Genomic DNA, 60,948 nt, shown 5'->3' with positions numbered 1-60,948 from the left:
GGCCTGAAAAAAAAATGGCAGTTTCATGGCTGCAGTAGAAATGGGCTTAGTGCGCAGAAAAGTCTAGCGTTAATATAGACCATTCTCACATACCCCACTTTTGGTACCTTTTCGCTCATTGGGTCACAAATATATTACATACTGGCTCACAACAGGAGCAAGCTGAGTAATAATAAAATTATTCATACCAGTTAATTTATTTTCCTTGAAGCCTGCTATACCAGTCCAGAGAAGTGGTAGAAAAAAACCCGAACTATTCCAGTAAATCAGTAAGGTCTGGTGGAGCATGGGATTCTCCAGCAGATTGGATACGCCACATGGTCTTTATCTGCTGTCATTTTTCTCTGTTTCTGTGTTTTCCAGGTTCTTCTCAACTAACAACCAGACTTTAAAGGGGAGTCTGCTCAAATGAACTTTAGAGCATTGCCATCCAGTAACACAAGCATAACCAAAACTGCTGAGCTGTCACCATCAAAGCCATGGGCCAAAAGGAGGTGTGACAATGTCATAAAGAACATCCACCATGAGAGCTGCCCCCAACTCCAAACGAGTCACCTTGTGAGAGGCAGACAGCTGCTGCACCCAGCGCAGCAAGGCCCAAGCTATGTATCTTGCGCACACCTCAGCTTCAACCCCCAATGCCAAGGTAGTAAAGATCTGCTTCAAAAGCTGCTCTACCTTCTGATCATTTGCATCCTTCAAGGAAGCACCATCATCTGCTGGGATGGTTGTCTGGGATGTTGACAGACTTAGTAAATGATCCTGCTGCACACAGGGGAGTGGATAAACCCTTCCCAAGAGTGTGGAACTCCAGAGGACCCCCCTCTGGGGCCTTCCATTCAGACAAGACTATTTGAGAAAAGGCTCTATGAAGCAGAAATGCCTTGGGGGGCCCACAAAGACCCTCCAGGATAGGATCTCCATCCAAGGGCTCCACTATGTGCAGAGCTGGAATATAGAGAGCTTCAGCCACTGAGTCAATCAGTTGACCCAACTTTTCATGAAAGAACAACTGCAGACTTCCGGACACTACCGTAGAATCCTCTTCTTCAAATGGTGAGAGGTCCCTGGGTCCTGGAGATCCCCTACCAATGAAGAACTCTCACAGTCTTCCTCTGGCAGCACCCAGGGGTAGCAAAGGTGAGCGAAGAATCTGCCCTTCATCAGATTCCTTTCTAAACATCTGTATTCACGTAGCAATCAGTGCTGACCTTCCATTGGCCTTCAGGGTCCCCAGCAGTGGGGGCCCCTATGCTGTGGAGCTGATCCCTCCCAACCCCTACTGGAAGGGGACTGTCTGTGTGATAAGGCCTGCCTGACATAATTAGTAAATGTCCAGAGCAAATCGGCCCTGTGGGGGTCACTGCAGCACGAGGTGCCTGACTTGGAGAATTAGGCGTGACTGATGCCCTTGCTCCTCCTGAAAAAATTCAGGAAAGATGGCCTGATCCGAAAGGCATGTGGATGGCAACCTTGCCAAAAACTGTGAAGAGAATGTGGCCGAATTGGGAGACTGGGAACTCCGCAAATCCCATCCGGGAGCCCCTTAGGGGCCATTAGAGCCAAATTCAGACTCCACCCCCAATGACCGAGACCCAGCCCTTGGGCTGTAGCTTGAGTCTATGGAAGGCAAAGCCAACTCCACACTCAACTGGAGGTAAGGACGACACTAGCCCAAGAACTCACTCTCAGGGGCGTAAACCGTGACCTGCACTTTGAGAAGTCAGGCCTTGGTGAAGGACCTGCTGCACCAGCCCAGACCTACATATCTGCTGTAGGTAGAAAAAATACTGGAGAATTCCAGACTGCAGCCTACCTTATACCGGTGATGTCACTGGAATATTCAGTTTTTCTCTCTCCATCTGTTGGTGGGAAGGGGTGACAACCTGTTTGTCTGGACTGGTCTAGCAGAGAAGATAAAGAAATGAACATTTGCTGGCTCTGTCCTGTTTGTTAAATTTTGTATAATCCATTTTGGTCTTTTTATTTCTCCTAAAAAATTAAAACATTATAAAACTATACTAGGCTGAAAGTAAAACCCCATCAAGTTTGTAGCTTGTGAGCTGGATGGGGGATATTCATTACAGGTCTTAATAAACATATGAAACCTGCACGCGCTAATTGTAGGCGCGTTAAAAACGCTAATGCACCTTAGTAAACAGGGACCTTAGTGACAACTGTCTAAAAGGATCACTCTACACCATGAATTTTAACTCCAAACTTAAAGCACTGTAGGATTTGTTATCTGAAAACCAAGAATACAAATTTCAGCGTGTGTTCTGCTGAGAGTACCATCAGGTCTAGGTCAGGCTTGATTTTGCACTGAAGTGACAGTACATGGTTACACATGCATGTGCTGGAAAAGGAATTTCTATCTTAATACTATAGAAATCTCCCTAGAAATGAAAACGATTTTTTTGTTGAAAAGTTTCTATGTTGTGAAACTGAAACAATTATGGGAGAGTTTTCTAATCCTTTGTGTTCGAAATGCTGCAAAACCAATAAAGAACATTTACTAGAAAATATAACCAGCTAACAAAAGGGTCTGCATTAGAGCTTCTAAACATTAAAGATGAACAGAGAAAGACACTTAAAGGCAGTAAAAACATTTTTGTGGATAAGCTTCCATTAGTGTTCATTCATGTGCCATTAGCTCCCTCTGCTGGAAGCAAGCTAGAAAACCACTTCACTCTTCTGTGGAAGGCAAATCCATCTTTGTAGATCCAACAAATAAATGGCAAATAGTGAAGTACCTAAACTACTACTACTACTTAGCATATCTATAGCGCTACAAGGGTTACGCAGCGCTGTACAAGTTAAAACATGGGGAAGGACAGTCCCTGCTCAAGAGAGCTTACCTGCAAAGTCCAAAATTCACTTATAACATAAGCTAAGCCATGCAGACGCAGGCCATGGTCCATCAAGTCCAGCATCCTGTCTCTGAAACTGACCAGTCTAGGTCACAAATACTCTCAAAAATGATTTTAACGTTCACCAGAGTTTGCAAGTAGAGAGCTGCAAGGCTTCCGTCCCCGCGGGAATCCCGCGGAACCCGCGGGATTCCCGCGGGGACGGAGGCAGTTCCTGCGGGGTTCCTGCGGGGATGGAAGCAGTTCTGCGGGGTTCCCACGGGATGGAGGCAGTTCCTGTGGGGTTCCTGCGGGGATGGAACCAGTTCTGTGGGCTTCCCGTGGAAGTGTAAGCTGCACCTGCACCAGCCTCTCATCTACCGAATACCAATTTATTTGAGTGCTGTCTCCTCCTCCTCTTCTTCCTTGCTTTAACAGCATAAATGTGGAAAGTCTTCCATTAAGGAGGTGGTAGAGTCACAAATGATGACGGAATTCAAAAAGGCGTGCTAACCTTAAATGGCTGCATGTGTGTGAATATGTCAAGAGACACTTAGATGGCGACTCTGGCTGTGATGAACTAGAGCTGATACCTGGCAGACTTGTATGGTCTGTGTCTCATACATGGTAATCTGGTGTAGGATGGGCTGGAAAGGGCTTAGACAGCAACTTCAGTGGCTGGAACATAAGGACAGTGCTAGACAGACTTTTACGGTTTGTGTCCCACAAATGAGAACATGAATAGGCTGGAGTGGGCTTCGATGGCAACTCCAGCAGTTGGAACATAAGGATGGGGCCAGATAGACTTCTGTGGTCTTTGTTCCAGAAACACGAAAGAAAGACCATAATCAAGTATATAATGTCACACTCGTTGATTTAATGATGAATTGATCATGAGTGTGACTATTGGGCAGAGTGGATGGACCATTCAGGTCTATTTGCTGTCACTTACTATGTTACTATTAATCCTCTTTGCTCCCAGACTGGTGCACAGACCTCAGCTCTGACACAGGCATGACAATCAGATGTCACCTGACCTACTGGCGCGTGCATGTGGCGACCTCTCAGCACACACTGCCAGTGAATCAGAGACAAATTTACATGTGCGCACCAGAGTGTTCCAAGTTCCAACTTCCGTTCCTTCCTTGCCTACAGTGCTGTGGCTCAAATCCAGAGACAGACTGAGGGAGCTGACTAGAACTTTCTTTTATGTACTATTAAATTCTTACGGGGATGGGTGGAGATGGGTTTAAATTTTTGCTGGGGGACGGGTGGGGACGGGTTGGGATGGTTTAAATTTTTGCGGGCGGATGGGTGGGGATGGGTAAGATTCCAGTGGGGATGGGTGGGGACGGGTAAGATTCCAGCAGGGACGGGCGGGGATGGGTAAGATTTCTGTCCCCGTGCAACTCTCTATTTGCAAATCACATCACACAGGTGTGGAATGACAGATTAGCATTCCAACAATTTCTGCTGTTCCTCTAGCTTTACATATCACCTGGGGAATTTGTTTCAAGACTCTACCAAATACCGAGTTAGGACCTGATTCTTGAGGTCTGGTAGAATAATATCTTCGGAAGGTGAAAAAAAATCAACTTATTTGTGCTCACATAAGACAAATTTGGAAGCGAGAGGATTCTTTCTGATCCTTTTCCTAAACCTGACTGGTTTTGGAGCACATTGGATGATCTCAGTGGCAAGTGCTAATGTCACACTTTGGTCACACTAATTTCCTCCTCTACCCATTTCTGGGAAGCAGCTAATGTGACCAGTGGAGTCTGAGGACTACAAACAAAATCAGCCTTCGAAGGAAAGGAGTGGTATATTTTTCCTCCTCCCCCCAAGTCTTCTCAGATGTTAATATATTGCCTCATCCATGTTATCATCGCTGTCACCACCAAAGTCTTCTCCATTATCAAAGTAGGACATAATATAATCTGTCTCCTAAGAACAGAAAGAAAAAAAATTAATAAAGAGACACAATGAGGGCTCACAGAAGTTTCCAGCTTTGCATGGAACCTATTATATCACAAATTCTTGCCTCTAATATGGTGTTACCTATTGATTGCTTTTAGGAGAAGAGAGTCTATAAAAGCTTATCAGCCACTCTATTCCCCAATGGTAAGTACCACAATGAAAGACTAAGGCACCCAGGAAAGCTTGAGAGCATACACAAAGACACACAGCTTTCTTCCAGCTAACAAAAGGTACAACATTAGCATCCCAGTTCTTTTCAAGAATCTGCAAGGGCCCTAGCTCCTGAGATTACATATAACCACCACAGACTTTATTCAGCATAGATAGGGTTACCATATTTGCCTTCACAAAAGAGGACACCAATAGCCATGCCACTCCCCACCTTACCACACTCTGCATGCCCCTCTTCACCCCCATACTTCCCTACCCCCTACCCACATTCCATCCATGATCAACATCCCCTCCTCTACCTTACTTTATCGTGCCCTGGTGGTCTAGTGGCCTCTTCGGGGGAAGGAAAGGAGCCCACCTTTTTCTGCTCGGCAATACCACTGCCCCGTTCGCTTGCTGGTGCTGCTTCCAAAAGACTTCTGTGGAAGTCTCGCAAGACCGTCACACGTGAAGTCTCAGCAGCCATTTTGAAATGGAGATGGCAGCGAGCAGGCAGCCAACATCACACGAGTAGGAAAAAGTGGCATAATTTCCTGCCCCAAAGAGGCCACTAGACCCACCAGGGTACGATAAGGTAGGGGAGAGGAAGACACCCCCGAGGCCCTCCAGTGCCAGCCTGCCCATTTGCCCACAAACCCGGACAAATGGGCAGGCTGGAAAAACCCGCCTGGACGTCCCCCATTGTCCTCAAAAAGAGGACATGTCAGGGTAAAACTGGATATATGGTAACCCTAAGAATAGATCACAGCTTTACATTGAATTGAATACATTCTGTAAGCAAATGTCCAAAGATGAACTTGGCTGCTTTGACGTCCTGGCACTGCAGTTAAGATTACTTTCAACACTTGACATCGTTACAGTTCCTAAAACTACACTGTGCAAGTGGCCTTTGGACTTGGTTCATTGCCCACAGACTTTGTTGTTTCTCCAGTGGGGACCATTTTTTCTAGCTGCTCTGTCTCATTGCATCTCAACTTGTGCAAAGTTATAATGGCATGAAGGAGAAAAAAAATCTCAGTACTGACTACAGCAACTGAAAATGCATGCAAAATAACACAAAAGAAACTTTACTTTGAATGGGCTGTGTCAGCATTGTGGCACAGCAGCCACCTAAACAGCTAGTTTTAACTCTATTATGCATTCTTGTTTTGCAAGTCACCATGACTATTATTTTGGAAGGATAGCGAGAAATGCAGTAAATAAACAAAACTGAAGTACTTTAAACTCAATTATAAGCATGATACACAGCCCTTAAATATAATGCAAATATAGTTGTTAGTGACCATTTATATAAATCCCCAGACTAGATTACCTCTTCATGTTCCTCATCGTACTCTTCCTCTTCTTCTTTTTCTTCCTCCTCTTCCTGTTCTCATCTTCCTCTGATGTCACTTCCTCTTCCTTCTTTTCAAGTGTCTACAATTTACACATTTTAGGTAAAAAGACCTCAGCTACATCTCCAGCAGACGTGTAGATGTGTTACAAACAAAGCCATTAAGAAATATAAATGAAAAGTTCTATAAACAGAAAGCAGGCTATATTTTGCTCAAAATTTTCTACTAATTTAAAATTATCCTTAAAATGTTCTACTTAAGGCACAGTGTAACAATATAGCAGTATTCTAATTTTATTCCACCTGAAGATACCAGATTATTTATGCATATACCCTTGGATTTTATTTATGGCGCTCAAAACTGTGCATTCAAAATATCCACATGTGCCCATTTGCCGGCACAAATTTAATTGAGAACGAGCCAATTAGCACCATTAATTGATTCTACAATTGCTTATTGTGCTAACTGGCAATAATTAGAATTTACGTGCGCATCTTGCTAGGCATTATTCTAAAAAGATGTGTGCGTAAATTCTTATGCGCAGATCTGAAAAGGGGGTATGGCCTTGGAAAGGGTATGGGGGTGTCAGGTGTTCCAAGAATTTGCACGCACTGTTACAGAATATGGCAGACCCATGCCTAATTTAAGCATAAGGATTTAAACAAGGTTTTAGTTGGTTTAAATCTTTGTGCCCATATTGGGGTGTGGATCCTGGTGAGGCAGCCATGGGCATATATATATAAGAAATCATATTAAGGGTTAATTTTGTTTAAAGGTGCTCAAATACTATTTTAAATTCTCAGTTTTGCAACTAAAATGAAGGAATGCAGATGGTTCAGGTTAATTACTCAATGTCTAGCTTGCCGAGCCAAAGGTTAGAAAGGTCAGTGAGAAATGAAACTCTCACCCTTGTGAATTGCCAATGCTAGCTCAACATCTGTATACTGTTAGGCATACTGTAGTTTTGTAAGCAGGCATGAGCCAGACATATGACACATTGTAGTTTAAGGAATAGGCTGAAATATTATTTAGAAGTTCTTGATATTTAGAATATGTTTTATAAGGATGCTTATTTTAGAATATGTTTTATTCTGTAATTTCTATGTAGAATATTTGTTCAATTCTTTGTCTGACTTTCTAAGCAAGGACTGCAGTGAAGAGGCCAACATGTGTTTTAAGTTATCTGCAGTTCTGGCTGGTTCAATGTATAAGCTGATAGGTGAAAGAGGTCAGGACTAGTCAGCCCTCTTCTCCTTGATTAATTATAGGTAAAATGTAGAAATGGTCTTGAAAGTAACAACCTGATATGTATGCTATTAAGTAAGATTGGCCCTTGACCCCTTTAATGAATGCCAGAGTTTAGTTAGCAGTTAGTACTAGGAATATGAGAAATCAATCATAATAACATGTAAGAGACTGGAGCCCAAATGTCTGGTGTAAGGGGCCCCAGTCACAGTCAGTTTAGGATGTCTGGAACCTATGTAACTGATATTTGTATGGAACTGATTGGTTGAGGCAAGGTAATCAATCTATTCCTTAACCAATTGGAGAGTAAGGGGGCTAGGCTAGGCTAGATAGAACTGTATTTAAGTGGGAGAAGAAGCAGGTTACGTCAGAAGGAGCTCAGAAGAAGAGAAGGACAGAAGGAACAGACAGAAGAAGGAGAAGACAGCATAAGAAGAGAAGCAGCTGAGACAGAAGCCACAAAGACACAGAGAGCTGAGACAAAGACACAGAGAGCTGAGACAAAGACACAGAGAGCTGAGAGAGAGACAAAGAGAGCTGAGAAAGAGAAGAAAAGAGCTAGAACTGATGTCCTACTGTGTTTGCTGGCAAATAAAGAAGATTTCTCTCTCATTCTGGCTGTGTGCTGTCTGACTCCTGAAGTATCATAATTTATGCATCAATTCCTGCAAACAATTCTTGGTGGCAGCGGTGGGATCTGAATCCTGCATTAATCCCAGCACCCAACTGACTGGAGAACATTCGCCGGGTATGTATTCTGTATTCTGTATTATAATTCTAGCTAGAAAGTTGTAAACCAGCCCCTCAAAAATTGGGGGAAGGAGAGCCTGATCAACTCTCAGCGAAGGCCTAGTACCTTCTAGTCTAATGGAGATTAGAAGCGAAACCGCTTGAGCTTATCTGTATCTGAGAAATCTGAAATTGTTGGGTGGGATTTTTTGTGCAGAATGTGTGATGCCGTGAATGTTAAACGAGTGCGGACTTCTTATAGCTGCGTTTTCCAATTAACGCGAGTTCAATTGGCCAGCGACGGAAGGAAGCGATTGCTGTCTGTCTACCTAGTGTCTTGAGAGTGCGGACCCCTTACTGCACTTTCAAAAATTCCCTCCCCCTTTGTGTGTTGTAACTGTAAGCATTATGGGTGGGACATCATCTAGACAAATGCTACCCCCCTAGATTGTATGCTTAAGAATTTTAAAAAAAGGATTTTTAATTAATGACTATGGACAGACTTTAAGCTCAAGTACTCTAAGAACCTTGTGTGAAGTTGAGTGGACATCTATGGGAGTGGGGGGGCCCCTAGTGGCAGCTTAGATATTGAAGTATCGGAAGGTCTACCAGCATAGTTGTAGGAGGAACCAGAATATTCTGAACAACTCCCTTATATAGATTCCTGGGATAGCCTTGTGACTGACCCTCCCTCTGGTTGAAAACTTATATGGGATCCCCAGTAAAATTCATGTTAGGCCGTGCTCAAGAAAGATTAGAAAATCTAAATTGGAAGAGGGAAAGAGCCCTAGGAAGCCTACCACCCAATCGGTGGCTTCCGCCCCTACCCTGTCTGAGAAACCCATACTCTCTGATGACCCCTCAGACCTTGAGCCACCACCTTATGGCCCATTGTTGGGGTTCCGTGCCGCCCCTAGAGATCCACGCCGCCCAGCCCAAGCTTCTCCAGTACAGGCTTCTCCGGATAGTTCCTCCCCCACTGTGCGAACCCCACCACATCCTAGGTTGGACTTTTCAGCCAGTCTCTACCCTCCTCTGCCACATCCTTCCCTGTTAACCTCCGAAGACCCGCTTTGGGCTGCACCCCCTGACTCCTCAACTCCTGACAGCCCAGCCTCTCCTTCTAATACCCCTCCCCACTCATCAGGGGCCCGGCATCCCTTTCAATGGACTGACTCACCTGTGACCACCTCTCAGTCTATGAGTACCCCTCCCCATCCCTCAGGGTTTCAACCTACCTCCCCTGAATGGGTTAGACCTGCTGCAATCACCTTTGAGCATGATAGGAGGGTAGCTCCTAGCTCTACCTCAGATTCCATTCCCACCTCCTCGAGAGTTCTGCCCACTCCGACAGGTAAACTACCACTCGACCGGATCCTACTAATCAGGGTCAGGTTATACAGGCACAGGCCTATCAGTATGTACCATTCACAACCACCGATCTCCTGAATTGGAAGACGCATTACCCCTCTTATACTGAAAAGCCTCAGGCAGTGGTGGACCTAGTGGCTAGCATTATGGCCACCCATAACCCAACCTGGACTGATTGTCAACAACTTCTCCTGACCCTCTTCACAACTGAGGAGAGGCGGAAGATTTTGCAAATGCTGAGGCCATAACGCGAGCGCGTGCCCCCGAGGGGGACACAGAACCTAGAGGAATGGGTTAGAGCTCGGTTTCCTCGCGCAGCTCCAGTTTGGGATCCAAATAATGGGCAGCACTATGAACTGTTGTCTGGCTATTGCCGGGACTTGCTGGAAGTGATGAGGAAAGGCATAAAGAGCCCATTAATCTGGCAAAGGTCTCTGAATTCTCCAAGGGGCAGCTGAATCCCCTGGGGCCTTTTTAGAGCGACTAATTGAAGCCTACAGAACATACACCCCCATTTGACCCTGAAGCCCTAGAAAACAGAGAATGGTGAATAGCGCATTGGTGCCCAGAGTATGCCAGATATCCGGAAGAAGTTGCAGCGTCAAGAGGGATTCGCAGGGATGAATACCACCCAGCTAATTGAGATCGCAACCAAGGTTTTCATTAATAGAGATCAGGAGGTGCGTCGAGAGGCTGACCGGAAGATGCAGAAGAAGGCGACCTTTTAGCGGCAGCCATTACTAATTCCACCCTTAATCGAGGTCGACCTCTAGCTAATGGGAAGCCCAAAATGGGACCCCGGACCAACCAGCCAGGCCCCGAGATTCCTTCAATCAATCCCGGCCAAGGGGGGAGAATCCCAGACCAAGATTGGAAGAGGGATCAGTGTGCCTACTGTAAGGAAAAGAGGGCACTGGAAAGATGAATGCCCCCAGAGGCGCCAGGGACTGAGAAGGGACCAGGGAGATCGAGGAAGCCCGAGGCCGAGTTCGAGGAGGGAAGATATGAGCCTCCTGAATCTGACATCATCGGGATAGCGAGATGGCAGAATGGTACGAATAGGACAGACGGGTTCCTACAAACTGGGCTCCCAGGAACCTATGGTCAACGTTAACTATAGGGAGCCGCTCCATTCCATTCATGATTGATACAGGAGCTGAACATTCTGTTGTGACGGAGCGATTAGCGCTGTGTCTGGAAAAAACTGTCCGAAGTGGTGGGAGCCACGGGGGTGCAGAACCGGAGGCCCTTCCTGACAACCCGTAGATGCCAATTAGGACTCACACACAGTCACCATGAATTCCGTATATGCCCAGACTGTCCAATCCCTTTGTTAGGTCGAGACCTGCTGTCCAGCTTAGGGCCCAAATTTCCTTTGACTCTGATGGCCAGACTTCGGTCTCCTTCGGCCCCCGAATCCAGCCCTAAGGATATATTGAGTTTCTGCTGCCCCCTTGAAGAAGAATGGCGGCTGCATCAGTCACAGGGCCAAGTTGACCTACCCCTGGCAGATAGCTTTCAGGTCAGTGGGGTATGGGCAAGAAGATAATCCCCCAGGGTTGGCCCGAAATATTCCTCCTGTCCATGTAGACTTACTTCCAAATGCCCGGCCAATCCATCTTCGCCAATACCCAATTCCCAGAAAGGCTCTGGAAGGGATCCAAGCACACCTGAATCGTCTGTTATCCCATGGAATTATTCGTCCTTGTCAGTCTCCATGGAATACGCCACTGTTGCCAGTTCAGAAGCCAGGGACTGAGGACTACCGGCCAGTCCAAGATTTACGGGTGGTTAACAAATCCACTATTTCATTACACCCTGTAGTGCCTAATCCATATGTCTTGCTAGGATTGATACCTTCTGGATGCTACCCCATTTCACGACACTAGACCTAAAAGATGCCTTCTTTTGTACTTCGGTGGCCCCCGCCAGTCAACTGCTTTTTGCCTTTCAATGGGAAAACCCAGTAACAGGAAGGAAGCTTCAGTATACATGGACCCGCCTGCCACAGGCGTTCAAGAACTCCCCCACCATTTTTGGGACTGCCCTAGGACAAGACCTTAAGACTTTTAAATCTGAGCCTTCCAGGCGAGTTTTTACTCCAGTATGTAGATGACCTCCTGATTGCAGCAGTGACTCAGGAAGAGTGTTTTGAGGCTACCAGAGAATTGCTGGAGTTACTCTTGGATGCAGGCTATAAGGTCTCACGCTCAAAGGCCCAACTTTGTCAGTCAGAAGTGAAGTATCTGGGCTTTTGTATTTCCCAGGGAAGTCGGGAGACTGGAATGTCAGTAGGAAGCAAGCAGTTGCTGCAATTCCTTAACCCAAGTCCAGAAGAGAAGTTAGGGAATTTCTGGGAGCAGCCGGATTCTGTAGAATTTGGATTCCAAATTTTGCACTGATGGCGAAACCCCTTTACCAAGCCACAAAGGGGGGTGAAAAGGAACCATTTGAATGGGGACCTACAGCTCAACAATCTTTATTGCCATAAAGAAAGCCCTACTCCAAGCCCCTGCGTTAGGCCTTCCTGATGTGGAGAAACCTTTCTCACTGTATGTCCATGAGCGACAGGGGGTTGCTCTGGGAGTGCTGACCCAGATGATGGGATCCTGGCAGAGGCCTGTTGCATACCTGTCTAAACAGCTGGATGGAGTGGCTAAAGGATGGCCTAGCCTGCATGAGGGCCATTGCAGCAACAGCCTTACTGGTCCAGGAAGCTGACAAGCTGACCTTGGGGCAAGAACTGGTTGTTAAAGTCCCCCATGCAGTTCTTACCCTCATGGAGTATAAGGGCAACCACTGGTTTACAAATAACCGCATGGTTAAGTACCAAGCTAGCTTGTGTGAGAATCCACGGAATACACCTGGAAACAGTGGCTACATTCAATCCCGCCACTCTTTTGCCAGCATCTGAGGGACCACCGGATCATGACTGTATCCAAACCATGGATGAAGTGTACTCCAGTCGACCAGATCTTAAAGATGTTCCGTGGAGGGACCCAGATGTAATTTATTTCACAGATGGAAGCAGTTACGTGGAGAACTCTAAGCGATTGGCAGGCTATGCTGTGGTGACAGAAGACAAGGTGATAGAAGCAAGAGCCCTGCCCCAAGGAACTTCAGCCCAGAAAGCAGAACTTGTGGCCCTCATACGAGCTCTGGAGCTAGCAGCAGGACTGGTAACCAACATTTATACTGATTCCAAGTATGCCTTCACAACTCTACATGCTCATGGAGCTTTGTATAAGGAAAAGGGACTCATAAATGCCGCAGGCCAACCTGTTAAGTATGGACCTGAAATACTTCAGCTGCTAGAGGCTGTGTGGGCCCCTAAAAAGGTAGCTGTCATTCACTGCAGGGGACACCAAAGGATAGATACTCCAGTGGCCCGAGGGAACCGCCATGCTGATCGGGTGGCCAAGGAAGCTGCTCGAGGACCCCCAGCAAGTACTGTGACTCCCCTGTTCCAGATTCGATTGCAAGAATGGACGCCTATGTACACCCAAATGGAAGAGAAATGGGCTCAAGAGGAAGGTGCAGTAAGGAGACCTGATGGCTGGTTACATCTCCCTGATACCAGAGTTCTGGTTGCCACGCCACCTAGCTTGGCCTGTAGTGTCTCAAGCTCATGACCTATCACACTTAGGAAAAACAGCACTAGCCCGCCTACTCAGTCGAGTAGTGGTGCTGGAAGGATTGGATAGTCTGGTTGCCACTGCCTCAGCCCGATGTACTGCTCTGTGCCCAGAATAATGCTCGTCAGGGACCCCGTATTCCACCGAGGAGTTCAGTCTAGGGGACTAACACCCTTTGAGTCTCTAGTTATTAGACTTCACAGAAATGCCAGGAGCGGTAGGCTCCGATACCATCTTGGTCATGGTCTGTACCTTTCTGGGTGGGTGGAAGCAATATCTACAGGTCACTGAGAAAGCCACAGAAGAAGTAGCTCGAGCCCTCCTTAGGGATGTCATCGCCCAGTATGGACTGCCCCTTGCCATAGGTTCAGATAATGGGCCCGCTTTTGTTGAAGCTACACTTCAGGCCCTGTCCCGCGCATTGCGCATTACCGGAAATTGCATTGTGCTTATCGTCCCCAGAGTTCAGGGCAGGTTGAGCGGGCAAACAGAACCTTGAAAAAATAGCCTAGCAAAGATTTGTTCAGGAAACCCAACTGAATGGCCACAGGCACTGCCACTAGCCCTCTTCCGCCTCCGATGCACTCCAACTAAAGGAACAGCCCTCTCTCCCTTTGAAATTGTGTATGGGAATCCCCAGCCATTTGCAGGGAATTAAGGGAGACATAGGGATTTTAGGGTCTGCCCAGGTACAGGAGCAGGGGTAGCCCTCTGGGCAAGATAATTTCTTGAGCTTCAGTCTTATGTGAGAGAAATAAACCTGTCACCTTCCAGGCTCAGGTACATTCCTTCCTGCCAGGGGATAGAGTTTGGGTGAAAGACTTGGAGGCTCCAGCCTTTGGGGCCCCGATGGAAAGGACCTTTACGTTTTGCTTTCTACCCCTACAGCTGTGAAGGGTCGCAGGGATAACTCCATGGGTCCATTGGTCTCGAATTAAGTCTGCTGACCAGACTGAGCCCAGCACGGATCAGACGGAGCCTAGACAGTGGAGAGCAGAAAGTGATCCAGCGGAGCCATTGAAGTTGCGCTTGACCCGAACCAAAGAATCTACTAGCTGAAAAGAAGGGTCAACTGCATACTGCAGGAGCTGCTGAACTTCGGCTTCACACTGAGACTCTTTCTTGCCTAGATTCTGGCTTTCTTGGAATTTGAGAGCTTGATCCTTGTCAGTTGAGGGTCTATCCCAACTGGTATAAGAACTCAAAGACTGAGAACACTATATTAGAGTAATCTGTGATTAGCACAGACTGTTGAAATATTATTGCTTAATTAGTTTGCTGTATTTGTTTTAGATTAGGAAGAAAGAAAATGTTAGTAGTTTGGATGCTTTTGTTGTTTTCTACTCCTTGCCTCCTTGTTCCTAAAACCCCAACTCGCTCCAACCTTTGGTTACACTCTGTCCAGGAACTAATTAGTCAGGCAAAGATTACTTCCCCTTGTATTGTGTGTTCCCGATTTTCTCCTTATACTACAGATGTCCCAGCTGTTCCTGTCCCTGTGCAGCTCCCAGCTCTTATACCTCCCTACTTTTCGAGTTCAGGCCCTTGGAGCCAGGATTATACTTGGTGGTCCTTTTATAATGCTACTTCCCCCTCTGACTCTTCTCTAAGGCCAGTTTTTACGTCTCCCTATCCAGCTTCTGGAGTGTTTTGTTTAACAAGAGACATCTCAACTGTTCTTCCCATTCCCTGTAACTATACTAATGTTCTCCCAGAGAAGGAGGAACCTGTGTGGGTAGTTTCTCCAGGTACTCCTATGTGCCCTACTACCATACCTGCAGATTATGACCAAGGTGATTATCTGGCTCCTAACTATACTACTGAGAAGACTATAGTGTCCCATCCTATTTTCTACTTTCATAAGTCCCCGGGGTATGAAGGGGTTGCATCATATGAGCGGTCTGTTACAATTGGGGATTGGCACCTATGGTGTACAAAGTCTCCATTTCTTCTTCGTTCCCCCTGGGATAGGGGCTCGCATTATGGGCATCCTAATCTTCATCCTGTGCCTACATTTATTGGGAACTTTCGTCGCCCTCTCCTTGGTCATTACTGGCTCTGTGATAATGTCCTCCACATGATTCTTCCCCCCACATATGATTTTTGTGTATTGGTAACCTTGAATTATTTTCCTAAAGTTATTCCTCTTCTCAAGCCATCATCCCCGCACCGCTCTAAGCGAGAGGCCTTGTCCTTACCTTCCTCCGTTGCCACAGAGGATGAGGCGATTGAATTAGCCCTCCAGTATATTAACTCTACTTATCCTCTGACTAAAAAGAGACTTGTAGCCCTTTCTGCCACGGCCTGGATTCCAATTGGGGGCCCGGTAGCGGGTATTACTGAACTAGGTATGGCCACCCGGAGACTTCAATCCCTACTTCATGTTCTAGTTCATGAGCTGAACGTGGTAGTCAATGCATTGCAGGATCAAATTAATGAATTAAGTATAGTTTCTCGGTATAACCGTATGGGTCTTGATTATCTCTTTGCAGCCCAGGGTGGCCTCTGCACAGTGCTAAATTCTTCAGAGTGCTGTACCATTGTCATAAATAGGACGCATGTAGTTAGGCATGCCATGGATAAAGTCCTACAGTTGGCCAGCCTCAATGTGGAGGATTACCGAGGAGGATTAGACCTTACCTCCTGGTGGTGGTCATTGACCTCCTGGATACGTCCTTTGTTTATTTCCCTAATAGTCTTAGTTTTAGCAGGGTTGTTGTTTTGTTTCCTGGCCTCATGTGCTTCGGCAGTATGCCGTCGGACCTTAACAAGTAGGGTAATGGTGGTTCATAAGTCTATTCCTAGTTAGGATCACTATAATCTCCAGAGTTTGAGTAGTGAGACTTATCTCTGCATAAGCTGATTTTAGTCTCAAAGGGGGGAATGAGGCAGCCATGGGCATAATATATATAAGAAATCATATTAAGGGTTAATTTTGTTTAAAGGTGCTCAAATACTATTTTAAATTCTCAGTTTTGCAACTAAAATGAAGGAATGCCAGATGGTTCAGGTTAATTACTCAATGTCTAGCTTGCCGAGCCAAAGGTTAGAAAGGTCAGTGAGAAATGAAACTCTCACCCTTGTGAATTGCCAATGCTAGCTCAACATCTGTATACTGTTAGGCATACTGTAGTTTTGTAAGCAGGCATGAGCCAGACATATGACACATTGTAGTTTAAGGAATAGGCTGAAATATTATTTAGAAGTTCTTGATATTTAGAATATGTTTTATAAGGATGCTTATTTTAGAATATGTTTTATTCTGTAATTTCTATGTAGAATATTTGTTCAATTCTTTGTCTGACTTTCTAAGCAAGGACTGCAGTGAAGAGGCCAACATGTGTTTTAAGTTATCTGCAGTTCTGGCTGGTTCAATGTATAAGCTGATAGGTGAAAGAGGTCAGGACTAGTCAGCCCTCTTCTCCTTGATTAATTATAGGTAAAATGTAGAAATGGTCTTGAAAGTAACAACCTGATATGTATGCTATTAAGTAAGATTGGCCCTTGACCCCTTTAATGAATGCCAGAGTTTAGTTAGCAGTTAGTACTAGGAATATGAGAAATCAATCATAATAACATGTAAGAGACTGGAGCCCAAATGTCTGGTGTAAGGGGCCCCAGGTCACAGGTCAGTTTAGGATGTCTGGAACCTATGTAACTGATATTTGTATGGAACTGATTGGTTGAGGCAAGGTAATCAATCTATTCCTTAACCAATTGGAGAGTAAGGGGGCTAGGCTAGGCTAGATAGAACTGTATTTAAGTGGGAGAAGAAGCAGGTTACGTCAGAAGGAGCTCAGAAGAAAGAGAAGGACAGAAGGAACAGACAGAAGAAGGAGAAGACAGCATAAGAAGAGAAGCAGCTGAGACAGAAGCCACAAAGACACAGAGAGCTGAGACAAAGACACAGAGAGCTGAGAGAAAGACACAGAGAGCTGAGAGAGAGACAAAGAGAGCTGAGAAAGAGAAGAAAAGAGCTAGAACTGATGTCCTACTGTGTTTGCTGGCAAATAAAGAAGATTTCTCTCTCATTCTGGTGTGTGCTGTCTGACTCCTGAAGTATCATAAATTTATGCATCAATTCCTGCAACACTGGTGCTAACTTATTCTATAAATGGTGCCCAACTTGGAGCACTGTTTAAAGAATAGTGCTTAGCGCTCATATTTTCTAGAGCCATATATAGAATCTAGCCCATAACACGCCCACATGCATAAAACATGCAAATTATGTGTCTATGTAAAAATAAACTCGTATAATGTGCCCGTGCATATAACACACACCATACCAGTTTATTTTTCTAAAACACGCTAACTGCTAAATTAATGTGTTTGGTTTTTTTTTAGTGCATCTTAGTAAAAATACACCAGTAAAGCATGGTCACGCATATAGCTCACAGGGGGTTATCATGGTTTGTAAAAATGTGTATAACATGCATGTTATTCTCCGGATTCTATATGGTGCGACTGGAGTTGTGCGTGCAAATCAAGTCATATTCTGATTTGTGCATGCACTTAAATATCTTAACAAGCCAATCAGCGCCGATAATTGCCAATTCACAGGAAATTATTGACACTAATTGGCATGAATTAGGATTTATGTGCAGAACCTGCTAAGCATATTCTGTAAAGGTCTCCACGTAAATTCTAAGATGCAGAACTGAAAAGGGGGTATGGCCATGGGTGTGGAATGGGTGGGTCATGGGCTGTTTCTAAAATCTATGTGTGCCGATATAGAATACACCTGCTCCGTGCCTTAGTCGCCTGCATTTACACCAAGTTTTACTTGGCGTAAATACCTGCAACTAAATTTAGTCAAATGGATGGGCTCTAGACGCATTCTATAAACCATGTAGTTTACAGAATACGCCTAGGTGTGTTTTTGTTTGGCGCCGATATTTACTGCACCATATACAGAATCTGGCCCTATATGCTTATAAAGAAGGTAATGAAATTGTAGGAATCAACACTCTTTGGAAGGATCTGATTTTAAAGTAGGTTCTGCAGTTTTTCAAAGCTCCCACATCAATTCTTTGCAGGAAAAATCACTTGTTGGAAATGGCACAAGGCAATTGATGTCCATTACTGAGTTTAAACTTAAGATAATTAATGGCATATTAGCTAGGCTCCTCACTTTTGGTCCTCTCAAGGAGGAGTTAAAAGAAGCATTTAGACCCAAAGCCACCTGTTTTAGCCCTATTTTATAAAAGCAACATAGTCATCTATGTGCCTTTACAAAATAAGCATCCAGAATTAGCCCCCAGTAGCATGCAAATTCAAACACACAAATCTACAGCTGCTCTGAAGATGCTGTGTGCACCTATATTGAGCATGTGTAGCTGTATATTTGATAAAATATGCACATCCATGTAAAAATAAGTGCAATCTTTCGGTGCGTGTACGTTTTATGTGCGAACACGGATCTGCAATTCTATTATAAAGACCTGTACCACATGTAAAACAGGTTTTACACATAGAACAAGGTTTATAAAATTAACCCCCCAAAGATGACAGCTTCTGTTCCATTTCTCCATGTGCCATGCAGAATCAGACCAAAGGTCCATTGACTCAAACATACTCTCTCCAACAGTGACAAATCCTGATCCCTAGATGTATCCAGCAGATCCTGAGGAAGTAAATTCATTCCTTCTTGCTCTGTATCTCACCATATTTATTAACAGCAAGATGGTTTGTGGTTTATAGAATTTTATTTGGGGGGTGGAGGGTGGGGCAGGAAGAAGTTACCTCCAGTTTCTTGATGATCTCCTCCTTATCCACTGGGATCCTCTGTTTACGTTTGGGAAGGATAACACTGGCTTCTGTAAAACAAGCAAGGAGAAAACATACTCGCATCTCCTGCCGCAGCATGCCTTCCTATGATTTAGCCACTGCAAGAGTATGCATGAATGAAGGGGACAGTTGTGCCAGGCAGGGAGACCAAAGCACAGCTCTTCTAATACCATCCTTAGTAGCTCTTGTTCCACTGTCTCTTCTCTTTCAACCTACCCTTGATTTAGATTAAAACAAACAAACAAACTGTAGCAACCTTCTTTGGCTAAGGAGGTGGAAGTGGAAATATAGTCCAGAGCATTACCACATTAGATACTGGTGTCTGGAAAATAATCCTCATAAGAGTTTCTGAATGCTGCCTCGAGAGCCATATTAGGTTGTTTTTTTTTTTAACAAATTACAGAAACTGAAAAGGTTTCTTTCCAACATTCATGTTAGTTAAACAGTAGTTACAGAAAGTTAGATACTGACTCTCTTTCTGTAATTTTCGCACCCTGATCCTGAGCTCCCGGGGAAGCATCTGCCAATCTGTAAAAACAAAATTGTGATTAGTGGATCAACATACCTCTGTTTTCCCTGCTCTACTCTAATAACATTATTCTGAAAGACTGATTTTTACAGTAAACATAAGCAGTGCAAGGTAGCAAGAGTTCCATCCTCTCTGTATTAATAAGTATAATGGGAGAGAGAAACTGAATTTTTCTGGTATGCAAGAAAAATCTGTTTTTCCATTTATATCAAATGCTCTAAATAAAAAAATAGATAAATAAAATTACTTGGCCCTTTTACTAAGCTGCGCTAAAAAGTGGCCAGTGCTATAACTAGTGCAAGGGTTTCCCTGTGCGCTAAGGCGACCTTAAGCACAGCTCTAAAATGGCCGAGTTTTCATTTCCTCAATTAATAGCCATGTGCTAATTTCTCAATTAGCACGTGGCCATTATCATGTGAGCCCTTACCGACACCTATTTAGGGCTCATGTGCTAAGCATGTGCTAATTGGTAAGTGTGCGGCAATGTAGCTGCGCTAACCAATTAGCACTGGGCACATCTACTTTCTGCTCCCCTAAACATGCCCCAGTGCTAAAAACTAAAAAGTATTTTTTAGCACCTGGGAAGTTTGCACAGATACCAACACTACCACAGGACAACTGAGCGTGCCCCATGGTAGTGCACTTTCCCGTATGGTAAGCAAGCGTTAGTGCTTACTGCTGCTTAGTAAAAGGACCCCATAATAAATAAGAAAACAAATTATAAGACAAAATACACACTAATAAAAAAGAAACAGATAATAAAAGATTTTTAAAAATTGAAGGAATTATAAACTTACCACATCAAATACATACATGAAAACCCTTAAAGAGCATTTCCTGAGTAGAATGCAATACCATATAGGCGGTATTTGCATCCACTCTTAAAATGAGATCATCTCCCCCAAGCAAACCCTCATGCAGAATCCTAACAATTAAACAAGATAGGCATTCATGGTTAGCAGTCAACCTAATGTGTACCTACAGAAGATACAACTGTGTCCTTCATTGTCACAAGGATCCCTCTAAAGAATCAAGTGATCCTAAAATATATATGTTAAGAAACATATTTTGATGAATCAGTGAGCTTGAAGAGGGGGCTGAATGTACCCTTGAATAAAAAAAACAAAAGATGAATAGTAGGTGATATGTCACTCTTATGGTATCTGGACAGTGTCACTTTTAGGAAAATCCAAACCAATGTGCAAAACCAGAGTAAATGAGTACGTACCTGGGCTCCAGTCTATGGCATTGTCAATGGGTCCTGAAGTCTGATACTTATCAGAATATCGTTCAACATCTTAAAAGGGGAACAAACAGAAGTCAGAGAACAGGAAAAATAAATTACTGATTTAAGAACTAAGACAAAAGTGAAATTATTCTTACCTGTTAATTTCCTTTCCTTAAGTCCTGATAGACCACTCTAGACCAATGGATTGTGTCCCATACCAGCAGATGGACGGTAGAGACATTTGACATTGACATCAGCGCTATAAGTAGTGGTGCAACATGGAACTCTTTGTCCAATGCCAAGGCAACCAGATCAAGAAATACCAGAAATCAGAACAAGAAAAAGAGAAGGAACCCTAGGACCAATCCAGGGAACTCTAATAATTACCATACTCAAGTTCTAATTATATATACACAGTCAAAGAATGAACGAGGGAATGCTCAGACGGAAATCCTGGGCTGAAGTGTACCAGAGGAGGGGGGGACCCAGGATAGCAGGACTCAAGGAAAGGAAATTAACAGGTAAGAATATGTTCACCTTCCTTATGATTTGGTTAGGCCAGTCCAGACCAATGGGATGTACTAAAGCTTTACCCTACAGGGTGGGAGGAATACAAGACAAGGCTCTTTACATGAATGCCCTGCCAAAGGCACTATCTCCCTGAGCCAAAACATCAATCCTGTAATGTTTTACAAAGGACTGGAACAATGACCACTTCATTGCCTTGCAGCTATCTTCCAGGGAGACTGCTTTGGCCTCCTGCCTAGGAAGCCGTTAGTGATCTTGTCAAATGCACTCTAAGTCCTTCCAGTATCTGCTTGTGGATGGAAATGTATGCAGCTTTAATTCATCGCGCAATGGTCTATCTGGACACTGCTTGTCCCTTATGTGGGCTCCAAAACAGAACAAATCATCTGATCTGCTGAAATTGTTGGTGACTTCCAAATAACAAAGAAAAGCTCAACAGACATCCAATTTAGGAACAGATTGATTCACATGGAAGGGAGAAACCACCTTTGGCAAAATGAAGGTACAGTACAGATCAAAACCAAATTGTCAGAGAAATGTAAGAAAGGGTTCCCAACAGGAAACAGCCTACAACTCTGAGACCCAGTGGACTTAACAAATCACTACCAGGAACACTGTTTTTCAGGGAGAGATCCTGCACCAAAAATCTTTGCAATTGCTTGAAAGGCAGCTGTAGCTAAACCTCTCAAAACCAGGTAGAGGACCCATGCAGGAATCTGACCCCTTGACAAAAGTGGACTATATTCATATGGAAACCCAAAGGCATCCCTTTCAGCTTACCATGAAAACATGCTAGAGCTGCTACCTGAAATCTAAGACAGCTTGGGGGCCAACCCTTCATCCAGTCCTTGTAAAAAAGCTAAGATTAGGGACAGATCAACCCCGTGGGGCTTGCCACTCCTGCTCTTGCATCAATGCTTAAACTGTCTCCAAACTCACAAATAAGTAAAAAATGTGAAGGCTTAAATGCCTTAAGCAGAGTAGCTACCACCATGTGGACATAACTCCTGCAAGCTAAGCGTTAATTCACTAGAGCTATGCTGTAAGCCAAAATCTAGCCCTCTGGGAAGGAGGGGCAACTCCACCAGAAGCTTTTACTATATGGCCAATTAAAATCACTAGCAAGGAAAGTTTCACAATCCTGCGGACCACACAACCAATCAGCGGCCATAGGGGAAAGACATGCAGAGGCTCCTGTGAGGGCAAGATTGGATCAACACATAGATCCCCATTACTCCTTCTATTTTTCTTAGTCTGAAGAAGGCAAGGGCACTTGGTATTTTGACACTCAACCATGAGATCAAACAGTGGCTTCTCCCAGTGATTCACCAGCATCAGAAACACTGGGTCCAGAGTCTACTGACTGAGGAAGTCTGCTTGCATGTTCTACATCCCTACCATGTGTGCTCCGGAGAGAGCCAGAGAGACTGATAACTCAAGAAGTAGGGCTACCTCTTGAGCTACTGTTACACTTCTGGTACTCTCTTACTTGCCAACATACACTACCACTATGGTATTGTCCGACATTACTCGAACTGCTTTTCCTTTCAGCAGGGGAAGAAAGTGAAGGAGAGCCAAATGAATGGTCCTTGCTTCTAGCTGACTGATCAAGTATGATGCATCCAGTTGAGACTAATGTTCCTGAGCCTCCTGATTCAGACAGTGAGCCTCCCAAGTGGCATCCGTTGTTACCACTACCCACTCCGGTGGGTCCAGAGAAACTCCACAGAAGCAGTGATCTGGCTGATCCCATCACTTGGTCCCTGGCTGACTCAGAAGAAGAAACCTCACCTTGAACACCTGTGACTTGGGGGACCAACGAGATGGAAAAGCCTGTTTGATGTCTCATTTTATGTTATTATGTTTATGATATAATGCTTTAATCAACATTATAAACTGTTCTGATTAGTGTTGTCAGATAGGACGGTATATCAAATTCAATAGATAATAAACTACCTCTAGGGTAGCTATCATGAACCCAACAGCTGAGAGTTCCAAGTGCACCACTCCTTATAGCGCTGATGTCAGCAGAATATTCAAATTTCTCTGCCTCCCATCAGCTGGTACAGGGACATAATCCATTGGTCTAGATTGGTCTAGCAGGATAAGAACTCAAACCAAGATCATAATCTGAAGTGGAATAATGTTTAGAAAACTTGGGCACCAGACAAAATTTGTAAGATCAAGAGGAATAAACTGTCCACAATGTCACAGGGTATGCGTTCATAAACTCTGATTGCTTTCCTTTGTTTACACAATGTATACAATGGGTCACAGAACTTGAATAAGATCCACCTGTATATATAATATCAGATATGCACACTGTGATTACTTTCTCTACACAATGAGAAGTGGGAAGGGTACATGAGCTAGAAGAATGATTCACATTGCTACACAAAGATGTGACAGATACCCTTTTTTGGTGCAGCTGGTTTCACATAGTAAGGTAAGCTTTTCATAGCTCCTCTCAGCTCCTGCTTCAAGGCCAGCATATATTCCACTTCCTCTCCTGTGAGCAGAGGGACTGGCTTATATTCCAAGACCTGCAGAAGAGGAACATATCAAAATACAACCAATACAAACCTCAAACACACCTCTGCTCTAAGACAAAGAAGAAATGTATTTATCATTCGATTTATAATTCTGCCTTTCCAGTCAAAGCTGCAAGACAGAAACCTCAGTTTTATGCACTGATCACCCCTCCAAAATGTGCAGTGAAACAATCCCCTATATGACTAACCAGGCAGAAACCTTTCTGGTTTGTTCAAGTACTCAAGCACAAGACATAAAAGGATTCATCTCTGAAAAGTACAGTCTCCAGGAATAAATCTCCCAATATAGTCAAAATCATAATGGTGTAAATGGTAAAGGTCAACTGGCCATTAAGTCTACCCAAACTAAGATATTCTCTCTGGTCTACCGCCACTTGCATAGATGAGCAAATGAATCCCTACTGCCTAAACCAACACAGGCTCCTTCATCCACATCTTCTACCCAACCTCTCAACCCTACTCTGAGAACTACCTTCAACAACTATCTCAAGTATACCCCTATCTTTCATATATTTTACCTGTTCTATCTGACCTGCCCTTTACCTTTGGGCTCGATACCTGTTCAAATATTTTTAAATTCCACCACCATTTTTGATAGCTACTAGCTCTGGCATTAGATTGTTCTAGGTATCAGTTACCCTTTCAACATATAAATGTTTTTATATAGTCTCAACGAGCAACAAACGTGAACAAAAAAGAGAAGGACCCCCAAACGCACCAACTAAACAAGGAAAAAACAAAGAATGGGGGAAAACCAATTGGATTCCAACACAAAGGTAAACATTTATTAAAATATACAATAGACTCATAGACTCGACGCATTCCTGCATTTCGGCGCTAAAGGCACCTGTTTCAGGAGTCAAACAATTCAAGTCAATGGACAATTAGGGAGAAAAGTTCAATAGTCCAAAAGAATGACTGCCAATATAACACCATCAAAAATTTTCAGTCTATGAGTTTATTGTATATTTTAATAAATGTTTGCCCTTGCATTGGAATCTGATTAGTCTTCTCCCATTCTTTTGTTTTTTCCTTTATATAGTATTTACATCGTTCTTCACTGTAACTTCACATCATGGCCCTTTGTCATTGATGTTTTATGGAACATTTCACCTTTCTACGCTTTAATTGTAGCTTGTCAAGATTTGAAAGTTTATTATATTCTCCATCTCTTCTTTCCTCCAGTAAGTACCCTTTCAGCTTCTTAACTCAGGGCTTCACGAACTCTGGGTGCCAGGTCACCTACAAATTTAATTGCTTCCCCAATCAGCAACAGCCATACAGCCAAAAGAAGAGCTGTCTTCATAACTGAGAGCTGGAGAGAGAGAAGGGATCTGCTGAGGAAAAGTGGAGGAACTGAAGGAGAAAGATTGCTAGGAACAAGTGGGGGGGGAGAGAGAGGAGGGAAGCTACTGGGGATGAGTGGAGGGCACTGCAAGAGAAGGGTAAGGCAGCTGGGGAGAGGGGAGAAGTTGAATGTTCTCAGTCACTGGGCCTTTCTTGTCCCCTTTATCCCTTGTCTGGAGGCTACTAGATGTAAAGAAAATGTGTCTACCCTGTGTTATGTTTTTCTCTATACAGTTTGTGTTGAAGGTCCTGTAGCATTTTAATAACCCTTTTATGAACATGCTTCCATTTTCTCAATGTCTTTACTAAGATATGGTCTCTAGAATTAAACACAGTAGGCAAATGGGGTCTTACAAGTGACTAATACCTCTACTTACTGTATGTACCTAAAGCAAGTGGGAAAACAGCTGCTTTGAGGTAATCCAAGATGCTCCTAGTTTTCTTTCCTGTTCAACAATTGCCTCTTCTTCCCCTAATTGACATATGAACAATAGATTGTTGCACCCCAAATACATGACTTTCTACTTTTTCAAACTGAAGTTTGTTTTACAAACACTTGAACATTCTTCTAATCTTATCTGCAAAGTTACACATTTTCCTAATAAAGGGGCCCTTCTACTTTAGTACGTATGTACACCCTAGAGGAAAGGAGGGATGGGTGGGGGGGTACGATACAGATCTTTAAATATTTAAAAGCTATTAATATGCAAACTAATCTTTTTCAGAGATGGGGAAACTATAGAAGTAGAAGTCATGAGTTGAGGTTGCAGGGTAAGAAACTTAGGAGCAATGTCTGGAAAACTGTTTCATAAAAAGGGTGGTGGATGCCTGGAACGCCCTCCCACAGGAGGTTGTGAAGAAAACATTGTTGATGGAATTCAAGAATGCATGGTATAAACACAGAAGAACACTATACAGAAAAAAAGATGGAATTCAATTAAAGCTGCCGACACACCCCAGCAACGTGCAGTCGGGGCAGAACGGCCCTCCCGCCCGTCCCTCACCGCAGGTATGCACTCCGGGGGGGGGGGGAGGTATGTGCTCCGGGGGGGTATGCGCTCCAAGGGGGTGCGCTCCAGCGGGAGGAGGGTGCACCGTGCTGCACCCGGGGGGGGGGGGGTGCGCAGCGGCGACCCGCCCCGGGTGTCAGCTCCCTTCGCTACGGCTCTGATTAAAGCAAAACTTAAATGAGTTAGCTTTGACGGCAGCTTCAGAGGTTAGGAAACATGACCAATGCCCGGCAGACTTCTATGGTCTGGGTTCTGTAAACGGCAAAAACAGATCAGGATCAAAGCTGGAGTGGGCTTCAATGGCAACTCCAATAGTTGGGAAGTAGGACCATTGCTGGGCAGACTTCTACGGTCTGTACTCAAAAACTGGCCAGGAGAGATAGAGATTAAGTATGCCAGTTTTAAATCATGAAGAAGTGGAACCTGTGCAGAGTTCTAGATTCAACTCTGGCCACCTTGTTGGGCAGATTGCATGGACCGTGCAGGTCTTTATCCTGCCAACATTTACTATGTTACTATGTTAAGATCTACAGTTACCGTGGCTTAACACAAGACTTTACCACCTGGTAGCTGCAAATCTAACATGGGCAACTAATGGAGATGTTTCTGAAATTTTTGTATTCAGTTTGTGCATTAACTGTTCCTATTAGTGTGTGGTACCTGCTGACAATTAATGCGGGAGCATTTAACACTCCTATTTAAGAGGCGGAAAGTGGATCCCCGTTAGTGCATTAAGCAGTTAGTGTGCGGTGAATACAGTGCACTACCTGGATAACATTTCTACACTCATTCCCCACCCACGCCACGTCCCCTGAACAATTAAGTAATGTGTGGTTTACTGCAAGGTAACAGGCAAATTACCACAAAACCCCTTGATGCGGTTGTACAGTAACTGTTTCAGCATGATAACCACAAGTTAAGGGCTTACTGCACTTTCGTAAAAGGGCCCCAAAGTAAATAAAGTCCAGGGGAACAGAAGGGTCATTTTAGCAATGAACCAATTCATCTCTATCATCCAAACATAACCTCCTAGAGCTGATCCAATTTTAGTCATTACAGGCCAGATCTATATAAGGTGTGGCAAGTACCACAGTGTTAAATTGTGCGCGCAGCCAATTTACGTGTACTAATCAACTGAGTAACGAGCCAATTACTCATGATAATTGGCCTAATAACAACCAATTATGGTCACTAATTGGCAATAATTGCAATTTAGGTGGACTTCTTTTTAGGCGTATTCTAGAAAGAGGTGCATATAAATTCCAATGTGTGTAGCTGAAAAAGGGGTGTGGCCATGGGAGAGTGTAGGCGTGTCAGGGTGTCAATCAAATTTATGTGTGTTGTTATAGGATTCAGGGCAGCACTGCATACCATTGAGGCGCGGGCATCTACAGCAGATTTTCAGTGACATAAATGGTCCACTCCTAAATGTACACGCGTTCCCCCAGCCTATGTGCTATTCTATAAACTATACTTTACTATAGACTCGGTTTATAGAATACCACTATGTGCACATTATTAAGACATGCCTACATTTTGGATGCTACATACAGAATCTGGCCCTATTTGCTTCCTATAAAATTTATTTAATTAGAATATTTATTAGTCATCCACTGTTCTACAAGAAAACAGAAGTTGAAGTATAATTTAAAACAGACAATATGAAAATGTCACAATAAGCAAATGTGGTGATCAGAAAGCCTCCTTACTCACCTTTCTGATCCCCAAACTTTGGACAAACATTCCTAGTTCTTACTCAGGATAATCTATCCTAATAACTTTATGCCTTACAAATTTCCCTGAATTGCACCTAACATCGGAGCTATATTTTAGATTAGGTTTTACTAGCTAGAAGACAAGCTTTCTCTGTGATTTCTTCTCTGCCACCATTAAAGTGACTCCATAGACTAGAAGGTATGGCCCCATCCATTAATGTTACTGTATACCTTTATATTAAGGGGGAAATGCTATAGATGACACTCAAAATTCAGTGTAAAATAAAATTAGCGCCGAATGGTATTCTATAACTGGCATTCCAGGATCGATGCCCTTTATAGAATAGTGCGTAGCACCATGATCCGCGCTCAACTTTTGAGTGTGAGGAGTTACACCAACTGAAACCTGGTATAAATCCCAGTGTGTATGGATCCCCCAAATTCTATAACACTGCATGCATTTTAAGGGAATGTTCCTGGCCCGCCCATGGCCATGCCCCCTTTGCAGATCCAAGAGGAAAAACTTAGGTGATATTCTATAAAATGATGTGTGTGTTTTTGCAAGGATCTGCTGTTTCTGCCTCGTTTTGGCACCTTAGAATGTTTTTTTGTGCTGAAAATTCAGCACGGAAGTAGCGCTTAACATTCGGTGCAACATATAGAATTTCCCCCCTAAGTCTGAACACCATCATATCAGAATAACATGAAATAGGACTCACAGGGAACAAAGGAGAAGGTTGCAGGGTTGGTGGGGGCAGGGTATTCTCCTTTCCCAATTCCCACGGCCTCTACGTTAAAGGTCATCTGACCCCGCGCCCTTCCTCTGCCTCTTCCAGCCATTTCCAACTGCACAGGTGCTTCAGATCAGGAGCAGGTGGGGTCCTTCAATACTGGAATAAGAAGGGAACTTGAAAATAAATGCTTAAAAGTCATAGAAGTCTATTAATGGGCCATTGTGGGAATCATTCTGCACTAATATGGATCTGTTTCAGAAGCTAAATTTGAAATGGTTACGGATGTGATTAATGATTCAACTGGTCATCTAGGGGGGAATTCTACAAATGCAGCTAAAAGTTAGGTGCCAAAAAACTGGGCACCAAGCTAGTATTCTATAACCAGCAGAGTTGAACATCAAATCTGTTATATAGGATACCAGCCCAAATCCACAGTAACGCACCAAACTTTAGGTGTGACCACTTAATTCATGTCTATGGCTGGTGTAAAGTGCGTGCAGGAATAGTCAGAATGCCTGACACACCCATGTCCTTCCCACGTTAATGTCCTCTTTTGCAGCTGCACGTATTAGAACTTCAGCACTCAGGGCCTGATATTCAGCCAGTGGCGGGCAGCGTGTTTGCTGTCCGCTGCAGGCGTTAAATCTGGATATTTAATGCCAGGTCCGTATCCGGCGACCGGCACTGAATACCCGGGTTTATTTTGGCCTGATAAAAAGTTAACTGCTATGCCAATATTCAGCGCTAACCAGTTAACTTTTTAGCAGTCAAAGATAGGCCTGATATTTAAGCGGCCTATTTTGACCACTCAACATAGCCGGTCTGGCGCTCAATATCCACGCCTAAATTGGCTAGTCGCTGACCGAGATATTCAGCAGGAGATAACCGGTTAGTCTGCAGGTTAGGTGCTTAAATGCTATTTAACCACCCATGAGGTGTAAGTCAGTTACACACACAACTGCTAATTAGAGCCAATTAGTGCTTGTTAATATCAATTATTGGTATTTGTCTCTAATTAAGTGCCAATTTAGCACCAATTAGCTAATTCATGTTATGCACATAACTGGCCCTATTTTGCATGCCTAACTTTAGGCACCATTTATAGAATTTGGGGGCTGCTGCATAGAGGAGAGTGGGTACTGTCCTGGTACAGTAGGACATGTGAGAACAAAGCTAGTTCAACCTGGAAATGATTTGTTGGATTTTCAGCAATTGTACATTGAAGATCAGCTCATTTATACTGTGAACCGCTTAGACTTTTTTTTTTTTTTACTCATTTGTGGGACATAAAAATAAATTGAATCTTGAACCTATACTACTAACGAAAACACTAAGGGCCAATTCTATAAAGGGGTGCTAAGATATAGGTGTCCTGATGCAGCACGGGAAGTCCCTATCCTATAATGGCAACTGGGTACACAGATTCAATATAGAATATAGAATAAACCTGCCTCGTGTGCCTAAATATAGGTATACACATTTATGACAGGTCTATGGCGGGGTAAATGGGCACCTAAGTGTGACAAGCACTGCACGCAACTTACAGTATTCTATAAGTTGTGTGCGTAAGTGTGAGACACACCCATGCGCCACCTATGTGCGTGCCTCCTTCCCATTACGCACTATGCCACTTACATATACCTTTATAGAATAACTAGTAAAAAAGGCCCGCTTCTGACACAAATGAAACAGGCGGTAGCAAGGTTTTCCTCGGCTCCCCTGCAGCCACCCATGTCCAGCGACCCTCCTCTCTCCCCTGCCCCCCTGCAGCCACCCATGTCCAGCGACCCCCTGCCCCCCCTGCAGCCACCCATGTCCAGCGACCCCCTGCCCCCCCTCCAGCCACCCATGTCCAGTGACCCTCCTCTGGACATGGATCAGCTGTGAGGCATGTTTCCCCCCCCCCCCCCCCCCGGGTTCTGAAGTTGACATCATAATAGCTACGGTGATCAGCCTACTACTACTACCACTTAACATTTCTAGAGCGCTATTAGGGTTACGTAGCGCTGTACAGTTTAACAAAGAAGGACAGTCCCTGCTCGAAGGAGCTTACAATCTAAAGGACGAAATGTCAAGTTGGGGCAGTCAAGATTTCCTGAATAGAGGTGTAGTGGTTAGGTGCCGAAGGCGACATTGAAGAGGTGGGCTTTGAGGAAGGATTTGAAGATGGGCGGGGAGGGGGCCTGGTGTATGGGCTTAGGGAGTTTATTCCAAGCATGGGGTGAGGCGAGGCAGAAAGGGCGGAGCCTGGAGTTGGCGGTGGTGGAGAAGGGTACTGAGAGGAGGGATTTGTCTTGAGAGCGGAGGTTACGGCCTGATCTACGGAGCCTAGCAGACCAACTTGGAATGAGCCACGGTCCCAGGCAAGTCAGAACGTTGGAGGTGAGAATCAAACATATAAAAGGCAAGTGACCGACTCACCTGCAAATGCGCAGTAGAGTCGGAACGCTGAGAGTGTAGAAGTCCAAGCCCCGCCTCCACCAGCAGTACAGCCCAATAGGGAGGAGGGCTTGGACATGGGCGTGGAAATCGGAGGAGGAGGGAGCAGGGAGGGAAGGAGGGGGCGGAACTGAGGGAAACAGACGCAGCGATGGAGAACTGACGACACGACAACGGCGGAAAGAGGGGGGGCGACGCCGGGGGGTGGGGGTCAAAGGTGGTGGCGGCGGCGGGGACGGCAGGGCACAGGAGGTCATAATCGCGGTGGATGGGAGCCCGAGGATGGAGGGTAGGGGAGAGAACAGTTGATGGACACAGGTGGATGGAGCGGATGGGAGAGGAGGGTTGCTGGACATGGGGGGAGGACAGGGGAGAGAGCAGGGTTGGTGGACGGGGGGAGGCCATAGGAAAACAAAAAACTAGCCCATTGTTACGGGCTTAATGGCTAGTTATTATATAGGATGTGTAAGATCCTTGTGCATGTAAGTGGCATTTTTTCTACATTTACATATGCAAGGCCTCTTAAAGTTGTGAAAGCATGTATTTATATGAAATTTTAAAGCAAAACAGGGAAATCCTAGTTTTAACAACATACACAATTTCCTTTCCTGAAACTACTAATTTCAAACCAGTTTCTCCTTAGGTGGCTCAGTAGCAGCACTGTCCATTGCAACATGAAAGGTCCCCACAGAGCTGCTAAGTTACCCATTTCCAGGAGGATGATTTTAGGCCAGGCCTGGATTTCTGACAGCCCTATCATGGTGCATTGGGGGACCGGTAGCATTTATTCAGACTTGCCATTTTACCCAGATCCAGGAGGGAGATTTTGAGCAGTCTTTGATTTCTACCATCCCCATCAGGGCGCATTGTGGGGCCTGCAACACTGATTTCAATGGATAAAATCAAGGACTGCAAACTCCACAGTGCTTTGTGATATAAGCTCAAACCCATGTCTCCCTCCTGAATCTGGGTAATTTAGCAAGTCAACTGGGGCTATGATTGCTGTGAAGATACTTTTCTTAGCCCTTGTGAGAGAAGGCAGTCACAGTCATTGCTTACAGGTGATACCAAGCAGCTGGACTCAGGACCCAAGAATGGGCTTTTAAAGGTGCCCTGCTGCATAACCTCCTAGATCAGGACCAATAACTAGGTTTGTTGGGGGTTGAAGCAAATATAATACAGGGAAAAAATGCCTGAGTACCAGATCCCAGCCACAGTTCTGACTGAGCAGGAGGTTGAAAGAATTAGGAGGAAACAACCACTTCATAAAAAACCATGCTGCCTATCCTTAACAGCACGTGGGAATGTGGACGAGAGCGGCCCTGGACCCGATAAATGGAGCCACAATCGGTTAAAGGTGAACATCAATTAATTTATTAATGTGCTGGGGTTGGGGAGAATCCTGGTTCACTTCAGGTATGAAGAAAATAAACACAAACAGCCAGTTCATAGACTCACAAATTCTCCTCCTGTGGGCTTGTTTTGGCAGGGCCATAGTGTACACCACTGTCTCTCAACAAAAACAATATATTCAACTTGCCTCAGGCCTGGGACCCAGAGAAAAAGTTCTGTCTCCTGCCAGACTAGCAATCACCGGCTGGCTGCCAGTCAGGTTTTCACACACTGTTCTGCAAGGCTCAAGATGAACCTGAATGTAGCGTCAGTAAGCATGTGGGAGTCACATGTAAGTGGTGGAGGCACAGGCAGTAGGGCTTCGATTCTTCCCTCTGGGTCTCCTTGACCTACTGTAGCTGTACCTTGAGCTTTTATACTTCCTGGGCCACGCCCTCCTGGTTCCCCCTTTCCTGTGCCACCTCCCCTCTGGGCAGAAGTCTGAGGGTTAAGGTGGTTCAGCAACTGTGAGGGAGTATCAGCAGCTACAGCTGCAGCTTCCTATAGACTCCCTCATACAGCACTACAGAAGCAGTGTCCTGCAACCTGGGCATGGTGAGTTTTTATAGTAGAATTGCCACTTGCAACACCACATCCATGGGTGGATGATGGTGGTGGTGGTGGGAAGAGGGCTGAGGAATGCAGTAGAGGTAAGAACCAGGCCTGAGGGAGGTGCTTACTGTATCCACGTGGTGCAGCCTATTCTTCATCTTCGCATTGCTGGGTTTGGACTCTCCCTCCTCCTCTCCCCCCTCAGCCCTTCTGCAAAACATGGCAGCGGCATCAGCTCTACCTAGTCATGCACATACTCAGCCCTTCAACTGCTGTACAGGTTATACGTCACATGCTCATGGAGAATGATGCGGCATGTGGGCTCCTTGTCCAACTACACTGCATGCATGGCCTGGCATATGTTATTCTCAGAAGATAGCAGTGTGTGATACGGAGCCCCAGGTTTCACACCACCAACATCTCCCTCAATCCTTGAGCCTCCTCACTTCTCCAGCCTGGCCTCAAGAAAATGCATGCGGCCTTCTCAGACTTAAGGAAAACCCATGGGATCAGGGGTAGGAGTGACTGGGTGATTTCTAATTCTTTTGGTGCACAGTGGCTCTTCCCACCTTATCTGTTTGCTTTCTATTCTGTGCTCTTATTATACTGTCCTGTAGGCATAAGAGCTGCTGCTGCTGTTCTCCTTGAATTAGGATAATAAACAAATCCTGGTTTTATACCTAACGCATGCAGAGGCCTTCCAGACCCCTTCTGGTGATCCCATGGCCAGTCATGCTTTCAGGTGAATCAATTTGAGTTTTTTATTCAGTTGTTCTCCCTCCCCACTCCAGACCCAGATCGTGCATCTGGGGCTGTGCTGTTGTTTATTTTCCTATAGTTACGGTTTTGTAATTGACAAAAAAAGAAAACGTTAAAAATGTTAAAAAGGAAGTCTACTTGGTACATATGAGGTTGAGATATTAATGTGTACAAACAACGAGAAGGACTTTGAGATGATCGTGTCACTGATAAGGTAGGTGATGGCCTCAATTAGAGGAGTCCTAAGGAATACAGAGAAAAAATATAACCAGCAGATAAAAGGAAGTGATAATGACTATATATCAGTAGTGGAAACAGAAACATTAACCGAGTTTGAGAAAGTGTTTATATTTCCCAATGTATCCAGAGCAACTCAACTCAGGCGTAGAGTTTTTTTTAGCTCTGAAGTCCTGGGTTCTTACTGTGGCTGCTTCTTTTTTTTCTTAACTTTCCATGTAATGTATTCCTACTTTTCAAGGTAAAGAATTTAGGAGCAATTTCTTAAAGGACATGAGAAATAGACTTTTTCTTTGGGCTATGTAGAGTACTTAGTGAAGGACAAAGTCTTTGAATTACGTTATCCTAATTCTTTTTTCTTTATTGAATTTCATTTCTGTATGGCAAAACCAACTCCCTTGATGAGGGTTTAGTCTTAGTCTTTGGTTATGATGTAATATTGCTGAGATTCCATTCTTGTACATTTGTCGTCTTATTTGGTATTGTACTTAGAAAATTATGCTAAAAAAAGAAGGTGGAGACAAGTGTTGAACAGCAGGTGACTCTTATTCTGTTATCTGATATGACTACTGGAATTCAGAAGCTGGAAGAAGATTTTATTAAGACTGATTCCTTATGTTGCAAGAGATAATTCTACTATATTAGTGAAATGTGAGAATCTGGAAACTTTTCTTAGACGCTGTAATTTACAACTTATAAATTTTCCTAAGAAGCCTGGTGTATCTCCACATGATATGTTTACAAGGTGTATGTTGGAATATCTACAAGTACCATCCCAGTCTTTGCCTCCTATTGCTAGAATATACTATTTTCCTCCATATAAGAAGACTGATGGTGGTGGTGATGAAGGACTAGCGGGCACACAATGAAACTACTAAGTAGTAAATTTAAAACAAACCGGAGAAAATATTTCTTCACTCAATGTGTAATTAAACTCTGGAATTCATTGCCAGAGAATGTGATAAATGCAGGTAGCTTAGCAGGGTTTAAAAAAGGTTTGGATAATTTCTGAAAGGAAAAGTCTATAAGCCATTATTTTTTTAACTTCTTTTTTATTGACACCATAAAGAAATAACACACAAACTAGGAGAACACATACCAAACAGAACATCACTGCCAGTATGCAAGCTAAAGCAAAACCACAGGTGTCATTACATTTTTTACATAAACTAGGTCAAACCGTCCCCAGTCCTTCCCAACCAACTCCCACTAAAACCCTTCAAGCATTCAAGATTCTACTGAATGCAAATGGAGTCAGAATATCCCAAAAGGATGCCCAGGTCTTAGAGAAAAAGTCTCCTTTGGCCGAGGTTAGATCTGGAATTCCCGTTCCAGGGAACAAAGCAGAATCATGGCCTAATGCTAAAGTGCCACTGTTGGACTCTCCACACTCAACCAGTATTGCACAATTATTTTTTTCACCATCAGCAGAGAGTGCTTCAAGAAGGCTCTCAATCCAGCAGGAGTCGCTCCTCAGATACAAAACACAACAAAGAGCTGTGTCCAGTGAGTCCTCCAGCACTGAGACACATGTCCATTAATTTGAGATCAAAAGATTTGGATAGAAGGACACGCCCAAAACATATGGCCCAAATGCGCCCCTGCCCCAGAGCATTTGGGGCACTTGTCATTCTCCTGTAAAGTACCTCAGTAGGCCCGATGCGGGGATACATATAATCTTAATATGCATTTATACTGACGTTCCCACCAGACAGCATTCTGTTAAGTGGTACACATTCAAGAGGCAGGATTTCAGCTGCTGATCCTCTAACTCAACTGCCAACTCCACCGATCACTGCTGGGTCAAGAAGATATAATCATAGTCCCATAAAGTATCTCGTAAATGACTATGATAATATTTTAGGGGACTAGACAGCTGAGCATCCATGCCATGTTAAAGAGGCAGCTGGTAATGTTCACACATAATGCTTTAATTGAAGATACGCAAACTGGTCTAAAAAGCTCAACTGATATTCCCCTCGTAAAGTATCAAAAGATTTCAAGGTCCACTCCTCTGTAAGCACATAGGTGGAGATAGCAGATCCCTCGAGTAGACCGCCTCTAAAAATCCAGGGTAGGTACCACCCATGGGGAAAGTCGCATTCCCCACCAAAGGTAACAAAGGGGAGACTTCATAGGAGGGCCCGTAAACTTTACAGAGGCAGCGATCCATAAGCCATTATTAAGATGGATTTTGGAAAATCCACTGCTTATTTCTAGGATAAGCAGCATAAAATCTGTTTTACTGTTCTGAGATCTTGCCAGATACTTGTAACTTGGATTGGCCACTGTTGGAAACAAGATACTGGGCTTGATGGACCTTTAGTCTCTCTCAGTATGGCAACGCTTATGTTTTCATTTAAGGACAAGATGTCTCATCATCGATTTCCCAGGATAATTTGGACTTGACTGTTTTTCTGGAATAATTAAGAGAGGAACTTGTTACACCCTCCACACTGGTAGTGACACTGGCTTTGGATCCAGATAGGGACTGGCTCTTATGCCTGTACTTGTGTCATAAAAATTCTTCCATTTATTTCCTTAATGTGAGAATGTTGCCTGATGTGGCGAAAGCTATTCAGAGGTGCCGTAAGTAATATTTGCTTCAGCGCCACAGAGTGGTTGATTTGGGAGCTTTCTGCTTAAATTTCCATGTAAATGTATGATTAAGTATGACGGTAAGACTTACATATTTTTTGAACCATCTCAGTTAGCAATGTTATTCAGTAATAAAACTGTTGAGGTGGGACGCTTGACTCAGCCAGTGTGTGATGATTTGGGGTAGTGAGCCCTTGGACCACAGTCGAAGGTCTGACTGTGGCAGACAGGTCATCTCTAAGGCCAAAGCAAAGGAGAGAAAGCATGTCTCAACTGCTAAGAGGGACTGGGCCTCAGGCCTTGGCATGTCAGGAGCAGGTGAGACTGGAACTCAGCAACAGGCAAGACTGGAACTCAGGAGCAGCAAGACTGGAACTCAGGAGATGCAAAGGTACAGGAAGAGAAAATGGTGGGTGGGACAACATAATTGAAGCCCCAGCCGTACGCTGCAAGGCTGGAGTGTTGATCTTGATCCAAAAGGATTACAAGTTCTGGTTCATCAGGTTTGGGCAGACCCTACAGGTTGATATGTCATAGCTAAAATTACCTTAGACTGTAAAATGTTAATCTTGTGCAATATATCATCTTGCACTTGCTTAAACCGTCACTATCCCAGCTGCAGAGGACTTAAATACAAATCTATACATACATCTAGCTTCTCATACATCTGCACACAACTGTGGAATGAATTACCGATCAACATAAAAACAACACACGACTTGACAACCTTCCGAAAATTACTGAAGACTTACTTATTCATAAAGACATACAAAAAAGATTCCCCATAACGATTTGACTCCCAAATTACTCCAAAAACAACTATTATGGAATTCTCCTAATATGTTTATTTCATTACATCCTCATTACTCAATATTATATCTTGTCCTGATATCATTATGTTATGTTTTATCTGTTTATCCACTTCCAATCCTACATGATATACCTATGCACCTTTATTTGTATTAATTCTGAAATTATTATTCCGTTAAGATGATTGCTATGATATTCTTTTGCACCTTATCTGCTTTATATTGTGAAATTCTTATTCTATTAATGTGAATGTCATTGTAACATTTTGTAAGCCACATTGAGCCTGCAAATAGGTGGGAAAATGTGGGATACAAGTGCAGCAAATAAATAAATAAATAACATATGCTCCCAATGTTTTGGATAAACATTTTTTTTGTTCTCTTACAAATATTTTACTTACCCAGCAGAACCTTCCCATTCTCATGAGAGTGAACGTTAATATGGTCCATAACCCTGCAATAGATAAATCACATTCTCTGCCCCGTGAGAAACTTATAGAGGGTCTTTTACTAAGGCACACTCACGTTTTTAGTGCACGCTAAACATCAGAGGTACCAATGCATTCCTATGGGCGTCTCTAATGTTTAGCGTGCACCCAATTTTAGCATGCGCTAAAAACTTGAGCGTGCCTTAGTAAAAGACCTCCATAGTGTCTTAATGGTTGCCTTGGCTTTATAATACTCTAGACCTATTGACATCTGGAGAACATTATACCCTAGACGAGAGAGATTATACGCACCTGTTGATGGCGCATGCGTCGTAGTCTCACACTGATTACTAGTTAGTCTCAAAAGATTTTTTTCTAGTATTATCACAGTGGAAATAGGCCCCTATAATGTCTCAGATCATGCAATGTTTGGATTTGAGCTAGAGATTGGGGCGGGGTCACAGAGATCTTTTCAATGGAAATTCCCTTCCTCAGTTGTATTGGGATCAAGGCTTTCAAGAGTTTTTGCTTAAAAAAATGGGCAGAATATAAAATGCACAACATTGAACACGGGATAATCCTATATTATTCTGGAAAGCAGCTAAGGCTGTCTTGAGAGGAGATATAGCTTTCACAAGCTTCAAAAGGAAAAGCAATGGATCAGGAGAGTTTACGGCTCGACAAACAAATTAGAACGGATTGCTTGCTGTATAGGGCGCACCCCACACCCCAGTGTAGGGCTGTCCTTTTAACTTCTCAGCTCTTAATGAAATGGTGGATGCTCGTGCTGTGAAATCTATCACTTATTATAAGTTTCAGCTGCATCTCCATGGTAATAAGAATGGTACACTTTTAGCAAACTGGCGTGAAATTCTAGACGGCCAACTGCAGTTGTACAATTAGATGATGGTAAGGGTACGCTAGTAAGAACTGATAAAGAGGTGAATGATACTTTTTACAAATTATTATCAATGTCTCTATGCTAGGCCTCCTGATAATAAGTAGTGAAACTTATCTGGAGAGTGTGTCACTATCTTGCATTTCAGATTCTGATAGGACTAAGTTGAATGCACCAATTTCTACAGATGAGGTGGTGACTGCCATACAGCAGAGCGATTTTTTTAAAACTCCAGGTCCTGATGGGCTTAGGGCCGAGTTTTATAAGCTATTATAACCGGCTATCACTCTCACCTTGACATCTTTGTTTAATTTGTTTGTGACAAAAGAAGAGCTGTCTGCTTCACTTCGATTAGCTCAAATAATAGTCCTTTTAAAACCAGGGAAGGATCTAGTGCAACCCGCTTCTTACCGTCCAATCTCCTTAATGAATGTAGAAGTGAAATTGTTTGCCAAAATATTGGCTAACCGTTTAACTCAGATTCTATTGCCTTTAGTAGATGACTCTCAAGTAGGTTTTGTAATAGGAAGAACAGCAACCAAAACATACAGTTGATTTTAACATCTTTGGAACAGGTTGCACGATGTGAGCATTCTTCACTGTTAGTCAGTTTTGACATGGAGAAGGCTTTTGACTGTGTGTCCTGGGACATTTTGTTCGGCACACTTAGGAATATGGATTTGAAGGTTTTCTTGCACACCATACAGATTTTATACTCATCTCCTCAGGCTATGTTTTGGGTGAACAGGGTGCTTTCTCAACCATTCTCCATACATTTGTTGGAACACGTTATGCATGAGAATGGGTCTTTGTTTTCTTGGCAAGACTTCCAGTGTCGTTATCAGGAGATTTCTTTGCATTTCGGCAACTGCAGCATTATGTCAAGTCTTTGAACTCAGTGGGTTTGCAATTTTGTATGGGGATCCACTTGAGGGAATTTTGGGGGAGATTCCCGGAGGATGGGCTTTCTGTACCTACACTGCATTGTGCATTACAACAGTTGTCCCAGGCTAGAGACTGTGATGCCTTGTATTCTCACTGGTGTGTAGATTTGGAACTTCCCATGGAGGCACTGGATTTGACTAGACTAGTAAAATGAATCCCAGAAATTTTAGTCTGTACAGAATTAAGAGAATGTCAGTTTCGGGTGCTTTATAGGGCTTACTTTACCCAAGAACAGGTCTATAAATCTGGTAGGAACCATACCCTCACCTATGTAAAATGCATGCAGGGTGTCAATTCAGTTTTTCATACCTTCTGGACTTGACCCAAGATAAACATTTTCTGGTGAGCCCTAACAAGGTACTTAGAAAGACTTTTAGGCCAAGTTATCCCATTCTTGCTATCTGGGTTCCTCCTACACAAATATGAGGTATTTAGAATTCAGGATGGAGGTTACCACCTCTTACTTCGAAAGGTGGTGGCCTTGGGTAAAATGGTCATACTTGGGATGTGGATAGGAGACAAGGGTCCCTCATTTGGACTTGGTAGAATAGGTTCCATGGGCTAATGCTTCTAGAACAGTGGCACGCTAAATCCTTTATTAAACAAAAAAAGCTTTTCCTGTCCATTTGGGCACATATTTATACTCTTACCCCATAGTGCACAGAATTCACTCTCATTGAATTAAGGTGGAGGTGGGGATGATGCTTCCGTGCTATACTTCCTTTAAGCGTCTACATTTTTTTTTTTTTGTTAGTAGGTCTGTATTATTTTGTTTTGAATATGGAAAAGGAAGGGTTCATTTTAAGATATAGTGGGACAAGGACTCTGCTATATTGGCTTGTTTACCGATTTTCACGGTTGACAGAGGGTATATGAGTGTAGCCTCTTATATTAACTTGCTTTTTCTTTGATTGTATTTCAGAGATCATTGCGTTTACAATATTTGTTCCCTGTTCTCGTTTCTTGTTGGCATGATGGGTGAGTGGTTACTGGTTGGATGGAGAGGGTTACGTGTGAGAAGAGTGCCTGTTACCACTAGACGTTGAAAGTAGTGAGGGGATTTATATAAGTCTTTGTCTGCATAACTGTTGAACTGCTTGCATTATGATGTCGGTACTTTTATGAACTCATTGTTCATCTTATTTCTACATAACTTAGCAGATCATCTCGTTAGAGGGGTGAAGAGGGCGGTTCAACATGTCAAAACTGGTAAGTTTATAATGCATAACTGTTCATCTTTGATGTAGGTAATAGCATTGTTTTGCTACTCATTGTTCATCTTGACTCAGTGTAATGTTTTATGCTTATGGTTCTTTGCTCAACAATAAAATTGTTTAAAACTAAAATGCAATAAAGAAAACCCAAACTTATGCATAACACATCATATTATACATTGCAGCCGTTCTTATCTACTATATTTTCACTGTGGAATTATTTTATTTTTACTTCAGTTTCATTTGCATGATTTTAACAATTATAAGTTTTCTATGTTATGTAAGTACTGCTTTACTTTATTTTATTGTATTTTATGTATTTTAGATCCCTGATGCAAGCAATACGCTGAAACACGAGCCATGTCGTGTCCCTCTGATTTTGGTCTTTGTTTCTGTTTTATCTGTGGGCCACTGCTCTGTTTCCTTGTGCATATTCTGCTTGTGTTGCTATTTCCCTGTGGTCTGCTTGCAGTGTATGATGGAGACAAAAAAGCAAACAGAATGTTAGAAATTGTAAGGAAAGAACAGAAAATAAAACAAAGAATATTGTAATGCTTCTGTATTACTCCAAGGTGCAACCTCCACTTCAGCTTGAGTACTGTGTGCAATTCGGGTTGCTGTATCTCAGAAAAGATATAGCAGAATTAGAAAAGGTGCAAAGAAGGGTGATCAAAATGATTAAGGGGATGGAAATCCTTTCATATGAGGAAAGGCTAAAAAAATTAGGGCTCTTCAGCTTGGAGAAGAAACAGGTGCGGGGGGGGGGGGGGGGGGGGGGGGGGGGAGGATGGATTGAGGTCTACAAAATCTTGAGTGGAGTAAAATGGGTAAATGTGAATCAATTGTTTACTCTTTCAAAAAGTACAAAGACTAGGGGACACTCCATGAAGTTACATGGTAATACTTTTTAAAACAATTAGAAGGAAATATTTTTTCATTCATCCAATAGTTAAGCTCTGGAACTCGTTGCCAGAGTATGTGATATCAGTGGTTAGTATATCTGGGTTTAAAAAACGGTTTGGATAAGTTCCCGGCAGAAAAGTCCATAGTCTGCTATGAGATAGACATGGGGAAGCCACTGCTTGTCCCTGGGATCAGTAATATGAATCTTGCTACTGTTTGGGATTTTGTCAGGTACTTGAGACCTAAATGGCCACTATTGGAAGCAGCACAGTCCACTTCCCACTTCCTGTCTTGTCCTAGATGGACCATTGGTGTGTTCCAGTATAGCTATTCTTATGCCCTTATGATGTCTAGTCTTTTTAGACTGGCTCGTCATGATCACCCAAATTTCTATCCTCAATTTATATTTGAGTCAACTGTTGCCCCCCTTTTTTTGAGGGGGGGTTATCCAGTTTATATTCAGATGGGTTTATATTTGAGTATATACAGTATTTTGACATCCTTCCCCTTGCTTCCCTTGAATTGTTCACTCTGTTTATGTGTCTTTTCTGCACTTTGACAAGCTGTATAAATGTATGCATTTAATCTGGAAGGAGAAAGAATTGAAAATGGCACCTGACCTACTGAACACTGATTTTTGTACTCTCAAATAACCCCTAATTAGAAGGAAAATAACCACCTAAATGTATTAACACCAAAGAATAGAAACCCTAGTTATAACTAATACTCTTAGTAGGTTAACAAATGTTTTACAACATAAGGAAAGCATGACAAAAGCCACATTAGTAATTCCCAAATGTGTTTATCCAGTAAAGAAGAGTACAAAAGGAATGGAAAAGACCAAAAGGATAACCCAGGACCAGCACTACAGGCCGCTTGGGTCTACAATCGTTGATCTGAACATCAAACATATAAACGGCGAGTGACCGACTCACCTGCAAATGCGCAGTACAGACGTCCCTCTCTGTCCCGCCCTCGCGTCAAGACGTCAGAGGGTGGAACAGAGAGGGAAACAGAGTCGGACTGTCGGACGCCACTGCTGCCGCCTGGAAATGAACATCGCACGAACCAACCTCCACTCCCCCCCCATCCCCGCCGCCGCTCCCGCCCCCCCTCCATATCGGGTCCCCTGCACTGACCTGACAGCGCCTCTCACCTCCGTGTGGAAGCGTTGCAGACAGAGGGAAAGAGGAGGGTTGCTGGATATGGGGGGGGGGGGGGGGGGAGGATCGGTGGACGGGGTGAAGCCAGGGGAGAGAGGAGGGCTGAAATACTCGCCCGTTTTTACGAGCTTAACGGCTAGTTTGTTAATAAAAGTCTTCTTCTCATTTGGTCTTTTCCACTCCTTTTGTGCTCTTCTGATTAAAATCTTGTGGGAATCTTTTGGTTTTCTATCCAGTAAAGAATACACTTTAAAAAGCTTACTTGCAACTTAGATTGGGATGTGGAGTTTCATTGCACGCATATTTTAGGCATATGGGTTTTCAGAGATACTTTAGGAAGCATTTAAAGGTGTGGGATGCTTGGAAAATAACTTTTCACAAAGCTATAACAGCATGCCATACAAGCACATAACTTTATGTTATGTTTTGAAATGAGTAAAGATATTCAGGCACATGACCACCCAATTTTGAAGTGAAAATATGTACCTTGTATTTGAAAATCAAAAGGGAATAAGTTTGCAGTTACACAAACCAGTGAAATTTTGGCCCTGAATGTATAATTAAGCCTCACACTTTGCTGCTTTTCTTAAGCACTGTTTTGACATTCCCTTCACTTTAAGTCCATCTCTAGCAAATACATCAAGATAGGGATGGGGATTACCTGAACAGGCATTATGCTTTGTTTTAAGTGATGCGGCTGAAGTTCTGGTAAATTTACTGTAGATAGACTCCTGTTTCCTCCTGTGCTGAGGTCTACATGGAAAAAGAAAAGCATCAGATATACTCGGAAAAAGGGTTATTCACAATGCCTCACTGCACATCAGAGTTTAAACACCAGAACCAGCAATGCCACAGCCCAAAGAGTGAAGGGCTCCTGCACAATTCAAACATCCTAATGTCTGGCATCTTCATAGCTTTCTCATCAGCTACTTAAATTAAAAGCAAGCTTAAACAACTCCCCCTTCCCCAGAGTACTTGTGCAGCTGCATGGCACAGCATCACCTTACTTTTTTTCTCTGAGCAGAGAAGAAAACCCCTGGCTGCTGCTGTTATAAACAACCAGCAGTATTGAAAGAGCTGAATAATCTGTTCCACAAACGTGCAGTAAAAAAGGAGAGGCTTAAAGAGCCGCCTCCTGTGCTGCACAGCATGCTGGGTAACAAGCTTCAGATCTGCTTCAGCTGATTCCAACAACCCAGACCATCTGGTCGATTCCTTGATTTGTTAACTTCTCTTACGATCTTATTTATGAGTAGAGAGGTGTGGTAGCCGTGTTAGTCCACTTTCAAAGGTAATCAATAGAAATAAAACAAAATAAAACATGAAAAAGAAAATAAGATGATACCTTTTTTATTGGACATCACATAACTTAATATTATTTCTTATATTTGTATCCCACACTTTCCCACTAAAAGCAGGCTCAATGCGGCTTACATAGTAATAGGTAACAGAATTTCTTGATTAGCTTTCGAAGGTTGCCCTTCTTCCGATCTGACGAAGGGCAGCCTTCGAAAGCTAATCAAGAAATGTATTGTTATGTTCAATAAAAAAGGTATCAACTTATTTTCTTTTTCATGTTTTATTTTGTTTTATTTCTGTTAATCTTATTTATAAATTCTTGATTTTTTATTATTTTTCAAAAATATACCTTTCTGTGTTTTGAATACGTTTCTATTGAAAAGATGTGTACTATGATTCTTATTTGTTACATTTGTATCCCACATTTTCCCACCTATTTGTAGGCTCAATGGTGGCTTACCTAGTAAACCAGAGAGGCGTTTGCTATTGCAGACTCCGGTGAGAACAAATACAAAAGTGATGGTAATTGATGATTAAGTTCATATGGCATGGCCACATTGGGGAAACGTACATTGGAAGAGCTGAGTTTTGTCCATTTTGTACTTTAGTTTTGTTGTGTTGCCAGTGGCGTTCCTAGGGGGTGGGCGGTGGAGTGCGGTACCGCCTCGGGTGCACACCGCTGGGGGGGGGGGTGCCGCGCGCCTGTCCGCTACGTTCGTTCTGTGCTCCCTCTGCTACTGTTACTGTCCTGTTCCGGGGCAGAGGGAGCATGGAAACGAACGAAGTGGACAGGCACGTGGCACCCCCCCAGCGGCGTGCACCCGGGGGGGGGGCGTTTCCTTCGCCGGGGGGGGAGGTGTCCTTTTGCCGGGGGGAGGGGTCACGCTGCACGGGGGGGGGGGGGGGGGGGGGGGCGCTGCACCGGGGGGGGGGCAGGGCGCATCGGCGATCTGCCCTGGTGTCAGCCCCCCTAGGAACGCCACTGTGTGTTGCAATTCTGCCCTCGGATACTTTTCAGTTTATAAGGCGGACCATCTGCTTTATATATTATTATTTACATAGGTGCTTTAGGGAATGAAAATGGAGAGGCTAGACACAAGGATAAAAGGGAGGCGGTGGGGCTAAACACTTGAAGGTAATCTAGGGCTACCTGCACCCTGCCTTTGAATTTTATGCAGCCCCCAAGACCATGGAAAGTATACATAGAAAATGTCATTAACTATAGTTTTGGTGATTTTAAATACAAATATTTTCAGAATAGCCAATCTAGCAGTTTTTATTTATTTAATTAATTAATTATCTAGAAGGTCTATAGAGGTCTGTGCATTTCCAATTCCAAAGTTACATAATGTTACGGCCCTTAGGGGTAGTACTGATATTTGTGCAGCCCTCTAGGGGTAGCACTAACATTCATGTGGCCTCTTGTATAAAGCTTGCCCCCCTAATCTAGGGTGTCAGATACACTTGGCTGGCACTGGGTAGGGGGTCTGTTTGGTTTGAGGGCCTTCTGAGTGTCTTAGAACTATGTCCAGCATCACTCCTCTGTATCCCGATGCCCCTCCAAGTCCAGCATTCTCCTGTGTTCCTATTCTTCCCCATATCTAGCATCTTCCCTCTGTGTCCATATACCCTCTCCCATGTTCAGCATTGCCGCTCTGTGTCCATATACCATCCCCATGCAGCATCTCCCCTATGGTCCCCTCCATGCCCATCCTCTCCCCTCTGTTTCTGTACACCTCCTTGTATGCAGCATCTCCCCCCTCTTCCTCCTGCACACCAATGTGTCTACTACTACTACTATTTAGCATTTCTATAGCGCTACAAGCCGTACGCAGCGCTGCACAAACATAGAAGAAAGACAGTCCCTGCTCAAAGAGCTTACAATCTAATAGACAAAAATAAAGTAAGCAAATCAAATCAATTAATGTGTACAGGAAGGAGGAGAGGAGGGTAGGTGGAGGCGAGTGGTTACAAGTGGTTACGAGTCAAAAGCAATGTTAAGAGGTGGGCTTTCAGTCTAGATTTAAAGGTGGCCAAGGATGGGGCAAGACGTAGGGCTCAGGAAGTTTATTCCAGGCGTAGGGTGCAGCGAGACAGAAGGCGCGAAGTCTGGAGTTGGCAGTAGTGTCTCTCTCCTCTCCAACCCCAACCCATCCAGCTTCTCTCCCTCTTCTTCCCAGCATCTGGCTCACCTGCTTTCCCTTTCTCCCTTCCACTGTGTGTTCAGTATTTGATTCCCTTTTCTTCATCCTCTGGTTTGGTATCTCTCTTTCCCTTCCATTCCCTTCTCCTTCCCCTCCCCCCGCAGGTCCAGCATTTCTATCCCTTCCATCAAGCCCCCTCCTGTGAGTCCAGCACCTCTCTCCCTTTCCTTCAGTCCCCCCATGGGTCTACCACCTCTCTGCCTTCCTTCCAGCCCCCCTCCCGTGCATTCAGCCCTACCATTCACAGGGTTACATTGATTACTACTGACATCTTCACAAGAAATTAACCTTTCTACACGATAGGCAAGCACAGAGGCCCAGCAGGTAGCAAAAGCCAGCAGTAGTAAATCTATGCACAAGTCTTGTAGGAGCATATTGGCTTCACCAAAAAACAGCAGTTATGTAAAGTGACCAGCATACACTGATTACAGTGCAGTACAGACTGCAGAGGTGCTACAACCTGGTAGTGTCATACATTTCTGCACATGGCAATAGCTGGCCAGAGGGGGTACATGTTCATACCAGGCACCAATTGCCCTCTTCCCCTTTTGGAAGGCTAACACAATTCCTAGCAGTACTCACATGACAAGATAAGATGTACCTTACACCACTACATTCCTTCCCCACAAAGCATTACAACATGTAATGGTGGGTCTCCATGAACCCTTAAAAGCTACACCAAATTTACACCCTTGTAACATCCATCCTTGATACTATGACATACCATGGGGGTTTGTGTACCATATATATCCTATAAGTATAACCCCCTCCACACACACACACACACACGCTTATGCTATTTTTATAGGGGTGGCCTCCCTGTCTAACACCATAACTATCTATTGATTAGCACCCCTATTCAGTACCCCCCCCCCCCAATGAGGGACACAGCTGAGTGTAGCCTGGGAATTACATGGCTTCCTGGACATACAACACACAGGAAATGAGCAATTTCAAACCTCATTTGTGAGATGGAAGGCAGGATCAGGACAAACATTAGTCTAGAATAGACGTTCACCTAGGGCAGCAGCTTCTGGGGGTCACAAATAGCCAGCTGGCATCAAAGCAAACCTGTAGGTCCACAAACACACAATATGAAAGATCCTCAGCATGTGTTGTTGCATACATAACAAAGTATGGTCCTAAAATCCATTATGTCCAATAATACATTTTTACAGTTCTGTTGTAGGGGGTTATGATAGCAGTGTTCCATTAACCATTGCTTGGCTAGGGGAGGAAGAGGGGAGAACAGTGTGATCTTCCATGTTCTTCAGCTTAGGAGTTGCTAAAAATCAGGAGACTAATCCTGAAGTCTGCTGACCATTGCAATTGGTGGTTTGGAAATGAGGTGATTATAATTACCAATCACAGTGTCTTGTGTATGTTGACGATATGAAAGGAACATTTCCCTCCTTGAGTGCTAAAGGCATGGTTACACTGGCACAGACACGTCTACCGTTGGGAAAATATATTGACATACATACAGAGAGAAGTTTGATGCCATTAATACAAATTTGATTGTGTACACATTGAAGGAAATTGCAACCTGCACCACTGATGCTGAAATAGAATTAACTGAATCAACTGAAAGGTGTGTCTCAGTAGGAAGACGTGATCTCAGTAATTCTTATGTATATGCTGTATCAATTAAAAAGCTGTGCAGTCTGAAAATCAAGAAGCAGCGCTCAATGGTATTCTATAACAGATGCTCAAAGAAGAGCAATGAGTGCCGATTTTGACATCCAAAAAATGTGGATGGCAGGACTTACACCTGCTGAGACCAGGTGTAATTCCTGCCACCCAATCTGGGAGCACGTCCCCAGTATTCTGCGCACAAATTTTAGGAATACCTCTGACCCGCCCATGCACCTCCCTTGGCCATGCCCCTTTTGGTTGCACGCTATGGGATTTGGGCGCACATTGTTATAGGATAGTGCATAGCAAGATGTGCGCCACATATTGAATCTGGGGGTAAGCCCATATTTAGCATGTTTTAGTAAAAGGGCCCCTATATATTCCACCTCCTCTTATAACTTTGCTAGTAAGATGTTTTAACGTCTATTGTGTTGATATTATAAATAGTATACTATGCATAATGTGTACTGTTATTTGAATATTATTCCTGCTTTAATTATCTATTGCATAGGTCTGGCTTAAGCTTAGGTGAAATTCTTCAAAAAGACAGTAAATAAATCCTAATAAATAAATATGTGGCACTGGAAAGTGCTAGAGGGAAGTGCACTGTCAGAACATGCCTGCCAGCCTTTTATGAGAGGTTCATAAAATAGGAATTAATTAGTTCTGAAATGAGCAGTAGGTGTGGCCAAGCAGAGTTTTCCTTCCTGAAATGGAATGCAAAACTTGAGACGTATATGACTAGCCCTTGCATTGACAAGTCAATGAATGTTCATTTTTTTCTTTTTAATTTTATTTTATTAAAGGTATTAAAGGTATAATAACAAAAATGAGCTGTACAAGGTAAAAAAAAAAAAAAGAACAAACTCCCTGATATTTAAAAGCAATTAGCTGGCCAGGATATGCATCTCTCTCTCCAGGCAGTAGTGCGAGGAAAATTCTACAATTATTGCATCAAAGGGCAGTCAGTTTAGACATCCGGCAAACATAGTCTACTTTCAGCAGCAAGTGTTTGTCGGTTGGGCAGCTTTATCTGCTTCCAGGTCACTGCTAATGCAATTCTGCCAGCTGTCATAAAATTGAAAGTCAGTTTGCAATACTAATTATAGTATTTTGGAGTCCCCAAATTGTGGACTTTAGCCAAATTATTTTCTGAACTTTTGGACTTGTAATAGTCATTCTTCTTTTCTATATTTTCTTCTTATTTGACTTTGCTAGACAAGTGTGATACTTGGGGCCCTGTTTACTAAGCTGTGCTGTAGGCACGCTAACTTTTTAGTGCATGCTAAAAATTAGCATGCGCTAACAATAGAGACACCCATTATATTCTCATGGATGTCTCTAGCGTTAGTGAGTGCTAATTTTAGTGTGCGCAAAAAGGTTTGCACGCCTACAGCGCAGCTTAGTAAACAGGACCCTTGGTTGTAATATATGCAAATATAAACAATATGACTCGAAGTCTCCAACTAGATATGACTTCACACCAGAGAAAATATGAGAAAAAGGATAGGCAGCAATAGAAAGCACTTTGGGCTCAATTAAAATTGACTGATTACCTGGCAACATTAAACCTTGGCCAGAGGGATTACAAGGAAAAGTTGCATAAAATGGGACCCTGGGCTAAAATAGCATGGGTTAACAGTAGTCCACTTTGATAACGTCGTCCTATACCTTTTAGTATGTGGTCTACATGCAAGGATATGTAGTGGTGTAAGTAGGACCATGACCATATACTGGTTTAGCTTTAGTATAAGGGAATTAAATTGTGCCAGGGGACTTGGAAACTGAGGGGCCCTTTTACAAAGCTGCGGGAGGGCTAACATGCGGGTAGTGTGTGCCAAATTGGGTAATTCTGAGTTTGGCGCACACCAAATCTCATGGTAGAAAAATATTTTTTATTTTCTACCTGCAGGGGTGTTCTCAGCAGTAATCGCAGCACAGCCACATTGCCGCATGCTGCACAGTTACTACGCAGGTAGTGTGTGAGCCCTTACCGCTAAGTCAAAAATGAAATTATCGCAAGGGCCATGCGGTAGCCGGGTGGTAACTCCAAATTGGCTATGGCTACAGTTTAGTAAAAGGGCCCCTATGTTTCTTTTTTCAATTAAAAAAAAAAATATTTAAAAAGATGCAGTGCCTAAAGCAACAGTACTATGAATGGGGCAACAAGACTAGAAAGTTACTGGCAATGAGACTGAAAAAAACACAGCAGGAAGTATCATAATAATCATAATAATATTAGAGAAAGACAATGAAGACCTATCACCTAAATTTAAGCTAGCCCTGGCATATGTCAAACTTTCCTACACTACCCTGCCAAATTCCAGATCCATGCCAACCATATAGGCAGCCAAACATGATAGAGTAATGGTTATAATACCCAAACAGCAATGAAGGATCCCCTATGGAAACAGTATATCCCAAAAAGAAGTAGGGAAGGGACGTAGGTTAAGCAATAATGAGTAGGACACCAGATGTAGATAAACAACAATTTTTATTGCCAGAAGGTAGATACAGTGGACTCAACACAATCCTGCCTGCCTCAGGAATCGAGTAAAAATACATAATATAAAAATAAAGTACATAATCCAAAAAGCATAAAGACAATTTTTGTTCAAGACTTTTATCAGGTGGCACATTCCGGTACTTTTCACTGTCTTCCCAAAATGCCCTGTGCCGACCACAGCAGCCTGAACCACATCACCCTGGGACCAGTCAGTTCCTCAGCACTCTCTCTCAGCTCCCCCAGCTATAAGCTAGTCCCTGTGCTTAACTTCTCTCTGTTCCTGGTCCTCCGGGCTCCAGATCTACCTCAGACGCACCATCCCAGGATCAGTGGCAGCCAGCAACAATAACATAAAGGCCTTGAGTCCGCACCTGTGTTGAAGCCTCAACTGTGTCCCACACCGTCTGATGTCAACTTCCTGTGTGGACAGGACATGGTTGAAGCTTCGACAAAGTGCAAAGTCAAGGCCCCACACTGTCTCTCTGTGTTATTATTGCTGACCGCCGCAGGTCCCAAGGTGCTTCACTAAGGTGGACCTGGAGCTCTGAGGGCTAAAAATGAGAGAGAGAGAGAGAGAGACTGGCTGATAGCTGGGGAGGGTGAGAGAGTGCTGGAGGACAGGCTGGGGACGCAAGAAGGTGAGTGAGAGCTAGTAATGTAATCCGGACCCCCTGCTCCGGGAAGCTTGCTCTTTAGCTTTTAGGCGACAGAGTTCCCCTTTTTCCTGTAGTCGAGCCAGGAGAATGTCACCCACCCTGGAGCGAAGGGACAGGACACAGTTCACTATCCTCATCCCAAGTCTATGCTAGAGATGGGAGGAAAAAAACTAATTTGTTGGGCTCGGTTAGATTTGAAAGAAGCAAGCCTTGGTGTTTAAAATAATTTGTTTTATTCAGTTTAAAAGTTAAACAAAACAGTGAAATCTAACTCTTTAAAACCCTAAATTAAGACCCTTATTTATGCTACAATATCAGGCTATTATTATACAGCAATGTCAGATTCATTTTAACTTGTGCTTTTGTTGTCAACAGGTTAACCCTTCACCTCTCAGCTACAAGATATCAGATAAGTATTATCAAATTAACTCTTACTTTCTGAAAGAAATGTGAAATAATGTTCTCTCAAATTCTCAAAGTTTCAAGAATTGATACTTTGTGTCAACTTCCTTTGGTTTTCAGAATTACACTTAACCCTCCCGAAGGATCCAGGTAAGTACCCCTCTTTTCTACCCTCTTTCTTTCTTTTTGAAAGTCACTTCCCTTTCAGTGCGTAGCTCAGTCCCACTTCTTGCTTCACACCAAAGGTCTTTCTTGCGTGGGGGCCCGTTGTTTTTTTTTAGATGATGCAGCGTCTTCTGTGTCTTCTTCCTAAACCTATCTTAAATAACTTAAACGGGAGAAAAACCCTAGCTCCTTACATATATTTCAGGATTTCTTTTCCTTGCTAAAGGGATCTCTTTATTTAGAAAGACTGGGCCAAAACTAGCTTTAAAATCAAAATAATTCAATTTTCCTATTCTAGATCCCCTATGCTATGTTTTTTTAATGTCCTATACTACTGAAGGAGGGATACAAGTTTCAGGAACAAAAATTCTTTTTCCAATCACACTCCAATGCAGTCAATCACTTCTTAATTTATAAAACTTATCAAATAACACATAACCTATACCATATCATTCAAAGCATTCAAATATAATTCCAACACTTTAAATCACTCATTCAAATAATTCCCAATAATCTCCACCCCAACAATTCTATTTCCATTCTAACTTAAATCCTAACTTTCCTAAAAATCCCCTAAACTATTAAATGGTGACACAATCACTCCTTTGCTTCATATAATTTTCCACTGAACTCCCTTTTTACTAATCACCGCCCTTCCCAAGTCTATTTTAATCTATCTATCCTTTCTCTACCTCTCACCAAAAAATCCACTCCACCAACACACATCTGCTCTCTTCGCTGTCCCCAACTCCTTCTGCCCAACCGCTAACGACTCCGTAACCAAGGATACGGAGCTTTCGGTTTACATTCCAAGCCCTTCCCAACCAATCAGCCATCTCCCTCACATTCCAAGCTTCACTGCTGACCGGCGGAATCTTGGCCAGCAGTGCTAAATCCCCATTTTATTACTGATTTCCCATAGAAATAATGGGGAAATCAATAATTAAAATAAAAAACCCAACTAAACATTTTCCAATCTACCCCAAAATTCCCATACTCAATACACTTTTATTCCCTACCTAGCTGTAATTTCAAAATTTAAATTTAACCCTTTTAAACCATACCTCACTATTTTTCCCCCAAAACCCCTTTTAAAAATCCCCCAAAATTCAAAAAATATCCCAAAAATTCAAACTCCCCCCTCTAAACTTACCCCGTCGAATAAAAAAAAAAATTAACTCTTTCAGAACCCCTTTAAACAGCACCCTACCAAAAACCCCACTAAAAATATCCAAATTCAAAATCTAACCCGCCACAAATCTCCCCCAAAATTCCCCGACCCCAAAACTGAAAACCAAATTTAAAAAACTCAAAACCCCGAATTTTTAGAAATAAAAAACGCAATTTACACATTTTAAAAATAAATAAATTGAAATTCTGGGTCAAAGACCTCTTACCTGAATCCCGAATTTCTGCACACATGACGCCTGCCCTCCATTCTGGTCCCGCTGGTCCTGGGGCGAAAACGGAGCAAAAATAAGAAAACGGCCCCAAAAACCGCCATTTTGCTGGAACTCCGGTCAAAAATCGAGGCCCAAGCTTCTAGGCCTCACCGGAGCTCCAGCAAAACATGAGCAGGCGTGCTCCCGATTAGTGCATGAGGCTCGCCGCCTCATGCACACGCCTGCACAGCTCCCTTAACTCGCCGGCCATTTTCTTTTAACCTTCGGGCCTCAGAACAGGCCTCCCTCACTCTTCGGCGCTCTTCAGGACCTGACCCCGTCTCTTCCGGTCCGGGGATGTCGCCAATCATCCCCGAACATGAAAAACAACGGCACCCCGGGTGCAGGAAAACCCGCTCACCCCATCCGACCCGGGAACGTGCCCAAACGTCCCGGGAGCTAAAAAAAAATGACTGCACCCTCCCTGCAGCGCTCCTATAGCGCGGCACTTCTTCTTTCGGCCCCAACCGGCCCCAGCAGCGCTCCTCCTCACTTTTCTGCCCCCGAGTAGCCCCAACATCCCGGAGCCCGAGGTAAGTAAAAAAAAAAAAAAAATATATATATATATATTTTTTTTTCTTTCTATTTTTAACCCCTTATTACAGTAACACAGTAACACAGAGTAATACAATAAATAATGGCAGATAAAGATCCTCATGGTCCATCCAGTCTACCCAACAAGGTGGTCACAGCCATGCCCGCCACTGCACAGGCCCCAGTCACCAATGCTTAAACACTGCTTGTCAAGTCTCCACCATGCCAACCATATAGGCAGCCAAACATGATGGAGTGATGGTTATAACACCCAAACAACAAGGAAGGATCCCCTATGGAAACAGTATATCCCAAAAAGAAGTAGGGAAGGGACGTAGGTCAACCAATAATGGGTAGGACACCAGATGTAGATAAACAAAAGTCTTTATTGCCAGAAGGTAGATACAGAGGGGCATAATTGAATGAAAACGTCTATCTCCATGGGCGTTTATCTCCGAGAACAGGTCCGTGAAGGGCGGACCGAACCGTATTTTCGAAAAAAAATAGACGTCCATGTTTTATTCGACAATTTGTGAGCTGGGTGTTTTTGTTTTTCAGTGATAATGGAAAATGAAAGCGCCCAGCTCAAAAACGAATAAATCCAAGGCATTTGTTCGTGGGAGGGGCCAGGAGTCGTAGTGCACTGGTCCCCCTCACATGCCAGGATACCAACCGGGCACCCTAGGGGGCACTTTTACAAAAACAAAAAAAAAAAGGTAAAAGAGCTCCCAGGTGCATAGCACCCTTCCCTTGTGTGTTGAGCCCCCCAAATCCCCCTCAAAACCCACTGCCCACAAGTCTACACCATTACTATAGCCCTAAGGGGTGAAGGGGGGCACCTACATGTGGGTACAGTGGGTTTGGGGGGGTTGGACGACTAAGCATTAAGCAGCACAATTGTAACAGGTAGGGGGGGATGGGCCTAGGTCCACCTGCCTGAAGTCCACTGCACCCCCTAACAACTGCTCCAGGGACCTGCATACTGCTGCCAGGGAGGTGGGTATGACATTTGAGGGTGAAAATAAAAGTTGTGAAACATCATTTTTTGTGGTGGGAGGGGGTTAGTGACCACTGGGGGAGTCAGGGGAGGTCATCCCCGATTTCCTCTGGTGGTAATCTGGTCATTTAGGGCACTTTTTGGGGCCTTATTCGTGAAAAAAACAGGGTCCAGGAAAAGTGGCCTAAATTCTAGCTACAAACGCATACTTTTTGTCCATTATCGGCGAAAGGCGCCCATCTCTCCTCGGCCGATAACCACGCCCCAGTTCCACCTTCTTCATGCCTCCGACACGCCCCCGTCAACTTTGTACGCTTTCCGCGATGGAGTGCAGTTGAAAACGTCCAAAATCAGCTTTCCATTATACCGATTTATTCGTTTTGTGAGATAAACGTCTATCTCCCGATTTGGGTCGAAATCTAGGCGTTTTTCTCTTTCAATTATAAGGTGGACAGTGGACTCAACACGAGCCTGTGTTTTGGCACAATATGCCTGCCTCAGGAGTCGAAGTAGCTACTTATATAAAAAAATAAAACAAAAAGCATAAAGAACAAATTTTGTGTATAATACAGAAACATACACATGTACAAAATAAAAATAACATGCAAAAAATAAAATGGTGTTACAAAGAAGAAATAGCAATACCAAAAAGTTATATCCAAAGACATACACTGCCGGATTCTATATAGCGTGCCTAGAGATCTGCGTCGAAATCCATGTGTATTCTATAACAACGCGTGTAACTTAATTGGCTTAACAAGCTAATCAGCATTGATAACAGCACTTAACAACCAATAATGAGCACTAATTGGCAATAATTGGAATATATATGCACAACTCGCTAACCCCCAGATTCTATATAGTGCACTTAGATTTAGGCGCCAAAATCGGCAAGGATTCTATAACATCGTGTGTAACTTAATTGGCATGACAAGCTAATGAGCACTGATATCAGAACTTAACAAGCTATAATGAGCATTAATTGACACTGATTAGAATTTAGTCACACAACTCGCTAAGCGTGTTCTGTGAAGATGTGCGCCGAACTTCTAACACGCACAGGCAAAGAGGGGCATGGTTATGGGTTGGGCAATAGGCATTTCATGGGCGTTCTGAAATGTAGGCACTTAATTATAGAATATAGCCCAGTGCGCCTAAATCTATGCGCTGGGATTTACGCCATGTTTTAGTTGGTGTAAATGGATGCACATAAATGTAGGCACTGAAATATCAACTAAGCATATTCTATAATCGGTGCCTAAATCTAGGTGCTGATTATAGAATACACTTATTTCAGCGCCAATTTGTTAGGCGCCATATATAAAATCTACTCCTAAGCATATTCTGTAATGAACTGCGCCTAAATTCTAATGTGTGCAGTTCAAAAGGGGCCTGGCTATGGGTGGGGAAATGGATATTTCATGGGTGTTCCAAAATTTACGCATGTAATTATCAAATATGGCCCAATGCATGTAAATCTAAGTGCAGGGAATTACGCCATGTTTTCATAGGCGCTGGGATATCAACTAAATGTATTCTATATACCGTGCCTAAATCTAGGTGCTGTTTATAGAATATGCTTGTGCAGAAATGTTTTCCGCGTGGATTTTTAGGCGTCATATATAGAATCTGGCCCTATATATAGAATCTAGCCCAGTGTTTCCCAAACCTGGTCCTGAAGGCACTCCAGCCAGCCACATTTTCAGGATACCCACAATAAATATGCATGAGATAGATTTGCATACCATGGAGGCAGTGCATGCAGATCTCTCTCTTGAATATTCATTGTGGATATCCTAGGTGCCGCTTATAGAATATGCTTAGGCGGAAATGTTTACTGCATGGATTTTTTAGGTGCCGCTTATAGAATCTGGCCCACAATGACTATAACATATAAAAAAATGTTGTCATGTATCACAAATGTCAAACCATTATAATAAAAGAAGCTATCGATAACCCAGAAGAAAAAAAGTGTGATAAGTGACAACTAAGTTTGAAAGCAAAGTATAATGCCAAGCCATAAACTAACCTGTGAGACTGTTGCTAAATGTCTTTCCACCAAAAATATATAGTAGAAAAACTGCCACTAGTAATAAAAAGAAAAAGAAAAAAGAAACGTAACAAGCAAACAAATGCTATATAAAGAAATGTCTGCAAAAAGAAAAAGATAGAAGAGCGGAGAGAGGAAGGGGGAAGGGGAGAGAAAGGAGGAGAAGGAAGGGGAAAAGAGAGGGGGAGGAAGGGGGAAAGGAAAGAAAGAGAAGGGAAAGGAAAAGGGAGAAAGAGAAGGAAAAAAGGTGCAAGGGGAGGGAGGAGAAAGAAGAAAAAAAGGAGAGAAGGAAGGGAAAGGAGAATAAAGGAAAAAGAGGAGAGGGGAGGGGAAGAAGGGAGAAAAAGGGGAAACAGAAGGAGAGGAAAATAGGAGAGTAAAAAGGGAAACAGGAAAAGAGAAAAAAAGAAAAAAAGGGGGAGGAGGAGGGAAAGGGAAGTTGGGGTGGCAGGAAAAGGGAACTGGAGGAGAAGGAAAATGGAGGAGGAAGACAGAAAAAGTGGAAAAAGAAGGAGAAAGGGGAAGGAAAAAGAGAAAGATAAAAAGAAAAAAAGAGAGAGGGGAGAAGGGCCAAACGGGAACCAAAAATATGCTTCTATAAATTATATTATCAGAATTATACCTTACCATCATATGATCCAATGGACACTAATTACACATTATTATCTTCTTCATTTTATTATTGATTAATTGTTAATTCTATCTTACTTAATAACTATTGCTGTTCAATTGTTATTCCTACCTTGTTTCTTAATTTGCAAACCTGTACTTATTTGCATTGCAACTTTATTACAGTACTATTGTAAGTCATTTTGAGCTTGCAATCAGTGGGAAAATGTGGGATACAAATGTGATAAATAAATATACTAAACACCAACATCAGCTAAAGAACAATCATCATCAAGAAAAGAATGATGAATATACATTAGATACTGAAATACATTTAAGCTATAAAGGACAGTGCATAGTATAATATATGTGACTCACAAGCAGTCACTGAAAACAGCATCAGAATAAGCACTAGCAGCAAATAATAGAATATACACAGCCGACGGAAACAATTAAGCCAGCATTGAAATCAGCGCTGCAAAAACGAGCCTCCTGAAAATGATTCAGATGAACAGGACCCCTACCTGACACTTTTAGTAAAATATTATTTTGTGCACCTTAACAGGGCTTGCCTTCATTCACGTTACCACAGGGACCAACTGGGGACTAGGGAGGATGAGAGAAAGGACTGGGAGATCAGAAGGGGGCATTGTCAGTGGTAGGAGGTGGCAAACAGGGCAACTGCCCTGGAAGGAGGCAAGATAAGAAGTAGATGGAAAGCTTATAGGCAGGTAGACCTAGGTGAAAGGTAAGCAAATTAATATAAAGCAAGAAGAAATTAATGGTATACAACACATTCATATACAAAAATCACTATTGAAAGTTTTTGGTATATAGATCTAGGTAGAAGGTAAAAAAATGGGAACCTGAGGAATGAAAAGTGAAAATAATTAATGGATAGTGAAGCAGAAAAGAAATAGAAGTAAGAGGTAAAAGGTAAAAGTGCAAGATCAGAAACAGATGTAGGTGAGGTATGGAAGAAGGAGAGAGCTGAAATGGAAAATGGACAGCAAACCCTGGAAAGAGAGGAGAAAGTCAGAAGAAAGCAGAAAACAGAGACTGAGACCAACATGACAGGGGAAAAAATGCCCAGTCAAAGGTAGAAAATCTATTTTATTTTAAATTTGTAATATTAATACATCAGCTTTGGAAAATGTGCATCTCTGATGTCTTTGTATTTTGCGAAGAAATGCATTTCTAAATGTGTGGTCCCTTGTTCTATTTGATGAGGGTCTATTTGTGTTCTGCATTGTGACCAAGTTGGGGTGTAATTTCTGTTTAGGAACCTGTGGCAGTGCTGCTTGTTCTGTTTTTGTCCATAGAGGATGTATTAGTGTGCTGTAATATTTGCAGTGTTGCATTTTCATAGGTAGGGTTGGTGCTGTTTGAGTCCTGTCAGTGCTGTTATTATATGACAGGTTTGCTGTAGGCTATGAATGTGCTCTTTAAAAGGTTTTTTATTACTTCATGAAATGCCTGGCAATTGGCACATAAGGGAAGTTTGGGTAGCAGTAACTAAGGTGACATCAAAATATATTAATTTTAAGTTTAGTATTAAATTCAGTGTATGATATCCAATGATGGTTGCAGGGAGTATGGCCAATATTGAAAGGGAGCTATGAACAGTCACCCAACAGTTAAATTTGACCCTGTACGTGAGTACTGTCACTTTTTTCCTAGAAAAAAGTATAATTCTGACTCCATGCCTGAGCAAACTTTGGCTTCTCTGCTGGGATTGTTGACAGAAGTGACAGTTAGTGCCAAACTAGGATGGTAATTTTAGTGCTGTGAATGCCTGTCCACTTGGAAATGAACTGGGAACTCATTTCATAAAATCCACCTTTTTAAGTCCCTGCCAGCCTGAGCTGGATTTTAACTGGTGAAGTAGAGGTGAAAGGCTCTGTAACACTATTCCTTTGAAACTTCCAGTCACCTGCAAGATGTGTGTCGTTACTACAGAGAAAAAGTGGATAACCACCTGTGGGTACAGGTGTTAAGAAAAATAAAACTGCTGACACCACAGGCTATGCAAAAGCATGGGGAGTGGGGGAGGCACAGTTAGACAAGGTACTGCAGCTCACAAGGGCCCGAGGAACCTGCTCATAATATCCTCAGGACCGCAGGGGCTTCAGCTCCTTACACCAAAACAGTGGCGTAGCCCACTTTCGACTCAGGCCCACCCAAAATTGTGACATTCTTGCTGTGGCTGGTGGGGATCCTCAAACCTTGACAGTTGAAGATATTTTCTCCTTGGGCAGCCCTCGCTCTTCCAAATGTCAGCTAACAGCACTTGCCTTGAGCTGATGCTGAGACTGGACCCTGTGCACATGCTCAGTTTTTGTACATACAAAAGCACTGAGCATGCACGGCCTGCTGGCAGCAGCATCAGTTTGAGGCAAGTGCTGCTGGCTGCCATTTGGAAGAGTGCTGGCTCCTCGAGAAGGAGGAGGAAATCTTCAGCTGGCAGGATTTGGGGATGCTCACCAGCTCAAGTATTTAATATTTGGGGTTTGTGGGCAGCGAGGGGTGGAGAGAGGAGCAAACCGGAGGGGGATGGGGGGTGAATTCTATGTCCACCCACCTTGGGCTGAGGCCCACTCAAAATTGTCCATCTGGCTACGCCCCTGCACCAAAACATGGTGCTAATTTCACTCCTCCCACTCCCTGTGGAGTTGATGGTCACTACTTTACCCTACCAGTGTACAGTAATGAGGTTGCCACCATTGTAGGCTGAAAAACAGACTTCTCTAACATGCTGCAACATTGGACATCATGCCAGAAAGTACACCAAATAAAGGCTCTGACATCCTCAGGCCCCTGATGCGCAAAACTCTGGCACTCTAAAAATACTGCCGTAACAGAATAGAACATTGCCCTAATGGTCAACACTAATGAGATGCAAATATAGGCACGCTTGTAGCATTGAGCATCAGGGATTGTGCTTTGTTGTGGGAGAATTGTGCTTGCGTATGCGCAGAAGAGTTCAACAGTACGCTCACTCTTATGCGTATGCACCTGGTAAAACCCAAACATAAGCACACAATGGCGTCAGTTTTCTACGGCCTAAATGTAAGTGTTTTTAATTTTTTTAAGCATGGACACTTTAAATTAGGAAACAGACTCCAATGTGTGCTTTCGCTTGGGTCTGCTGTTTCTCATGACCAGTGCTTAAGGGCTTGCATGGGCTTCCTTCTGCTTCCAAAAGCAATCAAAACCAGCAGATTTTGCAGAAAGAATCATGAGAGAAGCATGAGAATCATGGGAAATTCTCTCTTCTAACACCCTAATCCCTACTCTGACCAGGTGCTCTTTTCTGAGCATTGGGGAGGAATACAAAATGACCTCATTAACATGAGCTTGACTACATTAGC

General features: G+C 43.3%; 1 protein-coding gene across 1 annotated transcript; it reads right to left on the bottom strand.

The window, feature by feature from the left end:
• Positions 1–4,265: 4,265 nt before the first annotated feature.
• LOC115474246 (DNA-directed RNA polymerase III subunit RPC7-like) lies at positions 4,266–47,620 on the bottom strand. Its single transcript, XM_030209632.1, is given in 11 exon segments — positions 4,266–4,793; positions 6,310–6,371; positions 6,374–6,413; positions 19,054–19,127; positions 19,570–19,626; positions 20,856–20,924; positions 23,797–23,926; positions 28,727–28,768; positions 28,770–28,897; positions 43,740–43,831; positions 47,541–47,620. Coding segments are annotated over 9 exon segments (639 nt in total). The 5' UTR covers positions 28,848–28,897; positions 43,740–43,831; positions 47,541–47,620; the 3' UTR covers positions 4,266–4,706.
• Between the last annotated feature and the right edge of the window lie 13,328 nt (positions 47,621–60,948).

This window comes from Microcaecilia unicolor, chromosome 7 (assembly GCF_901765095.1).
Source record: "Microcaecilia unicolor chromosome 7, aMicUni1.1, whole genome shotgun sequence".
In the NCBI taxonomy this organism is placed as follows: Eukaryota; Metazoa; Chordata; class Amphibia; order Gymnophiona; family Siphonopidae; genus Microcaecilia; species Microcaecilia unicolor.
The sequence above is the reverse complement of the archived record's forward strand: the minus strand, read 5'-3'. Positions and strand labels throughout refer to the sequence as shown.